Consider the following 72,089-nt stretch of genomic DNA (forward strand, 5'->3'; position numbering starts at 1 on the left):
ACTCGGGTTCTCCTTGTGCTTCTGAATATGCCGGCCTTCCAGGCCTGCACCATTCTGGCCCCGGCAAGAGCCTTAATAAAAGAATCCGTGAGCATCTCAAAGGAATCTATGAAATGCTTGGGTAACAACGAATATCACGTCTAGGCTCCCCTCGTGAGAGTCTCTCCAAATATTTTCAGCAAAACAGATTCAATCTCGTGAGGAGCTAAATCATTCCTTTTCACCGCCATTGTATAGGTGGTAATATTCTCCTGCGGGTCTGAAGTTCCATCATACTTTGGCACGTCAGGCATTTTAAACCGCTTTGGGATTAATTTAGCGCTTGGTTTGTACGACAACTGAGTATACTTCTTTGAGTCCTGGCCTTTCAGCACCGGTGGTGCGCCCAGGATTTGGTCCATGCGGGCATTCACTTCTCTCATAAACCATAAGAGTTCATTCTTGAAGGGATCATTTTCGTTATTGGAGCCGGATCCGCTCCCCCCAGCCCTATCAGAACCAATCTCGCCCCTTGGGTATTGTTGTCAACCCCATGCGTTGTTTGATTTGCGGGAGCACCGGGAGGAACTGGATCTCATTTATTCGTGTTATTGGAAGCCCCCGATAATACTTGCTTCAACTCCGTCATACCGTGTGAGGTGGCCTAGAATGATCGCTTGTTGCTCTTGTATGACCCTTACCGCATCAACAACATGCTCCTCTTCAACATCATCGGGAGTTGCCCCCCGAACATGTCGCGGGTACCGCCTGTCGTGGACCGGTGTGGCATCGCTCCCTTCATGTGGGTGTCACTGATTGAATCCTCAAAATGAAGATGGTCTCCTCGAACCTCGGGATTGTGTTTTTTGTTAACACCGTTATTTGCCATTTTTTATAATTTTTTCTAAGACAAATAATCAAAATACGTTAGTAAAAGAGGCAAGGATCAACTTAATTACACGGCTGTCTAGGCCCCACGGTAGGCGCCAATCTGTTTACCCGTAAAATGGTACAATTGAATTTATACATGGTTTCTAGACAAGTGAATTAATTTGATCCTGAAATAATGAAATAATTAAAGAAATGCACAATACTTAGCCTTGAAATGAAGATGAAATCACCAAAAATAGTAATTCCGGGGGCAGAACTTCCGGGCAGAACAGTGATGAAACCAAAGAACAAGAAAGTAAAATTGTGTAAAGCTTTTAATCGATTATAGCGTAAGTTTGCCAGAAAAGTCGTATCATTTACAATGATAATAATGCTCACTATTTATACCTACGCCTAGGGAACAAGGTCCTAGGATCGTGCCCTTTTTAATGTCAATTATGAGGGCCATTGATGAAGGTGTAATGGTGAGCACAAATGATAAACTCTCTGTAACGGGTAGTGCACTAAATGCTATGGAATAATCTTCATTTAATGCTACCGATCGGAGGGTATTTCTTGCATCTTTACGGGTGTTATTCTTTTCGGTGACAAAAGGGATAATTGCCTTTTGTTCTAACTGTCCCCCGCCTTAAGTTCCATGTGTCACTCTCTTAAGCGGCCACTTAGCATAGTGTATTTTATTGTATACAGTTTTTAATCGATTTGGTTTGACTTTTCGATTTGGTATGATTTTCCGATTTAATTTGAACACTCCTAATGAAACATATAATGTAAAACAAAGAACATAAATAGTTGAGGGAAAAATCAAAATCTCCCTCCAAAGTTGTAAAGATCAAACTATACGTTCAGACTATATACTATAGACATTCTATCTCAAAGTGGATATTGTTCTCTAAATATCAACCTTCTTTTCGTAATTATATTCTTAGTGTCCTGAATTTTTTTTCTTTCTCTTTTCTTTTATTGATGTTTATTGGAAATAATAGCTTTTTGGGTCTGGTACACCCATAAAGGGTGCTAGCTTATTAGCTGGCTCATTAGGGTAATCCTAAGTGTAACAGCTTGTCTGGATTATTGTTACATATCATTTCATAATGTATCCTATTGTATTGTACTGCATTGTATTGTATTGTTTGATGATTACAACGTTTGAACAGATTGTATGTTTGTCGTCATTTCATGATGTCACGCACCAACAATATGAACAATAAACTTGCAATATTACTAAGAAAAAATAGGATACGGAGTAGAATGATTATATTAAAAAGTAGGGTAAAGGTTAAAATATAATTATTTAATAATAAAAAAGGGCAAGATGAGAGAAAAAAGCAAGAAAAAATGCCATCACGCTAAAGTCGTCGTTACATAAAGTGGCAATTTTCTCGTTACGTGGCGATGGATTTAACGATATGATACAATAAAATTTAAGTAACAATAAAAATAAATATTGTATTTAAAGTAGCAATAACAATACAATAGGTAACAACCATCCAAACAAGTTGTAAGTGCAGTCTATGTAGACACCACTATGAGCAGTGGTAGAGGCAGGATTTTCTGCTAAGAGATTCTAAAAAGAAAAGTTAAAAATTTAAAAGAGATTGTGTCTAGTGAGAATTGAACCAGCAACTTTACAAAGATTTTAAACCCCCTTAACCACCAAGCTATGCTTTTGGGTTATGTCAAGGGGATTCAAAATATAAAATATAGAGGTACAAATCGGATTTTGCCTTATATGTACAGACTAATTTCCGACAAGGAGGATTCGGGTGAATCTTCTTCGGCCCCTAAATCCGCCCCTGACTATGAGTGTTGAGAGACCACCTGTTCATAGAGAGAACGACTAGGGTTTACTCTCTACATTATTAATTAGGGATAATTAGGTTGTAAAAAAAGAGATTTTATCTGTCATGTGAGAATTTTTAACGATCAGTAATTCGAGTCGAGTTACTATAAACAACTCGTTTCGCAAAGGAGAAACCCATAAATTTCCTTTACTATCAATATTACAATGTTATTTAACAAATAAAAGTTTCTTTACATAGTTGAAAGGAAAGTAAACGGTCATCAAAACCATTTATTTATATAAATGGTCTGTGAAAGAATTCTCTGGAAAAAAATAAAAAATTGCTCTTACTCTAGTGGCAATCAACAAAAAAAAAAAAAAAAAAAATCATTCTACAAATCTTAAAAGTAAAAGAGGGAATATTCAATGCACCTAATACAAAATAATACTCAGTGTAAAATATTGGGTAAGTTTGAATTTCATTACTAAAATAGTTACCGAACCATCAAAATTGATCTAGTAAAATTACTTAACCATGCCTATAACACTTAGAAGGCTGCTCAGCCTAATTTCTCAGACTTTTCAGTGGCTGACTACCTATTTTACCCTCTAAATTATCAATCTTTATTATTTTTTATATTATGGACTTACCTATAAAATAAATAAATGTTTATTTAAAAAATAAAAAAAAAGTGAATTTTTCTCTAGAATATGTAATATTAAAATAATGAAATAATTTATCACCATAAAAGAATTAATTAGAATAATTTTGTTGTATTAGTAATTTTGATATTAGCAATAAAAACTCAAAACTTTATTTATGCATTTGAGAATGAAAGAGAATAAAGGCTTTTAATACTATAAATTAAAGAAAGAAAAAAAATCATAATAATTAAATAAAATTAAAAAGACATAGATTTATAATTGTTGCTCCCTAACGCACACGCAAGTATACGTGGTCGACAAGTAATATAGGATTGTTAGTCCAGATATCGTACCCACAAGGACTTATGATTAACTATTTACTAAAATAAACTAAGACAATTACCCTATTCAAGCGATTTTCTAGAGATTATTAACTACAACTAATCTAGAGTAGCAAACTAAGAAATTAAAGAAACAAGTTGGCGAAATTAGACACGAATTCAATGAGAGGCGATATTCTAGAACTATGAGTTGGCTAACAATCCCGTTGAGTTTTTCATTAAATTGTCTAATTAAGTTATCTGGTTTATTAGTTGACATGGTTAATATTACTCATAGTATTCTCCCGAATTCCTACTCGTCTATTCAAGCTAACCTAACGCCTATATTCCTATGAAATTAGGATTAACAAGAACGCATTAATAATTTCCGTATAGTAACTAAGCAAGGCGATTAGGTATGTTCCTATCCTAACCGCAAATCCATTCCCTGATGCCTAGGTTCAAAATCTTGCTCTATTCGATCCTTTATGCAATCTAAAATTCCCTCTTCCAAGTTCAATCCTAGATTCTTAGATAGTATTCAATTGGTGATCAAACAATCAAATAATTATGCGCAAGATTGAATAAATTAATCAATATGATAAAATAAGAAGAACACTTCAAGCTTCAAACTACAACGTTCATGTAGCACCCACAACTCTAGAACTAATAAACTATGAGATTAAAGGAAGAGAAGATGAAGAAAAATTGAGAACGCTTTGCTCCCGAGTGTTCTGTGCGTATAATTTCCTCTCAAAGTGGTGTCTCCTCCCAAAAATATGTTAGATTTGGTTTTGTACAAGTTGGGTAGGTTTTGGGTTGAAATAACCTTGTCCCGGGTGAAGTAGGAGAGATTTTCCGTCACCAGCGCCCACTGCAGCGTGGCGCTATCCCTGGCGCTGGGATTTTTGAGGTTCTGGAAACTGGGCCACAGGTAGCGTGGGACACTACCTGTGGCGCTACAAATGGCCATTTTCCAATTCTGCTCATTTTTGGCTCTACACACATTAAAATACCATGAATTAACACAAATCAATACATTTCACATTCAAAATCTACGAAATACGAGTAAAATGTGAGGCGATATACATATAAATATACATACTTTAAGCCGAATATCAGCACCCCATAAGTTAAACGACTTTTCTGTTACAAACAAAAAAACATAACTTTACTAGGAACCTTGAAATAATTAAGTGATCATTTGAATGATCGACCGGATAGGTTTGATATATAATCTGTATATATGCATATATTTGTATTGTTATTGAATTTACAATCATAATTTAAAACAAAAGGAGGTAGGACGTAGGAGTACAATGTTGAACGTAAAGTAGTTTAGGTGAAAATAAAAGAAGGCGATAGAGAAATATTAAGCCTAGTTAGCAATCATTGTTAAAAAGAAAAAGAAAGAGAAAAGAATTATCATGGTATGTACAGTACTACACATACAGAGGGGGGAATGGAAGTGGTATGTTGAAGGAAATTGATCTTTAACACAAACTTAGATAAAGATAATTGTTACCCTTAAGTAAGCTACCAACTTTCTATTCAATCACTCATTTGCTTTATTTTCTAGTTGTACGAATCATCCTAGCCTTACTTAAAAGATCATTTTTCAAATTTCCGTTTCTCTCTTACTAATATTTCTATTTACCCTAAAAACTGGATAACAATTAAACTTATAATGTGATTTCAAGAATATGTGATTTCGCCTAATACCAATTGATAAACGTAAAGATAAATAATGTAAATTGACAATAATACAAAGCAAACCCTCGAGCTGATGAACCCTCGAGCATAATAGAGCAAACCAGCGTTTGGTCAATGCCCTCGAGCTGATGAACCCTCGAGCATAATAGAGTAAGAACAATTAAAGAACAGTAAGTTGATGAGAAGAAGAAAATATTATATTGCTTTGATATTCGTGAATGTGAGATCTCTACAAATGATGGGGACTCCCCTTTATATACTAGAGCATTCCTAATTATGGTACAATTCTAACTAAGGAAGTAAATCCCATGATTGGTACAAATAACCGCCCTTGATTTGATCTGTTCCGAGATTTTCGCCGTGATTTTGGACCGGTTACGGATATTTCGCCTTTCCGTTATTACACTTCACTCGAAGTTGGTCATGCTTAGCCTCGATTGCTGCTAGCCTCGGTCTCAATGGACTTTGCTTTTTGGACTCGATGCCTCATCTTCGAGCTCGGGTCTGATTTATTACGAGGCTACCCCTGATGCAACTCCCTTGTCTCGATCAATAATCCGATTTTGACCGTATACAGATAGTCCCCTCATTTCTTAGAGTGTAATGAGAAGAAACGAACTGAGCCTTCAATTTTTCACCTCGACCAATTATATGTCACCCTCGTGACGTGAGCGATGGAGGCGACTGAAGCGTTGCGTCTGCACAGTTCTCAAGATCATTAATTAGTGCTAGTTGATGGTCAGCCACTAGTGCCCTTGAACTGTCATGGAACACATTATAATTAGACCATCTTCACAATTTTGTCAAACTTTACTTCCAAAATCGCTTCTAATCTTCAAAGCACTCCTACTTCCTTCAAGTTCCTTAATTCTGCAAATTATTTACATCTCGTTTGCCAATCCTCTCTTAAGACAACAAACTTCATCTTCTTATTTTTTCTGAACTCACATAGAAATAGAAAATATCTAAAACCGTCCCCAAATGGAAAAAGCCTCTTCATCGCGGTCGGCCGGTGATAAAACTCTGGTGGAGCCACGCACCGAAGAGTGTGTTCCCGGGTTATGCGATCTCACTTCCTATTTCAAGATCGAGAAACCCTCGTCTGTCCCTGACCGTTATGAGCCGATGTCGAGATACATATGCTCGATAACTGAAGGCGATCTCGAGCAGGTGAAAAAGATTGCCACTGGAAAAAAAAGAGATGGTGATTCCTACCCCTGAAGAGGACATCACCACTTACGTAGAAGGGTTCTTAAGTGTTTACACTTACCCCTTTACACTAGGTCCCGTTGATTCGGTTATTATCTACTTCTGCCGCCAATACCACATAACCCAAGGCCAAATCCACCCCTCTTTTTGGCGCATCGTTATTTTGCTCCGATTCTTCGTGAGCAAGGTCGAAGGGATGTCTTTCACCCTCGATCATCTCATTAGACTGTACAGCCCCCATCTTTATTGAGGTGGACTAGTAAGGCTTCAGCGCTGGGCCACAAAGGTACTGTTCTCGAGCATAGACGAGGACAAAGATCGAGGATGGATGGCCCGATTTGTCCCAGTAAAGACTTCCGACATAATCCCGGCCCTGAAAATGTCGATCCCTGAAGAGTGGAACATGAAGCGTAAGCAGAAACCCACCTATAGCTTTCGTTTACCGTTTTGTTTCTTTTGTATTTTCGTATTGACATCCTTTCTTATGATGCAGCAATTTCTTGGGTGCCCGGTGCAGTCCTGAACCATGAAGGCTGGGTTTAGAAACTGGCCTCGACCTCTTCGTACGCTGAGTGCTCGTGGCGCGATTTGGTCGAGGGCCGATGGGATGCCAAAAATCACTGTGAGATTCTCTATCTATGTTTGATGCCGTTTTGTGAAATGTATTCTTTTTTATTTTACTTGATTTCCTCCCATACAGGTCTTGGAGACAAAGCTTTCATGAGGCCGCCCCTACCTGGGGAAGAGGAGGCTCCGAAACCGGCTAAAGACAAGAAGAGGAGAAGGGCCTCGCCTTCCGATACTCCAAAGCTTAAGAAGAGCAAGGCTCGTAAGTCGAAGAATGATACTGCCGCTATGTATGCCGACGTAGCCCAAAAGCTACGAGATGAAGAAGAAGAGAAAGAAGATGTTGATTATGAGCTCGTGGCTCGAAAAAGGGAAGCACCGAGGTTTCAAAAGCAGTTGAGCCGGTGGTGGTCGAGGAGGCTCATCTTCGGATCGAGGAAATCTCGAAAGATGGTCCGAGCAAAGTCCTCGAGTCATCAGAGGTTGAAGATGTCCCCTGCCGTGACGAACAATCGGCGAGTGTGCCTGTCCGCCGTGACGAACAATCGGCGTGTGTGCCTGAAGGGTCCGGTTCGGAAGTCCTCCAAAAATGAGAGAGCGCCCCAAGTGTCTTGCTTGGGGAAATCAACATTGATGATTCGCCACCCCTCCTGATATTTTCTGAGGGAAATTTTGGGAGGCCTAGGCTGGGGAGGCCCCCGATATGGGAACGGACCACGAAGGGGATGAATTGTTCCTTGGCTGCTCCACGGGGGTCGATGATGTTTCCGATCTGGATGCATCGATCATTTTTGATGAGGCTTAGCGACTCCTGAACCAGGTAGACTTCAGATCCTGTTATTACGTTTACGTTTGCCTTTATTTCCTTTCATCTGATTTCCTTCCTTTCTTCATAGGCCGTGACGCTTCATCCAGAAGCATTTTCTGAATCCTGAGTTGAGCTGAACCGGTGTGAGGCCGATCTCAAAAGTCTTACGGAGGAGAGAGACGAGTCCGGAATCAAAATGTGGTTCTTTTGGACAAGTAGTACCTTAATAGGTGTAAAAAAAAAAAAGATGACATTTTTATATATAGCGCCCAAATACTGGGCGCTATACGTTAACGTTAACTGTGCCGTTAATGTATAGTGCCGAGTATTTGGGCGCTATATATAAAAAGCTGCCACGCCTAGTTATATCGCCCAAATACCCGGCGCTATACCCTTTTTTCTAAAAACGAGCCGTCTTCTTCAAGACGACCATTCTGCTTCTTCTTCCTCAATATTTTATATCTTCTTCTTCTTGGTCCCCCACTCCCATACCCGCTGCCCCACTATTTAAAAAAAAAAAAAATATTGGGTCCCCCCGTCACATAAAAGGTGAAGAACGTAGGTCCCACATTCGAGTAGAGCTTCGTATTATTGTTGATTCACACTTCCGGAGTCAAAATTTTAATCTATTTGCTTTCCTAAATTCTAAATCGAGGTATTTCGATTTATTTTAAGTTGAAACTTTTATAATAATGCATATTATTTGATTTGTATGTGTTCTATTTCGGTTTATGTTTTTTTTCGAAACTAGTTTGTTAAATTTATCCAGATTTAATATTAGTGTTTTATAAAAAATATAAATTTGTCAAATAAATTTGTCTGTTAATATCCTGATTTATATATATGTGCTTTCATGCCGTTTTGTGTTTTATTTGCAATTAATTTTATTTGTTGTTTATGTTTAGTTTAGATTATTTTTTAGCGTTAAAATCTAGACCTTTTTAGCGTAGTAAAATGTAGACCCTTTTAGCGTAGTAAAATTTAGAGCCTTGTAGCGTAGTAATGTGTAGTATTTTAGCTTGGAATTCCTTTTGTTTAAGTATCTTATACTGGTAGTTGAAAATGCAAACTTTGCACAATTAAGTTAATAATTGTATCAACACACATAATTACTAATGGTAATTTGGTGCCACTGGGCCTCAAAATATCGAACCCGGAACCCATAGGTATATATATATATATATATATATATATATATATATAATTTGTACAATTAAGTTATTAAAAAATATGAATTTAAATTATAAAACAAACACATAATTATTAATGATAGTTTGGTGCCACTGGGCCTCAAAATATCGAGCCCGGAACCCATATATATATATATATATATATATATATATATATATATATATATATATATATATATATATATATAATGAATGATGATCTTGATATATATATGATGTAAATAATATTTTTGTATACATTAACAACACTTATTTAATCGAATATGCCCATTACTTTTTTTAGTTCCCCATTCGTTTGATAGTTTCATACAACAATACAAGCACTTAAACTTAACTTTCACTTCAATTAAAATAAAATTTAGTACAACAAACAAGGAAAACATTACTACAGCACAAACACAAGTACAAACACAAACATAGCAGGCCAACATAATAAAAATACATGAAATATAAGAAACACACTAAACATATACATGCCAATGTTTAGCCCCGGTTGCCATTTATTCTCCGCTCCAACCACTTAAATCGTTCTTCCAGTTGTTCTTTTTCTTCTTCTACCTCTTTCAGTTTCGCCTTCACCTCCGCAAGTTCCCGTTTATATTTTTTTTACGTTCCTTTTGTGCTTCACAATTCCATTGTGTTTTCCATTTTTCTTCTCCCACCTCCTTCAATTTCGCCCTCAAGTCTGCAATAATTCTATTGCTTTCTTTTTCATGTTCCCGTTGTCTTAAACACACATTATGAAGATACTGCAGTTGTTCTCTGTAGCATTCCTGATAACATGGTTCATCAACCCATTCCTCAAAATCACAAATAGGTTCGCCGGGAACCTTGTAAAACTGGTTCATACAGTGCCAGTAGCAGCGTCCAACTTCACCACCGTCCCAACAATTTTGCATCAAGCATGCTGTTCCACACTTGCACTTTGGTGGACGAAGAGGTTGAGCCATTTGTGAAATATTTGCTTTTAGTAAAAAAACCTTACTTTTAATGAAATATTTGCTTTTAGTAAATTTTGAGCACACAAAATAACTACAATGAGGCCGTTATTTATAGGCGAGACAACACCCACATAATGTAGTGTTTAACTGTGCTAAATACATAACGTACTATGTAATGACGCTATATTTTTGCGTGTTAAATATCATGATGTTGACAAGACAACTTTATGTCAGCTGGTCATCTTTTTCAGTTCGACAAGACAACACACACATAACATAGTGAAAAAATGAAACTCTTATTCCGCGCTCTTTAGACATAATAAAAAAATGCTGGAGAATGTAACAACAATAAACGTTTCAACAAGAGTTAAAAATTTTTTTGAATGAATTTCTATACTATCCTAACCTCTTTATATAGGAAATGGCTAGCCGGATTTTTTTTTTATATATATAGCGCCCAAAAAGTGGGCACTATACGCTTTTGAATTATTGAATTCAGGAATTATTGGTGGGGCCAGGAAAAAGGTATATAGCGCCCAAATACTGGACGCTAAACATAAAGTTTTATGTATAGCGTCCAGTATTTGGGAGCTATAACTGGGCGTGGCAGCTTTTTATATATAGCGCCCAAATACTCGGCACTATACATTAACGGCACAGTTAACGTTAATGTATAGCNACACGTTAACGTTAATGTATAGCGCCCAGTATTTAGGCGCTATATATAAAAATGTCATCTTTTTTTTTTACACCTATTAAGGTGCTACTTGTCCAAAAGAACCACATTTTGGTCCGGACTCGGAGAGAGACGCCCTCAAACTCCTCTATGTGCACAAAGAAGAGGAGGTCAAGGACCTCCGAGCTGAATTGGCAACAGCACATAAAGAACAGACCGATCTCATCGACAGGTAGTGTAAATATTTGGGAGCTTGACATATCAATTTGATATTGGTGACTAACACTTAGATCCTGTAGGTTCAGCAAAAGGCCGAAAAGATCGAGCAGCTCCGCGAGGAGGCTAAGATGAAAGAGGCAGAGAGTTTAGGGTGGAAGTAGAACATGGACCATCTAGCCTCGGAGAAAGATAATGCTCGAGCCCAGCTATCTTCAGTTGAGCGTCAACTCCAAAGCATGAAGGCCACATCTACGGCAGAAAGAGTAAAGGCCGATGGGGAGGCGGTCGTGGCCGTCTACCGAGCTGATGCCGAAGTCGCTCACGCTCGAGCAAAGGATATTTTCGATGCTGCTCAGGCTCGATCATTCTATGTTGCTGAGTAAGCCAAATGTCAGTCTCGAAGAGAGACTCTCGAGGAGATTCATGCTCGTGGCTTTCACCTTACTGTCGAAATAGAGAACGCGAAAGTGCTATAGGACGAAGCCAAATCTTTGCTCTCTGATGATGATGACTTCGGGATCCCGAGCGGATCCGAGATCGGAGAAGATGAAGATGAAGCTCCCGGGGAAGATTAGGCATTTTAGAATATTTTCTTCTTTTTTTTGGGTTTTTGTGTAAGGCCTTGAGCGGTCTTTGTAAATACTTTTGCATATATGAAAGACCCTTTTTCTTTCCGATTTGTCTCTGATTTCGGTTTCGTGGAAACTCTTTTTTGCTTTTGCCTTATGATAATTCTGATATACTTTAGGTCTTGTGAAAATTTTGTTGGAATCGGATTGCATAGTTTCCATAATCGAGTGAGTACTTGCTTGAACTCGGAGTATAAAAAACCCTTCGGTTTTGTCTAAGCGAGGGCGGGTCCTCGAGCTCAACAATGTGATGGACCTTAGGCTCTTGAATCGGGCCGATATGGCCTCAAAAGAGTGGCTTTTTTCCCTTTTTTTGGTTTAGAAGTTTAATCATATAAAGATTTGTTATGCCTTAGCATGTTATAAATCTCTACCCATTAGGATTCAGTGTTATCGAAAAACTTTGTCATGCCTTAGCATAAGTTTGTTCGAGACTTCAAATAATTTGGTACCTCTTAAGGTTTTTGAGGGTTGATGTTATCGAAACCCTATGTAAATTTGTCGAGGGTAGCCCTTTTTTAACCGGTTTTATGAAAATATTTAAAGGCCTATTTGATTATGGAATTCGGACGTCTCCGAACCGTGTAGTTTGGCCGTAGCCTTTAACTTGTTATTTTCCCATTGGACTTGTTTCTCAATAATACTTCAAACTTATTCGAAGTATCAGTCCCCGAGTGGGGCGGCTGTGGCCTATAAAATCGAGGATTGCCTTTTTAAGGTCTTAATATTTCGAATTTTAATAATTTGAGATGTTGATTTTCGTACGACAGTCCCCGAGTACGGGCTTAATTGCTTGAGCTTTAGTTACGATTGGCTCTTGAGCCGGTTTTTGCAATAAATCGTAAGCACGAAATTGTAAAGTAGAAATTTCACTAAGGCACGAAACATCTGATAAGGAAAAAAGTACTTCTTTTAATAGATCATTCATACATACATGTTTTGTCATCGGAGCTCGAGTAATCTACAAGGACACGATTCATTCAACCGTTTGGTCCTTTACAAACTTTTACCTATCGAGACTTGTTGATACGGAATACCTTTTTTGAGAACATAACCTCCGTGGGTGATGCCCCCCCCCCCAGTATACGAGGTTGATTATAAAGAAGTCTTGGAACTGTTGAATTGTCCCCGGGTAGCACAAATAATTGTTGCCTCGTTAAAAACCTCGCCGGAAAAACCCATTTGGGATAAAAAATCGATCTAAGAGAAAAAGAGTGCAACGCGTGCTTTAAAACCTAAGGTCTTCATGTTGAAGAGCTTCTCGACGTCTTCGATCGAACGACTGCACTAAGTTAGTGTCAAATACAAATGAAAAAGGAGAAGGTCATACCTTAGCAAAAATATCGTTTGAGGAGTGATATGTTCCAATTATTTGGAAATTGTTCGCCCTCAATTGTGCCAAGATTGTAAGATCCCTTCCGACGACACCGAGGACCTGATATGGCCCTTCCCAATTCGGGCCGAGTTTCCCCTCGTTTGGATCTCGAGTGTTCAGGGTGACTTTTCTTAGAACTAAGTCCCCTATTTTGAAGTGTCGAAGGTTGGCTCTTCGATTATAATATCTTTCGGTTCGCTGTTTCTGGGCGACCATTCGAACGAGTGCAGCTTCCCGCATTTCGTCTAGTAATTCGAGGCTTGTGTTCATAGCCTCATGATTTGATTCCTTCGTTGTGTATCGAAACCTGACGCTAGGTTCTCCTGCCTCGACCGGGATCAGAGTTTCGGCACCATATGTTGATTCGGCCTGTCCTTTCCCACTAGGATGATACGGTGTTGACAATATCCTTTTTATTTCGTGATCTTCGAGGAACTTTGTTATTTTGCTGCCGATAAATTGTTTCCCATTGTCACATGCTATCTCGGTGGGTATTCCGAATCGGCATATGATGTGATCCCAGATGAAGTCTATAACTTCCTTTTCTCTGACTTTCTCGAAAGCCTGCGCTTCAACCCATTTAGATAAATAGTCTGTCATATAAAAACTGAACTTAGCTTTACCTGGGGCCGATGGCAGAGGGCCGACGATATCAATTCTCCATTTCATGAACGACCATGGGGATATGACTGAATGAAGCTGTTCCCCGGGCTGATGAATCATCGGTACATGCCTTTGGCATTTGTCACATTTTTGAAAAAACTCCTTAGTATCTTTTTCCATATTGTCCCAATAATATCCTGCTTCGATGACTTTGTGAATAAGTGATTCGGCACCGGAATGGTTCCCTCAAGTGCCCTCGTGAATTTCTCGTAGGACGTAGTCGGTGTCTCCCGGACCCAAACATATTGCCAACGGCCCATCGAACACCTTCTGTACAATGTTCTATCTTCGGCCAACATAAATCGTGCATCTTTCGTTCGCAGAGCCCTCGATTCCTTAGAGTCCAAATGAGGTTTCCCATTCTTCAGATAATCGATATATTTGTTCCTCCAATCCCAAGTTAGGCTTGTGGAGTTTATTTCGGCGTGGCCATCTCGACCACCGATTTGAAAGCTGTACGATAGTCCCTAAGCTAATTTCATCATCTTCGACTGATGACCCTAAGTTTGCAAGGGCATCGGCGTCACCATTCTGTTCTCGAGGTACATGCTGTAGGGTCCATTCTTTTAACTGGTGTAGGGTTACCTGTAGTTTATCCAAGTACCTCTACATTCGATCTTCTCGGACCTCAAAGGTTTTGTTGACCTGGTTAACCACGAGCTGGGAATCACACTTGGTCTCGATGATCTCAGCTCCCAAACTTTTAGCCAGCTCGAGACCTGCAATCATGGCCTCATACTCGACCTCATTGTTAGTCAACTTAGGGGTTTTGATAGATTGTCTAATCGTATTTCCTGTAGGTGGTTTCAAAATGATGCCTAGCCTGGACCCCTTCACATTCGAAGCACCGTCTGTGAAAAGGGTCCACACCCCCGAGGATGTACCCGATTTTAGCAATAGTTCCCTTTTGACCTCGGGTTCGAGGGTTGGTGTAAAGTCAGCCATGAAGTCCGCTAAGATTTGAGACTTGATGGTCGTTCGGGGTTGATACTCGATATCGTACCCACTGATTTCGACGGCTCATTTGGCCAGTCGGCCCGAGAGTTGGGGCTTGTGCAGAATGTTGTAAAGGGGGTAGGTGGTTACAATACAGATAGGATGACATTGAAAATAAGGTTTTAATTTCCTAGAGGCGCTTATCAGGGCAAGTGATAATTTTTCTAAGTGTGGATACCGGGTTTCGGCCTCACCTAAAGTTCGGCTAACATAGTAAACAGGAAATTGTGTACCCTGCTCTTCTCGAACTTGGACACCACTTACTGCGATCTCCGAGACTGCCAAATATAAGTAGAGTTGCTCATCCACTTTCGGAGTATGAAGCAATGGTGGGCTCGAAAGATAGCGCTTAATTCCTCCAATGCCTGTTGGCACTCCAGGGTCCAGGTAAAGTTGCTCTTCTTTTTGAGAAGTGAGAAGAACCTGTGGCTTCGATTCGAAGACCTCGAGATGAATCGGCCTAAAGCGGCTATCCGCTCTGTTAATCTTTGTACGGCTTTAACGTTGTCCACGACTGCGATGTCTTCGATTGCCTTGATTTTTTGGGGTTGATATCGATTCCCCGATTTGACACCATAAAGCCGAGGAACTTGCCTGAGCCGACCCCAAATGCATATTTCTCGGGGTTGAGCTTCATGTTGTATCTTTTTAATATGTTGAAGGTTTCCTGCAAATGTGTTAAATGGTCCTCTGCGCGTAGAGACTTAACTAACATGTCATCAATATAAGCCTCCATTGATTTATCTATTTGTTCTTTGAACATTCGGTTTGCTAGGCGTTGATAAGTAGCACCAGTATTTTTTAGCCCAAATGGCATTACATTATAGCAATAAGTACTGTATTTAGTGATAAGTGACGTCTTTTCCTAGTCCTCCGGGTTTATTTGTATTTGGTTGTACCCCGAGTAGGCATCGAGAAAGCTGAGGGTCTCGTGGCCGGCCGTGGCATCGATCATGCGATTGATATTCGGTAAAGGAAAAGAATCTTTAGGGCATGCTTTGTTTAAGTCTTTATAGTCTATACACATTCTGAGTTTATTCCCTTTCTTAGGGACTACGACTATGTTTGCTAGCCATTTGGGATACTTTACTTCCCGAATGGACCCTATTTTGAGAAGTTTGGTTACCTCGTCCTTGATGAATGCATGCTTTACCTCAGACTGTGGCCTTCTTTTTTGCTTTACCGGTCTTAACTTCGGGTCCAAACTCAATCGATGAGTGGTGATCTTCGGTGGGATCCCTGTCATGTCAAGGTGAGACCAAGCAAAACAATCCATATTTTTAATAAGGAATTTAATGAGTTTTTCCCTGAGCTCAGGAGTTAACCCCGTGCCCAGGTATACCTTTCGAAGATGACCCTCGTTGAATAAGCGAGCTACCTCCTCCCTTAACTATCCGCAGTCTTCGGTTCTGTGACCATTGGTTCCATGGTACTTGCATATTTGATTTGGATTCCTTTGAGCTGGATCAGTCTGTAGAGGTCTGGGCCACCTAGTATCTTTGATTCGTCCAATGGCTGACACAATACCTGAAGCATCGACGCTGAAGTTGTACTCTGATAACCGTGGCGCTTCCTTAGGCTCGACATATTTATCGAAGCCACTCTTACTCATGATCCCTCAGGAATTTGACCTCGATCATTCCTTCGATCATTTCGAACAGGATTACGTCCTAGTCCGTTGTTTCCACGATCGGTGCTATATGGTTGGTACCGATCCCTGTTCCATCAAGGCTCTCTGTCAATATCTCTTCAAATCCCGCCTTCGGATATTTGGGTAAACGGAACCGGACGGGGCTCCCAACTGATCATCCTCAACTCTGATCTTTGACTGGTACCTATTATGCACATCGACCCAGGTCACTGCTGGATACTCAATTAAATTCTGCTTTAGTTGACGTGATGCTACCGAACTTTGCTTGTTCAAAGCCTGAGTAAAGGCTTGGACAGCCCAATCATCGGTAACCGGGGGTAGGTCCATACGTTCCATCTGAAATTGAGATACGAATTCCCTTAGCATTTCATTGTCCTTCTGTCTCACTTTGTAGAGGTCCGATTTCCCGGTCGCAACTTTGATCTGGCGTGTGCCTTTACGAATGAGTCGGCGAGCATGGCAAAAGAATCGATAGAATTGGACGGCAAATTGTGGTACCATATAATTGCTCCATTCAATAAAGTTTCTCCAATTTTTTTCCAGCAAAACGGATTCAATCTCATCATCTTCTATGTCATTTCCCTTTATTCCGCATGTGTATGAAGTGATGTATTCATTAGGATCGGTGGTCCCGTTGCTTGGGGATGTCCGGCATACGGAACTTCTTAGGAATGGGCTTCGGAGCCGCACTTTGAGGAAAAGGCTTTTGCACGAACTTCTTCGAATCCAAACCCTTTAGGATTGGGGGTGCCTCTGGTATTTGGTCAACTCGTGAGTTGTAAGTTTCTACCTTTTTGTCATTAGCCTCGATTTTCTTTTCACCTGATTCTATCCGTTTCGTGAGCTCCACGAGCATCTTCATAACAGCGGGATCAGTCCCCGGTCCATTATCGTTCAATTTCTCCTGTACTAGTTCGACCGTATGAACAACTTCCTATGATGTATCGCGTTCGATTCGGCTTGGGCCCGATTCTGGAGTTGCGCTATTACAGCCTACTGAGTTTGTAACATCTCAAATATCACTCGAAGGCTAATCCCGCCTTCTTCACCGCTCTATGCATTTTGATCAGCTTTCCGGGCGTCTCTATGGACGCTATTTTTAGGGCCGGCGCCTAAATTTCCATGAATCGCAACATGAGAATTGACATCGATTGGATTTACGGCCTGTGGTCCATTTACAGCATGTGGTCCATCGGGATAGATTGGAGGTACTCCGTTACCCGGGGCGACTATGTGCTCGTTCTCGCCATGAAGACCAAGGTCGGTGTCTGTGTGAGTGGGCACTGCTTGAGAGTTTGTTGATTCCTGAAATCAAAGACACTTACAAGAACTAGTGTAAAAGAAGTGTGTGTTATGAAGATTAATACTAAGCAATCACTATTATCCTTAGCCCCACGATGGGCGCCAAACTGTTTACCCAAAAAGCTGGATAACAATTAAACTTGTAATGTGGTTTCAAGGATATGTGATTTCGCCTAATACCAATTGATAAACGTAAAGATAAATGATGTAAATTGACAATAATACAAAGCAAACCAGGGTTTGGCCAATGCCCTCGAGCTGATGAACCCTCGAGCTTAATAGAGTAAGAACAGTAAGTTGATGAGCAGAAGAAGAAAATATTATATTGCTTTGAAATTCGTGAATGTGAGATCTCTGCAAATGATGGGAAATCCCCTTTATATACTAGAGGATTCCTAATTATGGTACAATTCTAACTACGGAAGTAAATTCCATGATTGGTACAAATAACCGCCCTTGATTTGATCTGTTCCGAGATTTCCGTCGTGATCTTCGACCCTTTACAGATATTTCGCCTTTCCGTTATTACACTTCACTCGAAGTTGGTCATGCTTAGCCTCGATTGCTGCTGACCTCGGTCTTAACGGACACTTTGATCTTTGGACTCGATGCCTCGTCTTTGAGCTCGGGTCTAATTCATTACGAGGCTACCCCCGATACAACTCCCTTGTCTCGATCAAATAGCAAAATCGGGTGACCGTATACAATTTCGTAAAGCAAAAAGGCATGGGCGAGCTTTTACTAATATTTCCAAAGAAAGATTCCCGTTTTGGAAAATTTTGCAAAATAAAAGGTGTGCGCAAGGGAGTTGGCGGCCAGCGAGGACGTATGTTGGGTGGGTAAAGAAGTTGGTGGCTGTTGTTGGTAAGGTAGAAGATAAACTATTCAACAAAGCCCCAATAATTCTTTTTAAGAAACGAAACCCCAATATTTTGTTAAATAATAAAAGCAAACTCCAAAAAATTTGGAAATAAATAGCTATATATATAAAGAAAAACAAGAAAGGAACAGATGTTGGTGAAAGTTATCGTGGGTCACCTTCTAAACACTTTGGTTGAGATCTTACGAGGAAAGCAACTCTATACACTTCCAAATATTCATTAGTATTATCACCGGAAATAGCGACTCCTTTGATGTGTGAGTATATAATAAAAACAGTTCTGTAAAATTGATAGCTATTCAACAGAAAGAACCTTTATCAAAACATATTTAAGATAACCAAAAATAAATAGTAGGCAAAAAAGTAGTGCGATTATTGAAAAAAGACTAGTTAATATACTTCTGTTATAAGATAACTTTATAATGCACCTTTAGATTTAAACAAGAATGGATGGCTAATGTTTTGAATTGGACACTTTCATATAAATATAGATTGCTCGCCACAAAACCCACCCGTTATCACCAACACAATTCACACCCTTCCTTGTGATAGAATCACCTTTACCACTCACCAAAATCAGTACATACCCGTGACCGGTGGCGGAGGCAGGATCTCCACGAAGGGGGTTCAAAAATTTTTTTTTTATAGCTAGTGGGAATTGAACCCATGACCTTATGTAGATTTTGAACACCCTTGACCACTAACACTTTTGGATTGTGTTAAGGGTGTTCAAAACTTAATATATAGAGGTAAAACACAGATTTTGCCTTACATATACAGTGTAATTTTTTGGCGAAGGGTGTTCGGGTGAACACCCTTGCGCCCCCCTAGATCTTCCCCTGCCCGTGACACATACCGCTGCTCATGAGCGACATGTTCCTCCTGTATATGTCGTTTCTGAACCGATCTTTACAACATCTGTGACGGTTATGGTGCCTTCCTTTATTTATAGTCTCAATATAACCAACCGCTTTCGCGAATACTTTAGAAACTCAATTAAGTTTCTTCGAGACTTACTACAACACAATGCCTTATTGATAATCAATTTTATTCCTCCAAAATAAATGACACATTTTAGTCTGTTCCAAAATAAATGACACATTTCTAAATTTGGAAATAATTCTACTTTAATCTCTTCATTTGACTCATTTTATCCTTAATGAGAAGCTTTATAGCACACAAATGCCATGACCCCACAAATTTTTTACCTCTTAAGCTTTTAAGATCACAAATTCCAAAAGTCTTTTTTTTTTTTTCTAACTTCGTGCCGAGTCAAACTACCTTATCTAAATTGAAACGGAGGGAGAGTAATAGTTTAGGGACTAAAACTACTATTTTTCCTTCTTTTTTTTTTATATATATAATATGAAGGAAACATTATTACTTTTTTAAGTAGTCGAAGAATCCTTTCTGAGAGTTTGTTGAGGGTGGTTAGGTGACGTGGGACCCCATTTCAAGATCCCAATTTTAGGTGGTCTTTTCCATTTTGTGAGGGCAACTAATTATTTTTCTACAAATTGTGAAAAAGGAAGACGATAATTTATAGGGGGATGAAGTATTACACCTTTTTTCTTAGCCAAGAAAAATAGCTGCGGGAGTTGTTGAGCTGAGTTGGTGATGTGGGTTCCCATTTGAAGGTCCAATTGTTAGGCATTTGCTTCTCAAGTGGTTAATATTTTACGTGAGAATCTCATATGTGCTGAAGTTGATGGTTGCCACTATTGAGCACAACTAGTTGTGTTTTCGTGGAAAAATTCTTAGATTGGAAATGATTTTTGAAGTACTTATCAGTCCGTAATTGCCATTCTATCATGGAGGGCTGAAATTAATTAGGTACAAGAATCAAATCCCCCTAAAAGTTGTGTTTTCCCTCACCTGCAAAAATGTCCTAAAAAGGCTAGAGATAAAGCTGAGAAATTCTTACCGGGGTCTTTAAAAAAAAGGCCAATTGAGAGTACGTGTAAACTATATAAATAAGAAATTACTAAAGAGGGCAATTAGAAAATCACTTTAACTAAGGTGTTTATCCTACGGAGTTTATTGTTGTGTCAAACAAACGATAGTAAAAATATTTTTATTTGATTAAACTAATTTTCTAATAAAAATAGATTTTGAAGAAGAAGTGCGATCGATTATGAGGATCTCAAGCAGATGGAGAACCTCATAATTTAGCGGGTCAGAGAGATGGGGTGGGGGAAAAATGTTACTTTGTGGATCTAGGAACTAAATCCTTAAAGATGGAATACCGTGGTTATTCGTGTAATAATCACTAATTTATACAATCAAAAATAATTTGATATTCCAAATTAAATAGTTTTTCATACAATAGCTAACCTCTGAAGGGATAAATGTTGCTTATTAAAAAGTTGGAACCACCCATAATAGGTGCTCATTCGTATGAGATTATAGCTATGCTCCTTGCCACATCAACCGCCGGTAGAGGGTGAAAGGTATCAAATAGCCAAATCTAGAAGAATAATTAGGATCCTAGCAATAGTACACTTTCTTTTATTTTCTGATTGATTTTATTTTTTATTTTCATGATGGCAATGCTTAGAGCCTGAGACAAGTTAAAAAGGTTAAGAGATGGGAACTTAAATTATCTGAATGTAAAGAGTCATCATAGTTTACCAACAACTGAAATTGACGTGTAAGGATATAGTGGTTCTATTGGTTGGAATGAACAACAAGTCCGAAAGTCTGCTAAAAGGTTGTGGTTGTTGATAAGTGACAACTTGTACACATTTTTCAAATCTACTCTTTATGAATGAGGTTGGTGTGTTGTTGACAATGCAGGATCCATTTTTTTGGATAGTTTTTAATAGTCAGTACTCAGTTGTAAACTACATGTTACACGGAACAACAACAATTTAAAAAAAAAAAAAAAAAAAACTCAAAAACCATCATTATGGTGGGGGGGGGGGGGGGGGGGGGGGGTTAGGCAAGACCCTAGCAATTGTAAATTAATAACCAAAAGGGCTAAATACATGTAGGAGAGAAATATGAAGTCCATCCATATCCGTTCCTGTTAGTGAATTAGACAAATCCACTCTGTACATCTGACTTCAGCAAAAGAAAAACTATTGTAGGTGAAGTGTACGTGCATACAAAAGGTATGTGTTATTTAAAGAAAAGAAGCAACAGTACAGTCACAGCAAAAATCATATCGCCACCATTAGCATCTTGAAATAGTTTCTTCTTTGGTTACCTCTTGAAACTTGGATTTTAAAGCAGATCTTCTATGCCTAAGCAAGTCATCATTCGAATTCAAGAAGATAGTATCATTGTGTACAAAAGCTCTATTTCTTGAGTTTGTCCTGATATTCGTACCATATTTAGATTTTACCTATCACTTGAAGGAAGCGTAAAATATTAACCATAATTGATTTTACTTTTTTAAAAGTAAATATAGATCTCATATTTGACAGGTCCCATTTTTGAAGAAAAAGATTGTGGACCTCTATAAATTGATTATCCCTCCTTCACATATAAAATAATAGCATTCACAATATAGTCCTTAATAGAGTTTTGTTTAGAGGGAGATTATTCTCTCGATAGTTTTTATATTTTTATTATTTAGCTCCTCATATGTAAGTCAATTGACCAAACCATATTATTAAAGTATTATGCCTATTTCAAAATATTTCTGTGTTGTCTCAATTATTGTCATTCAAGGTTTTCTTTGTTAGCTTCCGCATGACTCATTGTTATTTTGATCCCAACAAATGGTATTAGAGTTAATAATTCAGCCAGGTTGAAGACAAGTTCAAGGTGGGGTTCAATTCAAGCTGCAACTAATTTGATGATAATGTAAAATTTTGTTCAAAAGAAAATCTAGAGTACTTCATGTGAAAACAATTTTCAACCATACTTTCAACATTCCTACTGTTGCATCTTTAAAAATAAAAACCAATTTTAACCTATGCTTACTTTTAAAGCTCTACTTTTAATGTAAGGCTCTACTTTTAACCCTGTTCATTTTAATGCAAGACACCAATATCTTTAATTCGTGCTCACTCTTAATGCATGGGACTTTAATTTTTAACCCATACCTATTCTTAATCATGGGAAGTAGCAGTAATGAAGATTTTGTGAACAAGGCAAATTAAACTTTATCTAGAAAATTCAAGCTAAAATGGAGAATTATTAGGGTTTATCCTATTCTTTTACCATATTTGAATTTTGCCTGTTACTTAAATGAAGAGTAATATATTTACCATAATTGATTTTATTTTTTTTAAAAGGAAATATATGTCTCTTCCATATTTGAAAGATCTCTTTCCCGAAGGAAAAGTTTATGGACCTTTATTAATTGGAGATTCCCCCTTCACACATAAAACAATAGCATCCACAATATAGTTCTTATGGGAGTTTTGTTTAGTGGGAGATTATTTTTTTGATATATATTTAGTTTCATCATATAAATCAATTGACCAAACCATATTATTAAAGTATTATGCCTCCTTCAAAATACTTCTATGTTATCTCAATCATTGTTATTCAAGATTGCTTTGTTAGCTTGCGCATGACAACTTGTTATTTCAATCACAACACCATTTGCAAGCTTATTAGATACTTAAAATCTAGGGGGGGGGGGGGGTAGGGACGAAATAATGAGGGTGCTTTCTTATGAAACCTTTCTAGTTAAAGGTTAGAAACCGGAAGTATGAGTACCCGGATAAGAAAATTGGGACCTTATCAATAGAAAAGTTGAAACAAAAAAAGATATATCTTTTTCAAAATTCATAGAAGTTAACTAAAAATGGTATCTTTTATTTCAAAATTCTGGACCTAAAAGAGACTCCGGGATCGTTAGAAGGGTTAATATTGTCACGACCCAAACTGAAGGGCCATGACCGGCACCCGGGCCATATCTGCCGAGAGCCAACGTACATTTTATCAAACCTTTTTTATCATCTATAAGGGCCGACGAGATCAATGTAAATGGTAGACATGAATCATGAACAACCAACAATGACAGATAATGGCATGAACATACATAATATGGGCCGACAAAGCTGTCATGAAGCTATATATAAGGTACGAGCTGATAAGCTGCCATGAGATAGTATACAACAAAAATCACCCGACAAGGCAATCTAAACTATACTTGAGTCGACACCTGTCTACAAGCCTCTAAAGGAACAAAAGTGTTGCAACATTGCCGGAATAAGGCCTCGACATACCCATAATGTCTATAACAAAAATACATACGAAGACCATGACAATTTCGGTAAAGGGATCTCGCCAATAACCGCTGAACTAGGCAACCTACTGTGGTGGGGGAGTTGCGTCTACCTGTTTATCAGGACCTGAAGCACGACATGCAGTGTCCACAAATAGGGACGTCAACACGAATAAAGTACCAAGTATGTAAGGCAGGAAGGCATAAATAAGAACAGTAATGTAAGCAGGGATAGAGAATATACAACCTCTAACATCCGAGTTTCTCTAAGGGAGACTGACATAAAATGCATGATATATATATATATATATATATATATATATATATATATATATATATATATATATATATATATATATATATATATATATATAAACGTACGCCTTTATGGGCATCATTATCATCATATCGTACCCGGCCATAATAGGCTCGGTAAAAATATACTCGGCAATCATAAGGCTCGGTAGAATCGTACCCAGCCACGTGGAGCTCGGTAAAACCCAACTGATTAATGGTTGCACAATAGGTTCCGTACCCAATCGACTATAGCGCAGCTCGGTAGTGTAAAATAGATACATATATATAATGCATGTTGGACTCATTGGAATCATATTCTGAACCTTTCGGAGTGACGCAAGGTCGGTATCTTCCGTACCCATTATTAGGACTAACTATTCATCATGAATCTTATAAGAGTCAAGAAGTACTAACAACATTGATAACATAAGAATAAGAGAAACAACATCAACATCAATCGTTCCATAAGAAGGGAAACAATGTAAGTACTGCTATCTTCTAAGAGTGGAGTATCTTTGGAAGCTCGTTCATTACACTATGTACAACCGAAGTCGTGCAAAAGAAAGAAAGGGATAGCCTCACATACCTTGTATATACTGCCAAACTCAAGCTATGCAAATTTCATGACTCCTTAGTCTACAACACGAGAACTGACACTATATATCGTTTCGCTTAAGCGTCGTAACTATTATATATCGACTGCACCCTATTTTATGATGAAACGGATATCACCTCCCCTATTTATATGTCTTCCCACAAGTTAAAACAATCACGAAATAGCCCAAGCAACATCAATAATAATAATATTAAGCCTCCCAAAATAGTCCACCAACCAACAACATTGGTAACAAGCTTTCAATATATAACTCACAATTGCTAGCTTCAACGACTTAGCCACAACTTGGATAATCTTAAATATACATAGAGTAAGAGGTTCCTTACCTTTAAAGATAGAACAACTCCAATTTGACCTTAATTCACCATGAAATATCCTTACAATGCTGCCACAAGAACAAGAAAGCAAAACTAACAATCAATTCGATTTTTTCGGCACTAGAATCAGTTTGGAAGACTTGAAATCACATAGAGTTGATATTAAAAACTTAAGAGAGTATTTTACAGAACTTAAACCACTTAAAACAACCTCTCACAAGAGCTGGAACCACTTGTGTGGTTTTGGGATTTGAGAATTTGCCAAAATATGGGTAAAATTTATGAACAAACATGTATTTGCCAAATAAAATTTGGGAAAAATTTGGCAAAATCTATGGCCAAACGGGTCCAAAATATATTCTATATCACAGAGTCTGTCTTGGAGTTTTTGGATTTTCAACCGCAACCGTTCGTTATCAACCTTAAAAATGTTGTAGGCTCCGGAAAGGTTTGTATTGCTCTTAGCATGTTCGCGGTTTTGTTTCATGAACTTTTTGAGCCTTTTATCCATTCTTTCCATCTTCTCTTCGGCTGTTGTAGCTTCATTGGTCTTGGAATGCAAGTTAGCTTCCAGGTTGTTGATTCTTTCCATTGAAGCAAACTCACGCTCGGCTCCGAATTTACAGCATACTACAGCTCTGCCCACTTGATCTTTAACTCTGCAAGCTCACCATGTAACTGAGTGACCTCTTATCTATGAACCATCTTTTCTGGCTCTGGTTGCTCGGACCAAGCTTCGAGTTCGCCCATTTGAGAAAATATAACCTCTAGAGGAGGGAGGCATTCAACAAGTTGATTCCACTCAGACTTAAGCACTTATTTATCTAGTATCATCTTTAGTAAGCTCTCGGACGCAAGAAGGTTAACCTAAAAAATTAAATTTAGAGTTATCAAAGATGGTGTGTAGTATATGCAGAAAAAAGGAGAGGAAGATGAATAAAACCTGAGCAATGAGATTCATGTTGTTGTTGATTAGACATTCAGCAGAGAGCGAATCCATTTTTTTCCAATCCTTTTTTGAAGCCAGAGGCTTCATGTATTTGGCTACCCCAATCGGTTTGGAAATCAAGTGGAATTCATCCAAAATCGGGTGATAGGGGGAACATGCGTCTTGCTCTTGTTCAATGGAAGAAAGTGGTGGGCCAAGAGCTATCAGTGGAGTCAAAGTTGTGGGAGCATCAGAAGTAGAACCTTTCTGACCGGAGGCAGCAACCGGAGCCCGAAAACAGGATTCGATCATTTCAACCATTTCAAACTCTCGAAAGAGACCCTCTACGTCCCTTGGTTGGACTGTGGGTATTTTGCTTCTTCTCTAAAAAGAAACCATTTTGGTGTCGTCCTCGGTTTCATATTCATCAAGGACCACTGTCGCCGGTCTTTCTGGGATCTCTTTCGTGACGCGGGGCTTCTCCTTAGCCCCAGGCTTAAAGGTATGTTTTCTTTTTGGGTTTTTCCCCTTGGGCTGGGGACTAAGGGAATATGCACCTTCACCGTAAGCAAGAGCTACATCACGAATTCTCTTCCGGTCTAGGGCCTCTTGAAGCTGTTGTTATTCTATCATCGGGTCATGTGAAAGTTCGACAGTGGGGAAAATAGAAGACCCCTTTGGAAGGCCTAAACTAATAATATGATAGGTTAGCAATTTATTTCTATGTGGAGGCAAATATTGAAAAGGGAAAGGTGAAGCTTTTCTCACCATGGTTTTTGCCCTTCCAGTTCTTCCTAATTGAAATTTCCTTCCATATACGGGAATTCGGTGTGGAAGTATCCAAAATAATTTGAACCCATTGGGTTAGGTTCTCAACTGCTGGGAGAACCTAAAGGGTGGCTAAAATAGAAGGAAGGAAAGCTTAATAAAGAGAGAAAACACCTTGAAAACAGTAAAAGAAGAAAATTTTGAGAAAACTTATGAGTATAGTTTCAAAATTCGGGGATGGGAGATGCTGATGCCGGTCTACACTGGTGACACTGGCGTTGCGACTGCGTTTGCTGAGTTTGATCATGCCTCTTTAACAAATTTTAGGGGCATAAAAATTGACCATATGTGCAAGAGTGAAGTCTTCTTGAGCCCGAAAACACATGCATTTAAGGTAAGCTACCGTACGCCATATCGCTGGTCCTACTTGAGCCAAATAAACTTGGTAGTTCCGGCAGAATTCCAGGATGATTGGCTCTATTTCTTGCCAAGTCTTAAAGTAAAAAGGTATGTGTAAACAAAAATGTAACATGGTTTGCTGAAAATAATCTTCTCCACTTTGCGAGGGTCTAAAACTTCAATATTCTTCCAGTCACAATCCTCCTTTACAACCGTAATACTGGCAGGGCGAATGGAAGAAGAATATTGGGGCTATTTTCTTGCCATGTCTTAAAGTAAAAGATGTAAACAAAAATATACCCTGGTTTTCTGAAAATAACTCTCTCCACTTTGCGAGGGGCTAAAACTTCAATGTTCTTCCAGTCACAATACTCCTTTACAACAAGAATATTGACCGGGCGAATGGAAGAAGGATAAACAACAACTCTATTTCTGTCGACATCAGGGTCTGAAGATTCTTTTTGGACCTGAAGGTCCTTTCTAAGAGACAACTGAGAAGGGGTGATTGTGTTTGTTATGGGAGGTTTGACATTAGGCTTCTTAGACTTGTTTTTCTTAGAAGGACCGCCACCGATAAAAACCCCACTGATGGTGGACGAAGAAGTCAAGATAAGGTCATGTTTTTTAAGGATAGAAGATGTGTTGCTGGAGAAAGAAATAACAAAAGACATGGTTATGATAAATACGAGTTTGAAGATTTTACTGAGAAAAGGGGAGCTACAAGGAAGTTGTAAGAAGACTCGGAGAAGAAAGTTTGTAAAAGTTAAAGATGAAATTGGAGAAAAGGGGAGAAGTTTATAGGCGACTCAGTATAAAGCCATCATTACCTAGGTAAGTGGCGAAATTGTTCGTCGAACCACGAGACAACACGTGTTCGGCCTATTAAATGCAAAGCGGCGTTCGTCCTTTCAAGTATCAGAAATCATTCAAGAAATTTCCCCCATGAAAAGAGAAGGTCTTATTTACTTTCCGGTCACATCAAGATGAGTCATCAGAAAGTAGGGGGATTATATTGGGTAAAATTTGTAAATTACAGGTGAATACTTCTCGAATAGACACATAGCAGCGAAGACAGGTAAGAGATGAGTCAGCAAATAGCTAACACTGGTTACAAGCATATGACCGGTATTACACATGTTCCGAAGGCATCAAGGCCGGAAAAGAGAATTTGAAAGTAAGGTACCAATTGAAGAAGACATCATTATATGAGCAAACATTATAGAAAATCATAGCATTTATTTTTAACCATTATGCAGGTATCAAGAGGGGTTTTTACTCATCTTAAAGAGGAGCATGATTTGAGGATCTTGTCTCCCCTAATTTAACTATAACACTACAACAAATTTGATTATTAGTGATGAATTATTTCGTCGCCTAAAATTCATATTTCGTCGCAAAAGACTTTTTGTGACCAAATTTTTTTTGTCAATCTTTCGTCTCTAAAACACCATCACAAATAATATATAAAGACAACTTTGCATTTCGTCGCAAAATAAAGTTACATTAACTATGATTTTTTTTTCGTCCTCAAATATATATTATTTATGACGAACTTGTTTGTCACAAAAAGTGTAAAAATTTTGTAGTTAAAGAAATTGAATTGTCGCTAAAAAGGTCTTCAATACCGACGAATCTATTTTGTCACTAACTATAATTTTGATTAGTGACGATGTTGATTGTCTTTAAAGCGATACATAATTTGTAGTTAAAAGAGTGTGATTACGTCACGAAATAGTTATGCTTTATGTACAAAAAAAACTTTCGTCTCTAAATATATAAATTAGCAACAAATTTGTTTGTCCAAAAAGGACAACAATTTCGTAGTTGAAACTATTTTTGTGTCNCGCAACAGTTATTGAGGCTATGTGTTTGTACTGGAGTATTGATTCTTTGTTCATTGTGAACCTAAGCTGTTTTAGTTGTTACTCTGGATTGCTGTTAATATTGTATCTCCCCTTAGCATGTCTCCCCTCCCATGTTGTTAATTACTTGGTATTCGATTCCCGCTGTATAGTTATAACTGCACAGGTTTATGTGATGTCCAGTCTAGCCTCGTCACTACTTCGCCGGGGTTAGGCTAGACACTTACCAGCACATGGGGTCGGTTGTGCTGATGCTACACTTCTGTGCATTTTTGCACAAGTCCAGGTTTTGAGGAGCAGCAGCAGCAGTAGTTCGGGACCAGACTTTCCTATTCACGAGACTGAGGTAGCCTTGCAGGCGTCCGCAGGCCCGGCGTCTCTTCTTTATGTTTTCCTTTTGACTGTTGCCTCATTGTTTTCGAGACAGACAGCTGTTATATTTCTTTCAGACCTTTGTATTTAGTTTATTCTTAGTGGTTCGTGAGTAATGTGACACCAAATCTTGGGTAAAAGCTATTGTTGACTATTCCGCGTTTTGATTCACTTATAAATTAGACTTCCGCTATTATTATTATTAAATTCCATGTTTCTTATTGATGCTATGGATTGTTAACAGATTTATTTATTAATGAAAGGTAAATAAGATGGCTTGCCTAGCTACCACGAGTAGGCGCCATCACGATCCCGATGGTGGAAAATCCCGGTCGTGACATTTCAATTTTTTAAAATTAGCTTATGTAAATCAAAAACATCACAAAAAATGTAATACCAAAATTCATACAAAACATATAATTACATCTACAATGAGATAACATCTGCGTACAAACTCACTTACTAAATAAAGTGAAAGCACTCAAACATAAAAAGTTTAATTGAAATACATGAATAATGGTAAACTGAAAAAAAAGTATGTTGCTTCCAGATCATGTGCCAACGCAACGTCCCTTATCTTATAACGACATTGATACTTTTTGCACTTTCATATACCTGTATTAAAAGGGAAAAAAAATTAAATATCTACTTTTTGATTTCATGATTTAAAAAAAAATATATTTTCAAACTCAAATGATAAAACTAACATTAATTAGTGAAGAAAATAGTAGTAATAAAATGAGAAATATATAGCAACTTCTTTGCAAAATCGTTAACTGGTAGATTATCTCGATCTACTCGACACATATAGAAACTTACCTCCTCATCAAAAGAATGTTAAAAAATACTTCATTAAGCGATGAATCAAGGCCCTCAATTTATAGCGAAAGACAATTTTCACAACAAAAGATTGTGAAATTGCTCTTGTGCTATTCAAATCCTGCATAGAGACTAATAGAGCATTGATAAAAATGTTGTTAGGAACTTTTATTAGAGAGATATTATATTAAGCAGATCAAAACCAGATGAGAAAGAGATGTTGATTTACCTGATTATAGGGGTCGGGGAAGATGATGGCACCCGCTATGGCTGGATAGCCATCAGTTGGGTTGGGGTAATAAAAAGCTATTAATAGAAAAGGAAGAATAGACAGAAAATACAAGCAGAAATTTCTCTTTTTTCTTGGAGTTTGTAGTTGTATTTGAGTTGGATTCTTAAGTTTATCTTAGTGGGAGCCTATCGTGGGTTTGCATGAAGGGAAATGAATGAGTGAGAGAGAATTTTACCCAAAAATATTGGAGGGAAGTTAAAAAATTGAAAGTTTACTTTTGTTATTTTATTTTCCCTCCAATATTTTCATGTATATTTCCATACTTAATACTTTCCTCCGTTTAATGACTTTCCATTAAATTTATTAAGATTATATTTTTGTCTTTATAATTTTTTATATGAATATGAACTCAACACTTTTTTGATTGAGGGGTTTTACTTGGACAAAATATTACGATTGATATTATGTTACACAAGATCAAGCTTAATATGAGGATAATTGTAGATATAATTGTAAATCCTTATAAATTTATATATATATGTCCTATATGTCTTGAAAGTTCTAAAATTATAACATTTTTTAAACAAAATATAGACTTCTAAACCTACAAAATATTTCGAAACGTGATTTTTAATGTCTTGAAAGTACTGGTTATGTGAATTTGCGATGACTTTTTAAGCTTCTAAACCTTGAAACATGATTTCTTTTATAAATTTGGTATATATATTATATAAATCAAATAAGGAAAAACTAATACACAAAATTTAGTAAATTTATAAGTTCTAAATATTAGAAAAATAAGTAAAGCCTTAATAATTAAAGTCCTAAATACTAGAAAATAATAAAATAATTATTTTATCGTGTGTGAAATTTATTTTTTAAGGGTAAAAAAGGTGAATGTCCTATATGTCTCGAAAGTTCTAAAATTATAACATTTTATTAAACAAACCATAGACTTCTAAACCTACAAAAATATTTCGAAAAATGATTTTAATGTCTTGGAAGTACTGATTATGTGAATTTGTGATGGCTTTTTAAGCTTCTAAACCTAGAAACACGGTTTCTTTTATAAATTGTGTATATATTATATAAATCAAATAAGAAAAAACTAATACACAAAATTTAGTAAATTTATAAGTCCTAAATATTATAAAAATAATTAAAGTCTTGAACATCAGGGAAATAATTAAAGCCCTAAATACTAGACAAATTATTAAAGTTCTAAATACTAGAAAACTAATAAATAATTATTTTATCTAGTGTGAAATTTATTTTTAGTGTAAAATTTATTTTTTAAGGGTAAAAACGGCGAATGGCATTTCGCTAAAGGTCTTCGTACTTTTAATATCGTATAGACTAGTTGTACAATAAATTTGTATCAAAAAAATAATCAAGACTAGAAAATATTATAAGAAGTCCAATATTTTATTTCAAATATGGTTAATATTACAATATCTATTATTCCACCCGTTTATTATTTTCAAAAATAAAATAAGGGCCTTTTGATCTTAATTGTAAATCTATATGGCTGCCACGAAAAATTATTTTGAATTCAACGAGCATATAATTTGGACTCATACTCCTGGAATCTTGATTTGTTCTTCATTCTTGAACTTGAGCTTGATCTTTTTGTTGTCCCATCTTGAGTTTTGGAATTTACTTTTTATTTTTATTTGTCTTTCTTTCTTTTGTTTATTCTTTAAAAATTTCCAAATCTAACACATGAAATTCCTATTCTCATTTTGTCACCGTAAAATTTTATATAATTATATCAACTGTGTATGTAAATAATAAAAAACTACTATCTTAAAAAATTGATTTGAATATATATTTTAAAAAAGTATAGAATAAATTCAATGGTAAGAATTTAAAAGTTGAACCCGTTAAATTTACATTCCAGCTAGATACACCTCTTCATAATAGTACAGCTATCTTCTCAAAATTCCACATCCACCCTTGTTCCTAACAATCTCTAATGTAAAAATATAAAAAAAATATTAGTTGGATTTATAGTTTTGTCCGATATGACATATACTTTAAATTGGTAAAATAATGAAGGACATATTACAATTTTTTTCAAAAAGTAAATTTGTATGTTTTTCAAAAAGTAATAGTTTGGACGAAATCAGATAAAAGGTACACTAATTTTGAAACTAAGCGTCAAATTTACCGCATAAATAATTTTATAAAGAACCAAATTAAATGGTTCGTCTCCAATATGGAAATAAATAAACTTAATACTTTTCAATAAGAAAGTGAATTGTGCTCAAAGCTAAATAGAAAGAAAAATATTCTTAAAATTTCTAATATAAGTAAAAAGGGGATTTTAGTTTCTCGAACTTGATAATTTTTCAAAAGATGATTATTTCAATCACAAGTTCAATTAATCTTAAAGTAAGTATACGTATCTTGCATGAACAAAACTTCAGATTCATAGTTAAACATAAAGTAGGATCAATTAGTTTTGACTACAAATCTTTTTCGTCGCGAGTAATCGCATGATTCAACTACAAAGTTAAGTTGTCGCCATTTAAAATTGTATATTTTGTGACAAAATTTTGTTGTAATTAAATTGTAGGTTAATTAGAGACAATAAAATAATTGTCACTAATTATTTGCACTATTAGTGACAAAAATGAAGGTCACAATTAAATGTAAAATTTTATGGCTAAAGTTTACAATTTTTAGCTACTAATTTTAATTCGTCGCTATTTTAACAACATATTTTTTGTGACGAAACTTTTTTGTCTCCAAACTTTACCTAGTTCTAAGACAAATAATGGTTCGTCGCTAATTGGATACATCATTAGTGACAAAATAATGTGTCACTGATAACTTTAAATTTGTCGCTAATATTACTCAATAAATGGCGCCAACTCATTTTTTGGTGAGAAACTTTAGTGGACGAAACTTCGCTACAAAATTTTGTGTTTCGTCACTAAAAGTAAGTGGTTCATGTATTTAAAGACGAATTATATTTTTTGTCACAAAAAATGAACAATTAATGACGAATTTTGTGTTGTAGCTAATAATTTCGTAGTTAAATATCACATTTGTTGTAGTGTAAATAGTAAATTTGTACTCATTGAAGGACATAAAATACTTGTATGAAAAAAGCTGATACTATTCTCTCATTCTATAAAGCTTTATTTTACTGATATTAAGATTTTCACATTGTTCTTGGCTCCGGAGAAATTAATTAGAAGCCCATGCTTGTCTTCTCTTCAATTATTCTTATTTTACTCTTTGCTCTTTGTTATTATATCGTATCAGGTCAATTTAATTCATGTGTCTATAAACTACATTATAAATGCAATTGTACTTATTTTCGGGTAATATAAAAGGTTGAAGGGTTGTAGAGAGAATTTTGGAGGGGAAAAAAAGAGATAAAAGGAATAGGTTCTTGGGTTTGGCTCTCTTCAACGGCGGGTACTTTTGGAAAACATATTTTTTTGCATTCTTTTTGACATTTTCTGTACGCAATTTTGACCTTTCACATGGTAGAATACAAGTTTGTAGCATAAATAGCAAAGATAAGAAAGAAGAGTGTGACAACAAAAATCAATGCCATGATTTGTGCGTTTTGTTGACTAATTAATTGCGTACGTTTTGTAAAACAAATTTGGTATCAATGAAATAAACAAGAAGTGATATTATTTTGTAAAATAATTTTTAAAAAATGGTTAGCCGAGTGGTTTTCCCAAAATATACTTTTAGATCATGTAATACAATTTTCGAAAAGCTAGTTTGTTTAAATATTTGCATAGTCTCCGTGCCAGTGCTATTTTTTCTGCAATGATCTGTGACAATCCATCCTGATTCTGTCACAAAGCTCATGTTTTGATAGCTAAATTTCTAGCTGATCATGGAAATGGACATGCTTTAATAGTTTCTGACCCTATGTTATTATTATTTAAACTTCAAATCATAGTAAAGGAAATGGTGACACTTGAAAGATGAATAGTCTCACATAATTTTAGACGTAAATGCAATAATTTTGAGAAGGAACTTGCTAGAAAATATCTATCGGGTCAGGTCCACTCATGAAGAATGCTAATTAGCCATTAAACTATTAGCGTCCTCCTCCTAAAACCTTAGTGTTGGCCTCCTCCTAAAACCTTAGTGTTGGCCTATATAAATACCAATGTGGGTGTTGCATAGAACACCCACAATGAATGTTGAACTATGAATGGCCACAATAAAGCTATGAATGAACGTTTATCATCATAAAAAGAATGGCCAGAGTTCTACACAATGAAAAATTCAATCTTAGCAGTGGAAAAAGGGAGTTCATCCGCTCCCGACGACCGGTGACACAAGTCGTGATTGCTGCAAATCCGCTTCCGCTAAGGAGAAATCCTCCTTACGGGCTAAATACTTCAAGACTAGTCACAGTTATAAAATCACTTTTGCAGATTGCCCCATCAGTGCCATCTACACCAAATAAGCTGGCTATAATCTATATTTAATCCTCTCCTGATGTATTATGTTAAATAGACCTAGTTTGGTGGAATATATTTGTAAAGTTAGTTAAGAAATAGGACGAGAATAAAGCCACAATTGGAGGGTGCAAAGTACAATAGAACAGAAGAAATCATTGATGGAATAGAAGAATTACAATGTTGAACATAGTTCAGAGTATAATCACTGGTGACAATATGAATCCGAGAGCCCTTGATCAGGGAATTTTCCACTAGCCAAGATCTACATCAATCATCCAATTAAGACTAGAATGAAACATTCTTTCTTCTAATTAACAGAGAATGGTTTTCAATTCTCAAAGTAAATCACACCACAGACAATGTTACAGTTCTATCAAAGCTATTCCGATGAACTCTTGCTTTATTACTAGCCTTTTTCTTGATTGTACCAATATCCATTTCTTTAGCAGCCACTTTCCTAAGCGGTTTATGTGCTGCCAGTGATTCCACCTTAGTTCCTTCTCTTTCTGCCCCACCTTGGATGAGTATCCTGGTGAGGCCAGAGTAATGCAACGACTCGGCAATCTGCAATGCAGTGACTCCCTTGCTAGTCCTTGCTTCAACATCCGCGCCTTTCTTTACAAGCATCTCGGCCACATCAACATGGCCCGACTCAACCGCGCAGTGCAAGGCGGTGTAACCATCTTCATCCCTTGCATCCATGTCGATTCCCATTCCTATCAAAGCCCGAACCACGTCTATCTTCCCCTTGAAGGACGCCCGGTGCAATGCAGTCCATCCGTGTTGGTCATGGCCGTTGATGCTCGCCCCATTCTCGATCAACCTCTGGATGGTTCTTACATCTCCTTTTCGGGCTGCTACACATAGGCTGTCCCCTAACGAAGGGCGTCAAAGAGCCTATTATAGCCATGTTCAGCGGTGACATCATACGCAGTCTTCCCGTACTTGTTACGGATGTTCTTCTCAGCTCCCTTGTGAAGTAAAAGCCGAACAATATGTTCGTCTCCGGATGCTGCAGCAATATGCAAAGGGGTATCACCATCACCAGCGTTTTGGATATCGGCTCTGGCACCGTTCACCAACAAAAGGCGAGCACAATCACGCCTTCGTTCTTCAACAGCAAGGTGCAAAGCTGTGTTCCCATCTTTTGTAAGGGAATTTAAGTTTGCCCCTTTTAGAATAAGAAGTTTCAGTACTTCCAAATGACCATTTCCTGCAGCTAGATGTATAGGTCCCCAAGCTGAGAACTCTGTTCGCTCTGAACTTGCTCTGTTTGCTAACACAAGCTCAACAATTAAGGCATCGCCAGAAGCCGATGCAGCCTCAAGTGGGCTTGAACCAGACCGGCTATGAGCTTCTATATTAGGCTGAAATTCGAGGAACAACTGTACAAGGTCAGGCCGTCCTTGGGCAATGGCTAAGTGAAGCAATGTTTGACCTTCATGATGCCGGCTTCCATTTCGGGTCACTCCTCTCCAGTACTTCCCTGATTTCATCCATATAACCTTTCCTCACAAGATAACAGAGTACAGAAGAACCAACGAACATAATCTTGATAGCACTATCAATGAACACTTGCTTCTTCTTGGTGGTGAACCAATCAATTGGAATGGAGTCAAACGTGGAACTAGAGCCTTTCACAGCCGCCCCAGGAGCCACGACGCTATGTAAAAGAAACGAGTCATCGCAATGAGGAAATGACTCTGGAAGGCTTGTATTAGGAGGAAGATGGTAAATGATCTCCAATTTGACAGCGGTTAACGGAGATATAATACCAGATTGTGGACGGACTGTGTAACGAGTCTTTTTCAGCGGCTGCAGCCTGAAAGCCACGGGCATGGTGTACATAACATTGCGGAGAGTTAACTCGCCCGAGCACTTCTGCCCGGTTCAATTCTTATTGTCATCATGTTCGATGACTCTAAGCTTATGAGTCTATCCATTTTTTATGATCTTCCTTATTGCCACTAATGAAATGAGAAAAGGGATTGGTGGAAGAGTGAAGAGTTTAAGTAAATATAAGAGGATGAAAACAGAAGCCGGCTTGAACGAGGTTATGCCATTTGGTGGTGTAAAATCCAATGAATGACTTGTTCTATTTGGTGTCTGACGCAGTAAGACAGTTGAGGTGAAGAAACACAAATTAAAGGAGCATTTTTTTAACGGAGATTTAGGCAAGGAATACAAGGGAAGAATTATTCATTCATTCAGGAAATCGGATAGAAGAAAAGACTTGGGAAAGTTAAACATAGCTGTTATAAAAAGTGAGACTGACATGGTGAATAATATAATAAATCACCTACTGCAACATATTAACATACACTAATACTAAGAAATAGTTCCTGTCAGTGTATAAACTCTCCATTCCTCCTCTGCCAGTTTATGTAATCTTATTTTTAGGTATGAATTTATGATAAAGTATATTCCTTTATATTCTCTCCTAATCGTTTACTATTTCAACTAAGAATTTACCTGAAAACGAGTGTTAAATTGAATGTTCTAGGATTTTTCTCTGCCCTTGGTTCTTTAGTTATGTACAAGTAATATAAAAAATGATAAATAAAGAATGTAAGTGATCACGCCCAACTATGCCTTATAAAAAGGACTCTGCGGACGTTGCAAATATAACCCGAGTATTACGCCCAGGGTCGAATCCACAGAGAGTTAACCTATCAACCGCTATCTTCAGACCCACCAAGTCTTCAGAACCAGCTTCTCAAATATTCAAATTCTCAGTTGAGTGTTCTTTAACAACTAGCTTGCAAGTAACTAATGGCTGTAACTAAATTAATAAGGTTGTAAACAATTATGAGAAAAAGCTAAGGCAATGATTTCCCCTATTGATGGAATCCCTTCTGTTTATGCTCATACAAATTTACCCACACATCTCTATCAATCATGAACGCTAATCTTACCGCAATTCTCTCCCGAGTAATCACAGTAATCTACTATTGCACTCTCCCGAGATACACTAGCTTACTTTATTTAGCATAATTCACTTAGATTACACCCAAGGCTTCGTTATCCCTTATCCCGCCTTTAAACCCGCAATTATAGATTCCTCTAATAATCTAGGAGTGATGTTGTTCAACAATACCCTAAATATGCACTCTTTTCCAAGTTATGCATACTAAATAGGCACAGCTAATTGAGGATCCTGTCAATTAACTACAACAAACACAAAGTTGAACAAATAGAGATTAAACTAGCAATTTGTATTCACATAAACAAGAAGTTCATCACCCAATAGGTTCCATCAAAACCTTAGACAAGGAATTTAGCTACTCATGGCTATGGGAAAATAAACTAAGCTTGAATTCATCATAAAATCAAAAGAAAAGAAGAAAGATGTTTAGAGTATTTTCTCACAATGTTTTTCCTTGCTAAAAAACCTAAAAAATCAATACATGCCTCTCTTGGGCGAAGTCTAATGTTTTAAATAGGGTTTAGGTCTAAAAATTCCGTAATTGACATTTTGATCCCTGAAGTTTACTGCGCCTGCCGCGGTTCTGCCGCGGTCGCGGTAGAACCGCGACCAAACACCCTCGCGGATTCTCAATCTTCTGCAGCTGCTTCCCACCGCGGTTCTGCCGCGGTCGCGGTGGAACCGCGGTGGATCCAATTCTCTGAATCTTCGGCCTGTTTTGCACGGGTCACTTGGGAAATTTCACAGTTGGCCTCTTTTTCATCACTTTTGACTCCAAAACTGCTCCTTAGCCTTCCTTATACATATATCACCTACAAATCATGAAAAGCACTAATAAGAGCATTTTGTCATCACTTTTAACATTAAAACTACACAAGAAGGTGATTATTTAAGGTGTGATTATAGTCAAATTCACCTATTATCAGTAAGATTTAACATGAAAAAATTACTAGGGTCAAAGGTGCAAAAATCACAACCTACTCCGTAGGATTTAACTCAAACTCCAGTAAAACAAATGAGCCGAAAAGAAAGTTTAGAACTCTTGCAGTCTAAGACCCAAAATTAACCCAAAACAGTACCATGATTGTTACACACTCTAAAGTGACTCTGACATGAGAAACTAGAGTTAGAGTTCACAAGAACTACAACTGTTCAAATGTATTAAGCAATCAAAGAGTACAACTCGATAATCTAATACAATGAACTAAGATTCAACTAGGGGTGGCAAATAGGAGGGTGAGTTAGGCTGAATTTGGGTGGGTCATGATGGGTTAGGTCAATAAATGAGTCATTGCCCAATCCAACCCAAAATGTACTTAGGCTAGTAAAAATTGTACGGGGTACCCTATTTGGTTTTTCCCATTTAACTTATACCCATTTTTTAAAAAAATTTTAATTTGTACCAACTTTTTAAACAACTTCAGCTCTCTTTCTCCTCCTTCTTCTTCTTCCTATTCTTCTTCTTCTTCTTCTTCTTCTTATCCTTCTTCTTCTCCTTCTCTATCATCTTCTTCTCATTTTTCTTCTTCTCCTCCTTCTTCTCCTTCTCCTTCTCCTCCTCCTCCTCCTGCTTCTCCTGCTCCTACTTCTTCTTCTCCTTCTCCTTCTTCTCCTTCTTCTCCTTCTCCTTCTTCTTCTCCTTCTCCTCCTTCTCCTTCTTCTCCTCATTCTCCTCCTTCTCCTTCTCCTTCTTTTCCTCCTTCTTCTCCTTCTTCTTCTTCTTCTTCTCCTCCTCCTCCTCCTCCTCCTCCTCCTCCTCCTCCTCCTCCTTCTTCTTCTTCTTCTTCTTCTTCTTCTTCTTCTTCTTCTTTGCTGTTGGTGCTGCTCTGAAACTTCAATTAATAGGGATTCGTCTTATGTTGGAAACGATGTGATTACCAATCATACTTCTGATGGTCAGAGTTCACAATTTATGTGGGATGAGAGTAACGGAATAGTAGAAAATGATTTGTTTCAAGCACTCGGCATTATGCTAACACAGAATGAGCACCCGTGTTCAAGGAAGTATATGCAAGAGGTTAATGGTAAAAATATGAATAAATGCTTTACTTAAAAATGACAAATATGAAGATTCTTGTGTCTAAGGTCACTCGGGAGATGACCACTTTGATGTTCTGGGTGCTGATTTAAAAAATAAACTATGAACCGAAGTTTCATAGCAGCACCAACAACAGGAGAAGAAAGAAGAAGAAGAAAATAAATGAGGAGAAGGAGGAGGAGAAAGAGGACTGAAGCTCAGCAAATATAAACAAAAACTTCAGCTCCTAAAATGCTGAAGTTCAGCAAATACAAAACAAACTTCAGCCCTGAAGTTCATCACAAACATAACAAAGCTTCAGCTAAAACATGCTGAAGTTCAACAAATATAGAACAAAACTTAAGCTAAAACATGCTGAAGTTCAGCAAATAGAGAATAAAACTTCATCTACTAGAATGCTTAACTTCAGCAATTACAAACCAAAATTTTAGCAGTTACGAACAAAAACTTTAGTCAACACTTGTTTCAGCAATTTTTGCTACTTCATGTCCGTCTACTAGAATGCTGAAGTTTGCGTGATGGACTTTGCTACTTCAGGCCCGTATGCCTGAAGTTACGCGAAAAGTGGGTACATTTGCAATTTTTTTGCAAAGCGGGTATAAGTTAAAACGTGACCCAAAAAGCGGGTATAGATGCAGATGGGCTAAACAATGGGTTATAGCCCAACCCGCCCAACTTGACCCATATTTTAGAACCATGATCATCTTGCATAAACAAAACTCTTTACCTTTTATACACCTATGTAAAAGGTAAACAAAGAGAGAAAAGTGATGAAGAGAGAAACAAAATATTTCTTACTTTGGATTGAATTGAAGGATGGAAGATCACGTGTCGGGGTTAAGTATAGGTTCATTGCCACTGAAGCATTTAAAGACTTTATTAATGAATGGACATGTAATAATTTTATATAGAATAGGTATGTATAGTAATTATTAGGGCGATGTGCACAGATAGCCACTAACAGCTTATGTCTTTATTTTAAAGCCAGCGTTTTAAATGTCTTTAGTCTTTAGCCACTGGTTTAATAAACTTTAACTGCTCGGACAAAAATACCCTTCTGCTCATGTCCTTAACTTCAGGACTTCAGGACTACATGTCCTTAACTTTTGAACTTGAAACTCTAAGTTCAGGACTTTAGGACTACATGTCCTTAACTTTTGAACTTGAAACTCTAAGTTCAGGACTTCAAGGTTACATGTCCTTAAGTTTTGAACTTGGAACTCAAACTTCAAGACCAAGCGTCCTTAACTTTTGAACTTGTAAGTCAAAGTTAAGGACTGCATGTCCTTAAGTTTTGAACTTGAAACTATAAGTTAAGGACTGCCTGTCCTTAACTTTTGAAACTGAAACTCAAAGTTAAGGACCTATTGTCCTTAAGTTTTGAACTTGTAACTGATGTCTGTCCTTAACTTTTGAACTTGAAAATCAAAGTTAAAAGATTTAAATTTGGGAGAGTCTGCGACATTATTCTTTGGCTATGAATTGAAATCATTATTTTTGTTTCTTTTATTTTGTGCTTTCCAACTGAACCATGCAAGGAGAGCAGAAGGTCTACACCCTACGTACAAAGCTCTGTTACTAACTTTTGAACCATGAATATTGAAAAGTTCTGTTAAAGAGCTTTTGTCTTTTAATGAATGCTTACAAGCGATGTGCATTAGAATGACTGTGTAGATAGGCTCCGCCACCTCAACATAATGCAACAGTTATGGAGAAGGCACGGAGAGAGAGAAGCAAGGGTTTGGGAAGAAAAGCAAGGGAAGAAAGGGTAAAATGGTCTTTTCATATTAATTTTAATAGGGCAGTGGCTATTTTTTCTCAATATTAGAATTGCTGGATAAAAAATAAATACCATCTTAAATAGTGGCTACACCATGCCATTTCTACTAATTATTATCCAAGTGGGTACGATCAAATAATTAATTTAAGTTTAATAGGTAGTCTCCATAAATTCCTCTTCTTGTTTCTGCAACACTAGTTTTGTATGGAACATTTGGAATAGTCAATTAAATAATGATTCCCTTTCATCATCTAAAAAACTTGTTTAAATAAGGCCAAGACATTGGCTAGTCTCACATTAAAGATTAACTGCAGCTTCTTACCTCTATCATATAAATGTCACCCAATTCAATACTTGTAATATTTGCCTTTAGACCACATAAACAATTAACCACCTACTATTCCTTTGCCCCATCAAGACCACCATATGGTCTCAATTGATATTGACCATATCTTACAGACTTGTGACACACAACTCCTAGCACCAATTCAAATCATCCACTATTTAATAAAAAACACTCAAAGTCTCCCTTACAACCTGCCATCAAGCACCATTATCCCATACATAGTATGGCATATCTGGAAACAAAGGACTCGTTACCTCTTTAATCTCTCACCCACCCCCTTCAACAGAGCATTTGATAATCCAGGCAGTAGAATATTATTATCTTATTAAACAAAATGCACAAACACAAACACACACATATATGTATGTCAAATGGCATTCACCACCTTTAGGAAAAATTAAACTAAACACCGATGGAGCGGCCAAGACCAACACATCTAACAATGGTATAGGGGGAATATTCCGTAATACAACGGGACAATGTTTACTGGGGTTCATGGGTGCAAGCTCCACAGGTAACTCCACCTACATGGAATTAAATGCATTATTACAGGGTTTGCAACTAGCATGGCTTCATCAAATCACCTCACTAGAAGTCAACGTGGATTCTACTGAGGTAATATCAATGCTCGACAACGACAATTTGCACTACTCATCCACCTTAATGGAATGCAGGTACTTAATTCAACAGCTGGGTGATCCTCCAATTATCCATACATACAGGGAGCAAAACTATGCTGCACATACTCTAGCTCAACATGGTTCATCTGCCAATGCCCAAGACTACACAACAACCTTTACTCAGCCACCAACGTTTTTGCTACCACAACTCTTGACTGATCAGCAGGACACTGCCTACCCGAGATTGGTGAAGTCTACATGCATGGCAGAATTGTCCTACAATCCCACCTTTTTGGAATATGATCACTCACTTGATAAACATTTTGATTACAACTTTGGTAATATTGTGCACCAAGCTCCTTGTAATGTCACAATTTAAATTAATATAAGTTCTTTTGTTGACCAAAAAAAAAAAAATAGCCATAATCGATTCTCAATACATTTATTAATTTATCTATTTATTTTTTAATTGTATTCACATACTTCTTAAAGCAACTAATTGCTCCAATCTATATGAAATAAACGCAAATAATTGAACAAGTAAAATTATCAATAAATACGATAAAATGAGAAGCGACTTACCTTTCTTTCCGTTCATAAAAACACAAATCTCCATATAAATCATTTGTAATGGAAATCTAGTCTTGGTATCATTTTCAAATATTTTTCTTCTAACTTTTTCAGCTAGACAATGTTTACAAGTGAACTTATTTGTATGTCTAAATAAGCGACCAACCTTATTGTGATAGTGTGATGACCCAAAATGTCATCTTTAAATTAAATAATTATCTCGGTGTTTTAAGACCTTGAAAATGCTATTTATCATTCGTCGACTTGCGTGCCATTTTCCTTTACTGTAATTACTTGTTATTATTGGATCAAGGTATCCTTGCTCAGCGTTATGCCGATAATTTACGCTATAATTGTTACATGCTTATGTGATTATGTGACGAGGGGCGGATCTAGTATGTCATCTACGAGTTTCCGTGAACCCAGTAGCTTTTGTCCAAACAGTATAAATGTGTTCTAAAAATTTATTAAACATTTATAAATATTTAAATGTGAACCCAGTTACTATTTAAAATTTAATCGAAGTCGTTGCAGGAACCCATAAACATTAAATCCTGAATGTGACTTAATTGCTACTTGACATTTAGCATACTAATTATTAAATTGCCTATTTCCTCCTCAATTTCCATAATTAATTGCTACTTGTCATTATTTATTTCCTAAATGAGTCATAATTATTGTGTACTTTGCTGTCTTATCAATTTGTATTAATTATTGCATTTGTTGGAGTAATTTTATTTGGAAGAACTGTTAATTTATATTGTTTAGGGAGTGAGTTGTACGCGGCAAACGAAATTTAATTTGATTATATTATGGGACCGAGTTGCACGCTGCAATGAAAAAAAATATATTATGGGAATGGGTTGCACGCCGCAACGGAAATTGTTTGAAGTAATAATTATTTATGACTCCCGAGTTGGCTTCGATTGTTGATATGAGTTAAATGTTTTATTTCATTCTTGTCTTTCTACTATTGTTATTATTATTATTGTTTCGTATAGGTTAATGTAAGTGACCCACCTTAGCCTCGTCACTACTTCGTCGAGGTTAGGCTCGACACTTACCAGTACATGGTGTCGGTTGTATTGATACTACACACTGCACTTTATTGTGCAGATACTGGAGTTGATCCTATTGGCGCACATTAGACTTGCTCGAATTTAGATATTCATAGGAGAATTGAGGTATAGCTGCATGGCGTTCGCAGTTCTGAAGTCCCCTTCCACTTTAACATAGGTGTGTATTTCTTTCAGCCAGCTTTATTTTCATTCAGACCTTTATTTCTATTATTCTTGAAGCTCGCGCACTTTTGGCACCAGGTCTGGGATGACTTTTAGACATGGCTAGTATTATGGATTAATTGTTTTATATGAGAATTTACTTCCGCGTTGTTTCTTTGATATTAAATTAAATCTTTTTAAAATTGTTAAAAATGGTTAATATTATTCTAACGTTGGCTTGCCTAGCAAGTGAAATGTTAGGCGCCGTCATGGTCCCAAAGGTGAAAATTTTGGATCGTAACAAGTTGGTATCAGAGCACTAGGTTACATAGATCTCACAAGTCACGAGCAAGCTTAGCAGAGTCCGAAGGATAGGTACGGAGACGTCTGTACTTATCTTTCAGAGGCTATTGAGTTTAGGAACAATTTCACTTCTATTTTACTCTATCGTGCAGATTTATTCTATCGTTGATTATTGAACTCCTCTATTCTTGTTCTCTCACAAATCTCGACAACACGCGTTGCGTCTACAGCCAGACAAAAGATGGAGCCCCAATGACAGCTATGACTAAGGGCAGAGGCAAAGCTCAATCTAGAGCTCGAACATCAGCACCTATTATAGACCTTCAGGTGGATTTAGAAGTGGAGGTTCTAGTCCAGACGGTACTTGTCTGACTAGTTCAGGTTCCGGAAGGATTCATAGCTAGTCCAGTGATGTAGGATACACTAGTTCATTTTTTTGAGGTTGGACAAGTTTACCAAGATATTTCAAATCCATCTCAGTGGTACTCCTTTTGAGGACCCACAGGATTATCTTGACCGTTGTTATGAAGTATTGCAGAACGTGAGAATAGTCGAAAGCGATGGGGTTGATTTTGCTGTGTTTCACATAACCTGTAGAGGTAGTGGAAAGATAATGTATTTACTAGACCAGTTGTGGTTCCAACGGAAGATGCGGAGGTATTAAGAGATCACCTAGTGAATCATGTAGGGGTGCAACACACCTTGATATTTGGTTGATTTATTTGAGTGGTGAAGGTCAAATATTGTGGATTATCGGATGTTGTGACCTATGACTTAGCGCAAAATGGGGAATTCCACTATCATTGAATGGATCGCATGGTCATGTGTTATGTCAGTTTTGGCCTGAAATATATATATATATATATATACGGTACTGAAAGGCTCCCTAATAATTTACACATATTTGAGGCCTGAGACTTTGCAAGGGGTAAGGTTGGGACCTGTGGTATGTCTTCCTCCTTAATAATCCAATACTTCAGTATTAAAGGAGTTAGAGAAACAACTATAAGTTTACAAAAGGTCTACTCAGTACGGAAGACATGATTGCCGATTTTGGGGTGCTTCGGAGGAAGTACAGTGGTTGACAACCTTCTGGACTATGTGGTTTGTGCCAAGATTTATCTGTATGGAGCTTTACCTTTGTGATCGTAATGTATAAATAGGGGTAAGAGTTACCCCAAAGAATAACGAAGAGTATATGAATAAATGAGGTAGCTCAGCAGTGTTAAGCCAGCATAGCAAAAGAGGAAATTGGCCGTCAGTGTTTGTGGCAAGCCTATGAAGAGGGCATACTAGCCAATGCAACACCACCTACTCAGCGTAGTTCTCAGAAATGCTTTTGAAAGAGTTTGTTTCCAGGATTCTCTGTAATGTGTGGCACATAGGGTTTGAACGGTTGTGTCAAGTTACCATGACACTGTGAGAACATGCCATTAGGTTAGTCTTCATACTCTTACTTTGGTTCCTACATCCAGTGAGCGAGTCCACAGACTCATTAAAGAACTCAATTATGATCTTGAAATTTTGTACAACTCGGGGTGCTCTAGTAAGTACTTTTAATGCACCACCGACATGAGGGTCACACAATGGTTATTCCAGTTATGTACAGACTCAGTACGAGCAGCCGAACCCTCAAAGAGATTGTTATGAATGTGGTAGTACTAGGCAAATCATGAGAAAATTGTCTTAGATTTGGGAGAGACATATTTCGTCACCCATTGCAGTTACTACTCCACTTACATGACCAGCTAGAGGTAGGGGTTAGGATGTTAGAGGTGGAGGTGAGACTCCTAGAGGTGGAGACCCAGTCCATTGATATATTTTCTATAGTATGGCTGAGGTTGCTACACCAGACGGTATCGTTACAAGTAGGATCTCGAATTATTATAAAGTGACAATTTTCTTAACTTGATTAGGTTTTGAGTATCGAGGAAAATCCTTCTAATATGCTTCACTCATGAGTAAGCTTCGTAACCCGGAAATATACTTATGAGAATACTCCTATTGGGAGATTATGTGAAGATAGGTATGTCTATCATTATGTGTTGGTCACAAAAAATAGTTATGAGGCTAAGAATGACTTTTGTTATCATTTCGGTACGTTGATGTGATTTTCAAATAATTGATTTCAATTGTGAATTATATGCTCTACCGGTATGAGGGTTCATTATATGTTGTGATTTTGTTTAACAAAAATGATTTAAAAGAAGGAAATGGAATGTTCCGATTTGGCACGATGTGCATACTACTTGTGGTACAGAGTTGAAAATGAGATGCTCGTGTTTTTGTATAAAGTGAAATATTTAAACAGGGCTACAAGCTGCGGTGGATGTTATATAAGGACGAGGTCCTTGTGGTGAAACAAAAAATTATGTGTTTAAATGCTTCCTTTGTGAAATTAAAATTTTTACTATAGTACTTATAGGGAGTCATGCCTTTTAGGCTTATTTGAAAATTCTTGAATGAATATCTCTGTGCATAATTTGCAAAATTTGTATTATAATTATTGAGTTTTAGCCTACGAGGTGAGTGCCCAGGTAGCGTTAAATTATGACTCGTTAATTTGGGTAAGTGGTTATGAGGTCTTCATGTCTCGTTGTTAGTAAAGTGGAGGTTGAAACGAGATCTTTTTAACATGAGGTTGTTTGGCAATGTAGTAATCTATTATAAACAACTATTAAGACCAAATATGTGGTTATGGTCATACATATGTGTTGGCCCATGTTCAGGTGAAGTTTTGAAGAATGACAAATGAACTCAGTCATGGACCAGGTCCATCATGTGAGGCACATTATTTATCAACCTAGACATGTGAGATACACGTGAAGGAGATAAGTCTTAGTGATCAAGCAACAATATCTCCTGAACTAATCAAAAATGTTGCATATTGGATGAGGAGAGAAAGTATCCTTATGGGAAGAGGACACAATTAAGATAAAGGATAGGGTTGGAGTTTGTATTGTTCAAGGACTCAATTTCGATGGAAGATCAGCAATTGAGTCTCAATCAAACTCTGATTACTAACTCATTAAATAACAGCGATTGTTCTCTTTTACAGGCATTGCACAAACGCAGAAGTTAAACTAAATTGGGAGCAAAAGAGCGAGGCAATTTTGCAAACAATTTATGTGAGATTCAAGTGTGCATTCCTGAAGCTACTTGGACAAGATAGAAGAACCAATTCCATTGTGTCTTTCTTTTATTCTAGTTCAATTGTAGTAGGTGAATTAAACTTGTACCTTTCAGCTTTTATAAAAGCAATTGTATTAGGTACTTTGAGTATTCAAGTTAGAGTTAACTTGAAGGTGTTGCAATAGTTGAGGCTGTGTGCTACACTGGGATTAGAGTTAATCCTTAGGTTTACAAAGATTTTTGTAAATGCTGTTTTTGCTCAGTGATTTTAGTGGAAGTTTGGGAAAATCCTACTGAGTAGTAGGTCGTGGTTTTTTCACCTTTTGAGCCAGGTGTTTTCCACGTAAAAATCTCTGTGTTCTTTATTTTTTGTACTTTTAATTCTGCAAACAGTAGTAGTTAGAACACCTAGAAGAACCAGGTTCTTCTAGATTGAAAATTGGGTACCACATAATCACCCCCCTCTTGTGTGGTATTGACATTTAGAACATCAATTGGTATCAGAGTAGGTTATCCTTTAAGAGGCTAACACCTTAGGAAAAGATCAACATGAGTACATCACCTGGCAACTGGGAAGGGCAATCCACTGCCAGACCTCCACTTTTCAATGGACAATACTATTCTTGGTGGAAGAACAGAATGAGGGATCACATCATAGGAGAAGACTATGAACTCTGGGACATACTCACTGATGGTCCTTTAGCAACCACAAAGAAGAATGAGGAAGGAGTGGATGTGCCAAAGACAAGGGCTGACTGCACTGCTGAAGACCTGAAGAAGTGGGAGAAAAATGCTAAGGCCAAGAAATGGCTTGTGTGTGGACTAGGTCCAGATGAGTACAGTAGGATCCAAAGTTGTACTACTGCTAAGGAGATATGAGACACTTTACAAGTGGCCTATGAAGGAACACCTCAAGTGAAAAGATCAAGAGGAACACTGTTGTATTCTCAATATGAGAATTTTACTATGAAGGAAGGAGAAACTATCCAAGAGATGTATACTAGTTTCACTACACTAATAAATGAACTTAAGTCTCTTGGAAGGATTATTCTTGAAGAAGACAAGGTTGAGAAAATTCTGACAAGGGTTCTGCCAGTCACATGGGAAAGCAAAATCACTGCCATTCAGGAATCCAAGAATATTACTACTCTTAGACTGGATGAACTAATTGGAAATCTTACTGCTTATGAAATGAGAAGGCAAACCATGAAGATGGATACACCCAAGAAGGAAAGAAGCTTATCTCTCAGAATTGCTGAAGGTTCAGATCTGGAAGATGATGAGATGGCTATGATCACTAGAGATTTCAAAAAGTACCTGATGAGAGGAAAGGGTTCTTCAAGAGGTAAAACCTTCAACAAGTCAAGAGCTCCTAAGAAACAGACCAACGAGGGTTGCTACAAGTGTGGTAAAACTGATCACATGATCAAGAACTGCCCTCAATGGGAAATTGAGTGGAAGAAAGAGAGGGCTAACGGGAAGAAGAAACATGTTCAACCAAAAAGGAACAAAGGTTCAACCAAGGCTATGATTGCTGCTTGCGGAGAAACCTCAGATGAAGACTTAGAAGATGAAGCTGAAGATGAGCAAACACTGATGGCCATCGGAGAATCAGATGATGAACAAGAGGTAAGTATTCTTCATCTCAAAGACAAGATTAAATTTTTGTCTAAAGAAAGGTTGGCTGAGCTATTACTAGACTTCATTAACGAGTCTGAGATAATTAACAATGAGAAGGAAGTTCTGTCTAGGGAATGTGTGATCATAAAAGCAAAATGCAAAAGTCTAGAGTCTAGGGCTAATGAGAGTGATAACACAAATGCTGAGTTGAAGAACCAGGTTCTTGAACTTGATAACAGTATCCTAGAACTTAGGTTTGAAAACTTAAAACTGAAACTAGGAACAGGAAAGAAGAAAGCTGATCACACATATCTCACTCTAGAAGAAAATTTGGGAAAAATGAAAGATGAATTGTATAAGAAAGATGAATTCATCAAAGTCCTAAAGGAGGATCTAGGAAAGGTGAAACATGAACTAGACAGAACTTACAAGTGGAACAAGGCTTCTGATGCACTCTCTTGGCTGCAAGAGCATCAGAGTAGCAACAAAAGAGGACTTGGCTATGGGACTCAAGCTCCAAAATGGGACCCTAAAAGCAAGTACCTCACACTTCCTGAAAATAAAATCTGCACACACTGTGGCAAGACTGCCCATTACAAAAATGAATGTAATGCAATAGAAAAGGCCAGTCAAAAGAACAAAGCTTTTGTTCAAGAGAAAAATAAGCTGCCTGGATGGGAAAGAAGGAATTTGATTCATCCTTTTGCCTATAGAAAGGGACCCAAACTAGTTTGGGTTCCTAAGACTAACCCCTGATTTTTTTTTACAGGTCCAAGTGAAAGGGAGGAGCCAAATATGGTATATGGATAGTGGCTGCTCAAAAATATGACTGGGAACAACGACCAATTCCTTTCACTTGAGGACTTAAAAGGAGATAATGTCTCCTTTGGTAATGGAAAGAAAGGTGAGATCATTGGGGTTGGAAAGGTGGGCAAAACAGAATCTCATTCCATAGAGAATGTCTACCTGATAGATGACTTAAAATATAGCCTAATAAGTGTGTCACAATTGTGTGAAAGAGGTAACCTTGTGGCTTTTACCTCCACCAAATGCTTTGTGATTAACCTTACCACTGACAAGATTGTTTTGCAGGGAAAAAGAGTTAACAATATTTACATTGTATATTTGTCTACTCTCTCAGAAATTGAACCACTTGTTTAAGTGTGTTGGTTAATGATCCCCTCCTGTGGCACAAAAGACTTAGTCATGCAAGTCTAAATCAGCTTAACAAATTAGTCTCTAAAGACTTGGTAATAGGATTACCTAATATCAAGTTCAAGGAAGACAAAGTTTGTGAGGCATGTGCAAGGGGGAAGCAGGTAAGATCATCCTTAAAAAGCAAGAAAATGGTAAGTATAACCAAGTCGTTGGAACTGGTCCATATGGATCTATGTGGTCCAATGAGAACCATAAGCAGAGGTGGAAAGAAATATGTAATGGTGCTTGTTGATGATTATTCTAGATTTACCTGGGTTCTATTTCTAACCTCCAAAGATGAAGCATTTGACATGTTTACTGCACTTGTTAGAAAAACTCAAACAATTAGGAAATCAACTTGCATCCATTAGGTCTGATCATGAAACTAAATTTGAAAATTCCAAGTTTGCTGAATTCTGTGATAAAAATGGTATAGATCATAATTTCTCTGCCCCTATGACCCTTCAACAAAATGGAGTAGTTGAAAGGAAGAATAGAACTCTTGAGGACATGGCTAGAACCATGCTGCTTTCTAGTAAACTGCCTCACATCTTCTGGGCTGAGGCTGTAAACACTACATGTTACATAATCAATAGATGCATGACCAGACCTCTAGTAGAGAAGACTCCCTATGAGTTACTTAAAGGGAGAAAACCAAACATATCGCATCTTAGGGCATTTGGTTGAAAATGCTATGTGCACAATAATGGAAAAGACTCCCTAGGTAAGTTTGATCCCATAAGTGATGAGGGAGTGTTCTTGGGATATTCTTCACATAGCAAAGCATATAAAGTGTTTAGTAAAAGAACTCTGTGTGTAAAAGAAAGTGTACATGTAGTATTTGATGAAACTAACATTCTTTCTGAGAGTTAGGAACATGAAGATGAAGCCATTGGATTGGTAAAGGAATTGACTGAATCCTCAGCACAAGTCAGAGTGGCATCAAAAGAAGAAACATGTGATGGAACAGGTCCTTCAAATAAGGGCAACCTGACAGGGGGAACTAATCAAGGAGAAATTGAATCAAACCCCCTAGAGGAACCTGTTCATGAACCTGTTCCTCAGCAACAAAACATGGGAGAGATATCTAGCATAAACCAGTTGGTTGTGAAACCTCACAAGTATCAAAGTTCTCATCCCATTGAGAGCATTATTACTGATCCAACATCTGGAGTCAAAACTAGATCATAACTAAAAATCTGTGTGCTTTTGATGCTTTCCTATCTCTTGTTGAACCTAAAAATGTTGTTGAGGCTTTGTAGGATGCAGATTGGGTGAATGCAATGCAGGATGAACTCAACCAATTTGAAAGAAGTCAAGTTTGGAATCTAGTTCCAAGACCCAAGGACAGATCAGTCATTGGTACAAAATGGGTCTTCAGATAAAAACTTGATGAAGATGGAGAAGTTACAAGAAACAAAGCAAGACTGGTGGTACAAGGATGCAGCCAAGAGGAGGGCATAGACTATGATGAGACATTTTCTCTAGTTGCAAGACTAGAAGCAATCAGACTCCTCATAGCCTTTACACCACACATGGAATTCACTCTCCATCAGATGGATGTAAAAAGTGCCTTCTTGAATGGCTACCTAATGGAAGAAGTGTTTGTGAAACAACCTCCAGAGTTTGAGAGCAAGGAATGTCCTGAGCATGTGTACAAGTTAGACAAAGCTCTTTATGGGCTCAAGCAGGCCCCAAGAGCTTGGTATGAACGACTATCAAAATTCCTACTGGAGCATGGTTACAAAAGAGGTAAAAGTGACAGTACCTTATTCTTAAAGGAAAAAGGTAAAGATCTCCTTGTTGTGCAAATTTATGTGGATGACATCATATTGGGGCTACTACTGATAGGCTAAGTAAGGATTTTGCAAAACTAATGGGGAGTGAGTTTGAAATGAGCATGATGGGTGAGCTTAACTTCTTTCTAGGCTTGCAGATCAAACAAAGTCAAAATGGAACCATGATCCATCAGCAGAAGTATACAAAAGAGCTAATCAAAAAGTTTAAAATGGAGGATTCTAAAGAAATAGACACACCCATTGCAACTGCCACTAAATTAGATATTGATGAACCTGGTTCATCAGTTGATCAAAAGTTGTATAGGGGTATGATTGGTTCACTCTTGTATCTTGCTTCAAGCAGACCTGACATTGTTTTCAGTGTAGGTCTTTGTGCTCGTTTTCAGGCAAATCCAAAAGAGTCCCACTTGACTGCTGTCAAGAGGATACTGAGATATCTGAAAGGCACCACTGATCTGTGCCTTTGGTATCCTAAAGGTAGTAATTTTGATCTAGTAGGATATGCTGATGCTGATTATGCAGGTTTCTTAGTGGACAAGAAAAGCACCTCAGGTATGGCACACTTCCTTGGTTCATGCCTTGTGTCACGGGCTACCAAAAAGCAAAATTCTGTGGCCCTATCTACTGCTGAAGCTGAGTATGTTGCTGTTGCTTCTTGTTGTGCTCAATTTCTATGGATCAAACAATAACTGGTAGATTTTGGAATTGAAGTGGGATGTATTCCAATATTCTTTAATAACACTAGCGCTATAAGTATGACAAAGAACCCTGTTCATCATAAGAGGACTAAGCACATAGATGTTAGACATCACTTCTTAATAGATAATTATGCGAAAGGATTGATTTCAATAGAATTCTGTGCTACTGATAAATAGCTGACATTTTTGCTAAAACACCGAGTAGAGAAAACTTTGAGAGGAACAGGATGGAATTAGGGATGATTAAGATCACCTAATAGGTCCAGTTCAGAATGCACAATGAAAAATAAAAATTTTAAAAAAAATATTTTTTGTTAGGAGTTCTAACTTTGTGTAAATATCTAGATCAATTCTTACTCAGTTTCATACTTTAATTAGTATACTCCTGTGACATGTGTATATATATGATTCACTGATCTCTTACAAAGTTTCTTCTATTTTGGCATTTGAGGCGTGTTCAAGAGAGTTCTATATGAAGAACCTGGTTCATCAGTATGTGTTCATATGAAAGCTCAGGTATGTTTTCTATACTCTGCACAATTAGAAAGACTAATTTTCCAATCATGAGCAGAAGTCCTACATTCGTCAAATTCCAAGAAATTTTATCCGTTGAGCATTGAACCAGTTTCGTTCTCCTAGAACTCTAAAAAACCGGGAGTTTTGCCTAAAATCTAGCGATGCCTAATAATCACTAAGAGACCGGAATTATACCTTGATTAGACTTCTAATTGATCCCTGAAAAAGTTTCCGTTACTGTATTTAATTCTAATCATCTTTAAATACACTTTAATTCTAATCATCTTTAAATACACACCACACCTTTTCTTCATTAGTCCGTAACCGTCAAAACACTTCTCCAGTTCTGATCGCCCTTTTCTTCTTCAAAAATCCCAAATCTTATTTCTTCTCAGAAGTTCCCAAAACTCTTACATAGTCGAAGAACCATGTCTAACCCACAAGATAATCCTGACACTCCCCCACCAGCATCTCCCTCGAACACATCCTCATCTACTCCTCCTATTGAATCCCCAAAACCTAGGTTTCGTAGGCAGAAAATGTTGGCTAGAAAAACTGTAGCATCTGGAGCCCTAAGGAAAGTTCTAAATGAGAGATTGAAGGCTAGCCAAAAGAAAGAAAGCCCTGGAAGAAAGCAGGAAGAAGAAGAAGGATAAGGGAAAAGCAAAGGTTGTAGAAAGTTCTGAGGCATAAGAAGAAGAGGAGGAGATGGACCTGGTCCATCAAGAAAGGGGAACAACTGTAGAAGTTCCTACTCCTACACCTAAGAGGTCCAAGACATCCTCTAAGTAAGTCCTCCTCTGAACCTGTATCTGTTGAATCCTCTTTAGCCAAAAGAACTAGGTCTGCTGTGAAGGGTAAGCAAAAGAAAATTGTTGAAGAAGATGAAGAGTGGAGTGGTAGAGAAGAAGAAGAGGAACTTGAGAAAGAACAAGACAGGTTTTCCATCTTTGGCAAAAGAAATTTTTTGGAAGGAAGCCTGTCGAAAGACCTGGATGAACCAGGAATGAGGAGGTTGGTGGATGCTCTTACTGCACAAGGGTGGAAGGACATGGTCCTTGAAATGGATGGAAGGCTGGCCAGGAAAGAACTGATTGAGTTTATGGCAAATAGCACTATGAAGAATGGGGTGGTCTCCAGCCTGGTGAAAGGAGTAAAGGTGGAGTTTGATGCACTCAAACTGGGTGAGATTCTGGACATACCTAGTGAAGGGTATGATGATTATACAAGGCAAAAGTGGCCATGTCTGGAATCTCTCCCCACTGCTCTTCAAATTACTAGAAATTTCTGTGATGCTCAAGCTGCTGAAGATGTGCCTGAAGCCAGATTCGTACAGAAAAGTGAGATGAGGTCTGAGCACAAGGTCTTGTTTGAGTTTGTTAACAAGTGCCTACTGCCTAGACAGGAGAGAATGCACACTGCCAACTACATGGACCTGGTGCTTATGGAGTGCCTTGTGAGAGGAATGCAGATAAATTGGCCTGCTTTCATTGTCAAATTACTAGACAGGTCATTAATGGCTCCAAGGCACATGCAACTCCATATGGGTTCATACTGACTACTGTGCTGGACAGGCTGAGGGCGCCTTTGAAGAAATGGGAGATGGCATCAAGCAAGGAGCATTTTGGTGTTAAGACCTTATTGGCCTGTGACTATCCTGTCAATGCCATCCCAGTTGAACCTGGTTTAACTTTGAAGACACCTATCAACAACAAGGTTAGGGCCTTGGTTCAGAAGTGTGGAACTAAGGATGAAGAAATTGCTAGGCTCAAGGCACGCGTGGCTGAATTGGAGAATGAGAGGGATGGCCTTAGAAATGAGCTAGCAAAAGAAAAGGAGAAGAGTGATGGAATGCTTCAGAATATGCTCAACCTTCTCCGAACCCAGCCCTCTAGTTCCTCCAAGCCATAGGTCTTCCAGTTGGTGTGTTCTGAACCAGTCTAGTACCCCCAGTGACCCAGATTAGGGACTTTTTCTGTTTTTTTGCTCATGTTTTGGAAGTTTTTCTTTCTTTTTGTGGTTTGTTGGTGGAAACATATCTTATCAATGACAACTGCTGCTTCTCTTGTTCTATGAAGATTTTGTTCTTAATAGTTTGAATATGTTTGTTGATTATTGATGATTTAATCCATGTTTTCACTTGCAGTTGCCCAAGTGGCCATGAGTAATTACTAAAATCTGGGATTCACAATGTAGGCAACTTTTGATGATGCCAAAAGGGGGAAGAGATATTGTGCTTTAATCTTTATTCTGAATAATGTGATATTTATAACCTAATTAAACCTGGTCCTTGATGATAAGTTAAAATTCTAAGTTAATGTGTTAAGGTCAAGCTGAGTTCCTACAGGTTCTTTGATCAGTAAAAGCACAGAGTTTGTCATCATCAAAAAGGGGGAATTTGTTGGCCCATGTTCGGGTGAAGATTTGAAGAATGATAAATGAACTCAGTCATGGACCAGGTCCATCATGTGAGACACAGTATTTATCAACCTAGACATGTGAGATGCACGTGAAGGAGATAATTCTCAGTGATCAAGCAGCAATATCTCTTGAACTAATCGAAAAGGTTGCATATTGGATGAGGAGAGAAAGTATCCTTATGGGAAGAGGACACAATCCGGATAAAGGATAGGGTTGAAGTTTGTATTGTTCAAGGACTCAATTTCGATGGAAGATCAACAATTGAGTCTCAATCAAACTCTGATTACTAAATCATTAAAAAATAGTGATTGTTCTCTTTTATAGGCATTGCACAAACGCAGAAGTTAAACTAAATTGAGAGCAAAAGAGCGAGGCAATTTTGCAAACAATTTATGTGAGATTCAAGTGTGCATTCCTGAAGCTACTTGGACAAGATAGAAGAACCAATTCCATTGTGTCTTTCTTTTATTGTAGTTCAATTGTAGTAGGTGAATTAAACTTGTACCTTTCAGCTTTCATAGAAGCAATTGTATTAGGTACTTTGAGTATTCAAGTTAGAGTTAACTTGAAGGTGTCGCAACAGTTGAGGCTGTGTGCTACACTGGGATTAGAGTTAATCCTTAGGTTTACAAAGAGTTTTTGTAAATGTTGTTTTGGCTCAGTGATTTTAGTGGAAGTTTGGGAAAATCCTACTGAGTAGTAGGTCGTGGTTTTTTCACCTTTTGAGCCAAGTGTTTTCCACGTAAAAATCTCTGTGTTCTTTATTTTCTGTACTTTTAATTCCGCAAACAGTTGTAGTTAGAACATCTAGAAGAACCGGGTTCTTCTAGATCAAAAATTGGGTACCACACAAATCACTCCCCTCTTGTGTGGTATTGACGTTTAGAACATCAATATAATGTGTTTCATGTCAAGATACCACTATGAGGATGTCGTGCTTGTAATGCGGAGATTAGTGTTATTGATACATACATTATGGTGCTTTATTGGGTTGTGAATGTGTTGTTAGGAGTTGTTTTGGTGTTACTATGATAGGTGGATAGGGCCAATTACAAGGGAGGCTCTGCCAAATTTTCTGGAAACAAATTTGGGAGTTAGAAAAATTTGGGTCATTGAGATGTGTGAAAAAAGACATAAGTTACATTATGTGTTTAAGGGCGGACTCTACTTCTCATTTGAGGACGAATGATCCTAAGTGGGGTAGAATGTAACGCCCCAGATTTTTTTCAATTAGTTAAGCACAATTAAAAAGTTGATGTGTGCGTAAGCACGAGTTGCTATTGCGAGTTGAGACTAATATTGTGTGTCGATGTGAAAATCAGACCTTTTTGAAAATGTTCGGAGTGTAAGAAATTTTGTCTTAAAGTTTACAAATATGGATAAAGGAAATAATCTCAATTGAAACGGTATTGTCGGACTTATGTCGAATGCGGTAACATTGGACCAACCGTGAGTATATGTGTAAAAGTAAAATAATCAATCCGGTAACCTCAGAATAATTCTTAGTACGTTCTAGGATGAACATTTATTTTAGAGGTGGAAAATGTGATGACCCAAAATGTCATCTTTAACATCTCGGTGTTTTAAGACCTTAAAAATGCTATTAATCATTCCTCTACTTGCATGCTATTTTCCTTTACTGTGTTTACTTGTTATAGATCTATGCCAGGAGAATTAGTAATGTGTCAGGAGAAATTAGTACAAAAAGTCGTGGATACACTTCTTGATAATGGAATCCGGGCACAACCAATGAGGGACGGTCATAATAAAGTTTACAAGTCATTTTCTGATGTAATTGAAGGTAAAGAGGGAAGATTTCGTGAGACTCTGCTTGGAAAACGAGTTGATTATTCAGGTCGTTCTGTCATTGTCGTGGATCCTTCACTTTCATTACATCGATGTGGATTGCCTCGTGAAATAGTAAGTTTTAGACTGGGTACAACCCAAGGTCATCATTCCCTTGGTTTTCCGACCAAAAAATTATTCTGAAGGTTTACAAGAAGATCAAAAAATGAGAGATTGTATCAAGAATTATTTACAAAAGAATTTGAGAACGTCCTCTGGCATCAAGGGAATTGCACGTATAGAGATTCAAAAAAGAATCGATCTGATCCAGGTCATAATCTTTATGGGATTCCCAAAATTATTAATAGAAAGTCGATCGCGCGGAATCGAAGAATTACAAACGACCTTACAAAAAGAATTTAATTGTGTATTGGATCAAGGTATCCTTGCTCAATGTTATGCCGTGAATTTATGCTATAATTGTTACATGCTTATGTGATTTATGTGACTTAATTGCTACTTGACATTTAGCATACTAATTATTAAATTGCCTATTTTCTCCTTAATTTCCACAATTAATTGCTACTTGTCATTATTTGTTTCCTAAATGAATCATATATTGCGTACTTTGTTGTCTTATAAATTTGTGTCTATTGTTGCTTTTGTTGGAGTAATTTCATTTGGAAGAACTGTTAATTTATATTGCTTGTGGAGCAGGTTGCACGCCGCAAACGGAATTTTATTTGGTTATATTATGGAATCAGGTTGCACGCCACAACGGAAAAAAATAAATATATTATGGGATCGGGTTGCACGCTGCAACAAAAATTATTTGAAGTAATAATTATTGATGACTGCCGGGTTGGCTTCGATTGTTGATATGAGTTAACTGTTTTATTTTCATTCCTGTCTTTCTATTATTGTTGTTATTATTATTATTATTATTATTATTATTATTATTATTATTATTATTATTATTATTATTATTATTATTATTATTATTATTATTATTGCGTACATGTTAATGTAAGTGACCCGCCTTAGTCTCGTCACTACTTCGTCGAGGTTAGGCTCGACACTTACTAATACACGAGGTTGGTTGTACTGACACTACACACTGCACTTTATTGTGCAGATACTGGAGTTGATCCTAGCGGCGCACATTAGACTTGCTCAGATTCCGATATTCATAGGAGACTTGAGGTATAGCTGCATGGCGTTCGCAGTTCTGAAGTCCCCATCCACTTTGTCATTGTTGTGTATTTCTTTTAGCCAGCTTTATTTTCATTCAAACCATTATTTGTATTATTCTAGTAGCTCGTGCACTTGTGACACCAGGTCTGGGATGCCTTTTATACATTGCTAGTATTATGGATTAATTGTTTTATATGAGAATTTACTTCGACGTTATTTCTTAGATTGATTCTGAGATTTGAAGGAATATTTAAAGCCAATTTGGTACTGTTTCTGAAAAGGTTTGCAACCTTTCAGAACAGCCATGACTGTTGGAACAGGTGTGACACTGTTTCAGAACAGCCATAGCTATTGAAAATATTGCGGGAAATGTAAAAACAGATTTAAAATAATCCGTGAAAGAAAAACGGGCCGGACCAGACCGGGTCGCGGGTCATGGGTTATTCCGGATTGAATTTTCTTTAATTAATTAATATTTGAATTTTTTTTTGTCTAAAAAGATTAATCAATCAATCGATCTTTGACAAATCCGAAGCCGAAGCCGAAGCCGAACGAGCGACGACGACGAAGACGACGACGCGAGGCTTGCCTTCTTCTTAGCTCTTTAAGAGCTAAAAGATGAGCTTCTCTTTATATACACAAAGATTTTCTTTCCTTCTACCAATGAGGGACAAAGTGCATTAGTGAAGTCATTCGATATTTTACTTCCCTCTATTTCTTTTCCCACCATTTTCCATTCACACTTCTTTTGTTAGTAAACAACAAAATCCAATAATCTTCCACATGAATGAGGAATGGCTATAAACTTAAAGGAATGCACGGACGTGTGTGTATTTTAAATGCAAGAATTAATTGCATTTGGATAAGTAGGTTTCCCTTTGAACTTTCCATAGTGAACTTACATCGGATATACTCGGTCAATCGGTAGATTTGATATCTTTGAATCGTCGAGCTTTGTTGCATACCTATACAACATAAGTCACACAATCAATCCTTAACCGTCTATGGTTCTCACGATTGTGTTCGTTTCAGCCATGAACACCGCCTGGTTTCATGAGTGCTTAGAGAATGGGCCTTTATTTTCATTCTACTTGAAGCGGCTTACACTTCACACTCACATAGGTGATTCCTAAACGTGTAATCCTAAAGACACACTATCTGGTCATATCCTGCCAGACTTAGCAAATTATTAAAAAGCTTTAAGCTTTATTGACTCATCAAAAAGCCTTAATGCTTTACCTCGTTTTTGAACATTATCTTCATCACGAGAATGGGTTGAGTTAGTTGACAATGTTGAACCGTCATTCATAACTTTGTTTGATCTCTTTGAACCTAGCTCTTGGGAGCTCCAGTCTGCTAGGTAGAGTTACTGCCATGATGACTTGTCCTAGGCCTTTAACCCCATTCCCTTTGATGATCTTTCAATTGCCTCTCTAGATAGGCCTTTTGTAAGTGGATCCGACATATTATCTCTTAACTTTACATAGTCAATTGTGATAACACCACTAGAGAGTAGTTGTCTAACGGTATTGTGTCTCCATCGAATATGAAGAGATTTCCCGTTATACATAACGCTCCATACCCTACCTATTTCCGCCTGACAATCACAATGTATACAAATAGGTGCCAAAGGTTTTGGCCAAAATGAAATATTTTCAAAGAAATTCTGGAGCCATTCAGCTTCTTTACCGACCTTATCTAAAGCTATGAATTCAGATTTCATTGTAGAACGAGCGATGCACGTTTGTTTGGATGATTTCCAAGACACTGCTCCACCCCCAATTGTGAAAACATATCCACTCGTTGATTTAACTTCAGATGATCTGGTGATCCAATTTGCATCACTATACCCCTCGATCACGGAAGGATATTTGTTATAATGCAAAGCATAATTTTGGGTATGTTTCAGATATCCCAAAACTCATTTCATTGCCATCCAATGTATTTGATTGGGATTACTTGTAAACCTACTCAGTTTGCTAATAACACATGCTATATCTAGTCACGTACAATTCATGATATACATCAAACTTCCCAATACTCTTGCATAGTCCAGTTGTGAGTCACTTTCACCTTCATTCTTTTGAGGTGCATAACTCACGTCAATTGGAGTCTTGACAATTTTGAAATTCAAGTACTTGAATTGTCACGTACCTTGTGGAGTCTTGTGAATTCTGATTCCTAAGATCACATCAGTAACTCCCAAGTCTTTCATGTCGAATTTGCTAGCCAACATGCGTTTTGTAGCATTTATATCTATCATACTTTTGCTCATTATCAACATGTCATCAACATATAAACAAACAATGACTTCATGACCTGGAGTATTTTTAATGTAAACACATTTGTCACACTCGTTGATTTTAAATCCATTTGCCAACATTGTTTGGTCAAATTTTGCATGCCATTGTTTGGGTGCTTGTTTAAGTCCATAAAGCGACTTAACAAGTTTGTACACTTTCCTTTCTTTTCTTTACCAGGAACCAACAAAACCCTCAGGTTGTTCATGTAAATCTCTCTTCCTCTAATTCTCCATTTAGGAAAGTGTGTTTAACATCCATTTGATGGATTTCAAGACCATACACGCATCGCTAGTGCCACTAACACCCTAATAGATGTTATCCTTGTTACTGGCCAGTAAGTGTCAAAGTAATCAAGGCCTTCCTTTTGTATATAACCTTTGACAACAAGTCTTGTGTTATATTTGTCAATAGTGCCATTCAGCTTTAATTTCTGTTTAATAGATCCATTTCGAACCTAAAGGCTTATTTCACTGGAGGGAAGATCAACCAATTCCCATGTATGGTTATCCAAAATTGATTGAATCTCACTATTGACTGCCTCTTTCTAAAATGCTGAATCAGAAGACGCATAGCTCTTTAAAAGTTAGGCTCATTTTCAAGCAAGAATATCAAACAAAATCTCGTCCAAAGGAAGTAGATTTTCTTTGACGTTTGCTACGCCTGAGATCTCCTATATTTGGAGTATTTTCTTTGGTTCTTCCCGAGGTCGTTTAGGTCTCTCACTTAACGACTCGCTTTCAGTTTTATACAGATAGATGCTTTCTAAGAATTTAGCATTATCTGATTCCCATTACCGGTATTAACATGTATCTCAGGATTATCAGATTTATGAACCAAAAATCGACATGCTTTACTGTTTGTAGCATATCCAATGAAAACACATCTACTGTTTTTGAGTCCATTTTAACCCTTTTAGGTAAAGGAAACTTGTACCTTTGCTAGACACCCCCACACTTTGAAATATTTCAAGTTGGGTTTTCTTCCTTTCCATTTTTCATATGGAACAGATTGCGTTTTGTGTGGGGTACTCTGTTGAGTATTCGGTTAGCTGTAAGGAGAGCTTCCCTCCACAACTCTGCGGTAATCCGGAACTTATAATTAAGAATTCATCATTTCCTTTAATGTCTGATTTTTTCCTTTCCGCAATTCCGTTGGATTGAGGTGTGTAAGGTGCAGTAGTTTTATGGATAATTCCATATTTCGAACATATTTCTACAAACGGAGATTCATATTCTCCGCCTCTATCACTTCTAATCATTTTGATCTTTTTATTCAATTAATTTTCTACCTCATTCTTGTATTGCTTAAATGCTTCAATTGCTTCATCCTTACTATTAAGCAAATAAACATAACAATATCTAGTGCAATCGTCAATAAAAGTAATAAAGTACTTTTTTCCACCTCGAGATGGTGTTGACTTCATATCGCAAATATCAGTATGAATTAAGTCTAAAGGATTTGAATTCCTTTCAACAGATTTATAAGGATGTTTTACAAATTTAAATTCAACACATATTTGACATTTCGATTTATTACACTCGAATTTAGGCAATACTTCTAAATTAATTAACTTCCGCAAGGTTTTATAATTGACATGTCCTAAACGAATATGCCATAAATCATTTGACTCCAATAAATAAGAAGAAGCTGAAATTTTATTCATACTGTTAACAACCATTACACTGAGTTTGAAAAGGCCCTCCGTGAGGTAGCCTTTTCCAACATACATTTCGTTCTTGCTTACAACAACTTTATCAGAAACAAATACACATTTGAATCCATTCTTTACAAGTAAAGAAGTAGAAACTAATTTCTTCCTAATAGTAGGAACATGAAGAACGTTGTTGAGCGTTAACACCTTGCCGGAAGTCATCTTCAGGAATATCTTCCCATAACCTTCAATCTTGGCTGTTGCATTATTTCCAATGAAAATTTCTTCTTCGGGACCAGCAGTAGAGTAAGTCGCAAATGCTTCTTTGACAGCACAAACATGTCGAGTGGCTCCAGAGTCAATCCACCACTCTTTCGGATTTCCAACTAGGTTGCATTCCGAAAGCATTGCGCAAAGTTCATCAATGTCATCATTCTTCTCCACTATGTTGTCTTGTCCCTTCTTATTATCCTTTTTCGGGAGACGACAATCAGGGCTTTTGTGACCAACCTTTCCACAATTGTAGCAGCTGCCCTTGAATTTCTTTTTGTCCCGCTCCTTAGTTTGTCCAGAAGACCTCTTCATCTTCTTACTTTTTGGAGCAGTCTCTTCAACGATATTAGCTCCCATGATCATTGAATTTCCACGAGACTTCTTCTCAGTTGTTTTGTTGTCTTCCTCGATCTTTAGACGTATCACAAGATCTTCCAACTTTATTTCTTTGCGCTTGTGCTTCAGATAGTTCTTGAAATCTCTCCACGAATGAGGCAATTTTTCAATCATAGCAGCTACTTGAAATGCTTCATTCACGACCATACCTTCAGCAATAAGGTCGTGAAAAATAAGTTGAAGCTCCTGAACTTGGGTTCCCACAGTTTTGCTGTCTATCATTTTAAAGTCTAGAAACTTGGAAACCACGAACTTCTTCAAGCATGCATGTTCTTGTACTTCTTCTCAAGTGCGTCCCATAAATCTTTCGAAGTATTCATTGCACTGTACACATTGTACAAGTCATCCTCTAAAGCACTTAAGTTATAGCCTTTGCAAAGAAAATCTGCCTGCTTCCACGCCTCAACAATCATGAACTTTTCATTGTCTGGCATGTCCGCAACAGGCACTGGAGGCTCTTCACTAGTGAATTTCTGCATACCAAGTGTGGTAAGCCAGAAGAACACCCTTTGCTGCCATCCTTTGAAGTTGGTTCCAGAAAGTTTCCCCGGTTTCTCGGCCGGAGGAACATCAGTGCGGCTTGACGAGGCTATCGTCCTTGCACCAACAGTCGCAGAAGGATTTTCGTTTTCATTTGCCATTTCTTACTGTCAACAACAGAAGAGATCAATTAATGGCAAAAACCATAACAGTAAATAATACTGTAATCAATAAACAGTACGTAATAAAAACAACTGAAGTTTTTATATATTGTTTTACAGAAAAATGATGAAGTTTTTATGTTCTTCAAATTGTTTTCTGAATTTCAATACTCTGATAAAGTTTTTATATCTTCAAATCAGAATAGTAAAATTCAGACAGAATACAAGAATATAATAAATATGTAATTTCCTTAAGATTGTTATTAATCTGTATTGCTGTAAATAAATAAAACAGTAATCTTTCTGAAAACAGAAACAGAAAGTTAGTAGAAACAAATTCTGAAAACAGTATTCGAACTTCAAAATAATTTTTGAAACGTTGTAGGAACAAATCGAGCCCACTGAATACACAGTGTGTCCTTAAGGAAATTATTTCCCTCAAGTACCCGAGGTTTTGGAATATATCCTCCCAGGATAGAACGATTTAACTCACCGAGTGTTGGTACCAAAAACACAGATGAACAGCGAACCACTCGAAGGCTGCAAAACACACTGGAATTTTTGTGCAGAAGAAGAAGAAGATTATCAGAAAATTTCGTAAGTAAATATTCTGGGATTTGAAGGTATATTTATAGCCAATTTGGTGTTGTTTCTGAAAAGGTTTGCAACCTTTCAGACAGCCATGGCTGTTGGAACAGGTGTGACACTGTTTCAGAACAGCCATAGCTGTTGAAAATATTGCGGGAAATGTAAAAACGGATTTAAAATAATTCGGGAGAGAAAAACGGGCCGGATCGAACTGGGTCGCGGGTCATGGGTTATTCCGGATTGAATTTTCTTTAATTAATTTAATTAATTAACTAAATATTTGAAAAGAATTTTGTCCAAGATTAATCAATCAATCGATCTTTGACGAATCCGAATCCGAATCCGGATGAAGCCGAAGCCGAGCGAGCGACGACGACGACTGTGCGAGGCTTGCCTTCTTCTTAGCTCTTTAAGAGCTAAAAGATGAGATTCTCTTTATATACACAAAGATTTTCTTTCCTTCTACCAACGAGGGACAAAGTGCATTAGTGAACTCATTCAAAATTTCACTTCCCTCCATTTCTTTTCCCACCATTTTCCATTCACACTTCTTTTGTTATTAAACAACAAAATCCAACAGTATACTATTGGGTAGCTGTGTTCTTTTTAGATTTTCAGCTGAAATTTTCAACTCAATCACCTCAGATCAGCTCCAATGCTATCAAAATTTTCCTCCCCGCTAATTCCAGCCGCAACCTGCAAACAAAAAACGTTAGTGAGAACAAAAGAGAAAAGGGAAGACGGCAAAACCAAAAAAAAAGCAGAGGGAAAAGGAACATAAAGCATAAAGAAATAAGGGAAAGGACCATTGAAGCAACTACTGAATTCCATCAAACCAACAATTTTTCCAAATTTCAAATAAAATTAGATCCTTAACTACACCATCGAACCCTTCAACTTCCACTATTAAATAGCTAGACATTTATATGTTTCACCCAGCATGTCTAAAATATGCCAATTTGAACAACGAAGACTCAATAAATCTCAATACACTCGTTCTTCGGCTTCCACGCAACATGCAATACACACAGCAGAAGTCAAACATATGACAACAATGAAAAACAGCAAAATCATTTAAATCACTTACCCCTTCAACCATCAATGACAAGATCTTAACAATATTTGTTCCCAATTGATGATACAAGCCAATTCTTACAATAAAGATTTATTTTTTCTCAATCCTAGCAAAAAAATTACCTTGATCATTGCGGGCAGTAAAAATAATAATTCCAGTTTCATCACCCACCAAACACTCAGCAAGACGATTTCTCTGTGCAATTGGCTTTTTACTAATAACCTTTACAGTTATATTAACCCCAATATCCGATGGTCGAAGCTGATTCACTTTTTTAGATCCCACTTGCTGCTTCTTCTGCTCTACCATTTTTTTCAACTCTTTTTTCCTGAATACCTATTTAATTCCCAGAAAAGAAATTCAGGAATTTTAATTAAAAAAACAAATACAGCAAATCCTGACATAAAGATTGTATTTTTTTCATGTTTTTGCACAAATTTAGTTGTTTTGACAAATAAAAAAAGAGAACATACCTGAAGATCAACTTCGCCGGAGAATGATATGAGATTTGTCAGATTTTTCATGCTTTTGCACAAATTTTTTCATGTTTTTGCACAAATCCTGGTCTATTTTTTCGAAGGCAGATTTTTCGGCCATTGTTTGAATCTCTATTTCACCACTTGAGCTTCTCTTTCAAGATTCCTTGTTAGCGGGAACTATTCCTTTTGTTTGCAGGTTGCGGCTGGAATTAGCGGGTAAATAGTTGGGGCCGCATGGGTAGGAGTGGTAAATAGTTTGGGCCTGGGCATTAAAGGGTAAATATTTTGAAATTAATGGGTATAAAGTGAGATTTTCTCAAAAATAATAGAGAGAATGACAAAGTTACCCACAAAAACAAAACTATTTACCCTTGCCTACCCATTTATTTTCTACCCATCAAACTAATTACATTTCCTATCCATAGTAGTTTTTGTTGGAAATTTTCTCTTTTTTCTCCAATTCTTTTTTGTTTCTATGCTTCTTTTCTTTTTTTTTCTTTCTTTTCTCCTTTTCTTTTTTCTCGTTTTCTTCTAAATTTTTTCTTTTTTCCTTTTCTAATTTCATTTAACTTATTTTTTTATATTTTTTTTCTCTTCATAATCAAATTTCATTTACTATTTTCACTATTTTTTATTATTCTTTTTTCTATACTTTAAGAAAAAATAACTGATAGGATTATGCTTCCCCAAAGACTTTATAGGGTGGATTATGGGGTGCATTAGAATAGTGTCATACTTCATAAATATCAATGGAAGTCCTACTATACCATTTGCAGCTAAGAGGGGTTGAGACAAGGCGATCCAATGTCTCCACTATTTTTTGTTTTAGCAATGGAATACTTGACGAGGATACTGAAAAAGCTGAAAGAGCAGCCTGATTTCAACTATCATCCTAGGTATGAAAAATTGAGTATCATTCAGCTCAGTTTTGCAGACGATTTGCTCTTGTTCTGTCGAGGAGATGTGATATCCATACAGCTGCTGCATGAATGTTTCCAGAATTTCTCAAAAGCTTCAGGACTTGTTGCAAACCAAAGCAAAAGTTGTGTACACTTTGGTGGAGTATCAATTGCTGTGCAACAAGAGATTCTCCAGAAAATTAGCTTTACAATAGGTGAACCCCCCTTTCGATACCTGGGAGTGCCTTTGAGTTCAAAAAGATTATCAGTCAACCAATGTCAGCCTCTATTGGATAAAATATTGTGGAGAGTAAAACAGTGGACTGTGAAGTTCTTAAGCTATGCAGGAAGATTACAGTTGATAAAAAGTGTACTGATAGCTATACAATCCTTTTGGTCACAAATTTTTTCCCCTACCAAAGAAAGTCATTCATTCTGTTGAAGCTATATGCAGGAAATTTCTTTGGACAGGTGACGCTAATGCAAGTAAAAGAGCCCTGGTGGCATGGGACAAATTGTGCAGACCTAAGTCAAAAGGAGGCTTAAACATTACTGATATGAGTGTATGGAATAAAGCACCATTGATGAAATATTTATGGAATATTTGCAAAAAGTAGGATAAGCTGTAAATACGATGGGTACATGTCTACTATATAAAAGGGAGAGTCCCTTGGTCAGTGGAAGCGAAGCAAGCTTCGTGGATAGTTAAGAAGATATTACATGCAGCAAAGTATCTGGTCGAGGCTGGTTTGGAGATAGAAAAGGTACTAACTACAGAAACATATTCCATCAGAGTCATCTACAATCAACTGCGAGGGGACTTCCCAAAAGAAAGCTGGAGAAGACTGATATGCAATAACAAAGGCTGCCCAAAATGGAGTTTCATATACTATCTAGCACTACAAGAAAGATTATATACCAAAGATAGACTGTGTAAGTGGGGGATACAAGTAAACCAAGTATGTCCCTTGTGTGATCAGGAGATGGAAAGTCATCAACATCTCTACTTTACTTTTACATATTCAACAGACACATGGGGGAAATTACTAACATGGCAGGGGATTATAAGACAGGTATATGAATGGGCTGAAGAAGTTGAGTGGGCCAAAAAAATATGTAAATGGCAAAGGACCAAAAGCTGAGATCTATAGAATGAGTTTGCCAGGAGCAGTATACCATATGTGGATAGAAAGGAATCGCAGGATTTTTCAGCAAGAGAGGAGAAACAGTGGAGACATTACTAGACAAGTAATCCAAGAAGTACATTGTAGAGGCAATATGCAGATCGGATTGAGGAAAGAAATGCACCACTTAAATTTTTACCCATAGTATGAATGAAGGCACAGATAGGATGAGTAGTGTGCTGAGTTTGGGGCCTTCTATCCAAACTTAGGAGCTTTTTCTTGTTTATACATGTAAATATTTTCACGTGGTAATAAAATCTTAATTACAAAAAAAACTGATATAGAAAATATTTATTAACCTTTTATTCTAATATAACTAGTATAATATACTTTTTGTCTTTTTCTCATTTTTTAAATTCAATTATTAAACTGAAATAATATCAGTTGTCACTTGATCTAATTCACTGAATATTACAGTGACTGTTGTTGAGCACCATAACTTACATAATCAGATTTAAGAATCAACATGTGATTGTCATGCTAACCTTGATCTCCTTCGCTATAAATATCAATACACATTCTACCATTAGCAGTAATACAACCAGTTATGAAGCAAGAAAATATAATCTACAGCCACCAAATCTCCATATATACTAGTTAGAATAGAAATGATACTAATATATTGAAAAATGCAAGAAAAATGCAATAAAAGTATAAGTAGCAAAAAAGACTTCTAGTATCATATAATACCAATATGATATACATGTATACCAACAGAGTATATGATTGCTCTAAAGTATTGCTACAACTATTTGCGACTATACTACTATATCAAAACATTAAAGGATGCAATAAAAGTATGACAAAGTACATGCTCGCGTTGCAAGCTAAATATTCGCAAAGCAACTTGCTCATTTCGTATACTAACAGGGTATACAGTTGTATGGGGTTGTTCCAACAATTGCCTCTAACTATAAAAACTATTACATAATAAACATAATCTATGTCCATGGGCAAAAAAAAATTCCAGCACTGCAAATCATGTTCATATAAATAATTTCAGAATAGTAATCACTTAAAAATACAGCTAAAACAACCAAAAAAAATGTTCAAACTAACATATGATACCAATATGACATAACTATACCAACATGGTATACACACATGTATAAAGAGAAAAATAAAAAAAAATAGTGTACTACATATTAATATAATAAAGTATTTCAAGATATTGTACTATATTACTATTATTAAAAGAAAATCAAATAGTGTGCCATTTAAATGCAGCTAATACAACCAAAAAATGATTCAACTAGCATATGGTACCAATATAGTATATAACTATACTAATAGGGTATATAGTTGTACGGAGTCATTCCAACAACTGCATATAACTATAAAAACTATACATAATACACAAATCTATGCCCATAGGTACAAGAAAATCCAACACAACAAAACATGATCATATAAATTATTTCGGAATTGAATTCACTTAAAAATGCAGCTAAAACAACCAAAAAATATTTCAACTACCATATGATACCAATATGACATATAATTATACCAATAGGGTATACAGTTCTACTAATTAATTCCAGGCAACTATATATGACTATACTACTATTACATAATACACATGCATAAAGAGAAAAATCAAAAAACAGTATACCACATATTAATATAAGAATGTATTTCAAGATATTGTACTATATTACTATTATATAAAACAAACGCATAAAGAAGAAATCAAAATGATTACATAATACACATTCATAAAGGAAAATTAAAAAAATTCAAGATATTGTACTATTCTACTATTACTAAAGAAAAATCAAATAGTGCACCAATTAAATGTAGCTAATACAACCAAAAATTGTTCCAACTAACATATGATACTAGTATAGTATATAGCTATACCAACAGGGTATACAATTGTATACAAAGAGTTTAATTTTTTTTTATAATTCAATTATTAAACTGAAATAATATCAGTTGTCACATAATCTAATTAACTCAGTGAGAGCTTATGCAATGAATAATACCTCCATGGAATTCCATTCATGTTAATAAATATTATTATTTATGTATTGAAATTGTGGATAGCAATTGGACAAAAATTTAGGACAATCCTTTTGAAATTGTGGTATGTACGGCAACCGGGAGTTTCTCCGATCAACTTATTGCTCTTGTCCATTTTTCTCACTGCGAATACCCTATTTTAGTTTTATTTTTATTTTTCAAATAATTATTAGTATATGTTTCTACAGTCAAAGTACATATCATAGATGGAAAGATAGTCAAAAGTAGTGTGATTCAAGTCATAAAATAAAACAAAAAGTGAGAATAGATTTGCATTTTTCACATGCCCCTCACGTGGGGTAAAGCAAATTAAAGGGGAAATAGGAAATTGAATAGTCCGGTAATAAGTTTGTGTTGTATAGATAGGAATTATAATTTTCAAGTGGGCAACACCGGGTAATTATTTTGACGTTAATAAGCACTATGCATTATTTAGCCCAGTGAAATCCAGACGGCCAAATTCTAAAAAAATCTATTTTCTTATTTATTGAATGAAAACCCTAGAAAACAAGAAGCATTCTTCAGTCGAAGTCAAAATTTATGTACAACTATTTTAGATATACATATTATTATTCACACAAAGAAGGAAAATAAATCCAATATTAACTAACTATTGAGATGCCAAGCTAACACATCCAATATTAACTATTTTTTTATATGCATTCTAATATACACAAAGAAGAAAAATAAAATGAATTATGATATACATTAATGTATTGTACACTATGATATACAAAACAAAATTATTTTTGTATTATAGTAGCGATATACACATAAAGAAAGAAAATAAAGTTGTGTTATATACATTATTATTGTGATATACATTTATTGACTAGCTGATACCAATATCTGTAACTAAGGCTTTTTTCTGCTAATTATATGGATACATTGCCACACCAAACCAAAATCATTAATCAGTTGACGAAAGAGAGTCAAGGGGAAAATGTGTAAAGGATAGTATTACTTAACCATAGTTAGTTAAGTTAACTATAGTTTGTTACTTAGGGTTAGTTGTACAGCTGTCAATTAGTTGTAGCAGTTAGTGGAGCAACTACTTATACGTGTAACAGTGTAGCTACCAGCTCAATGAAACAGTGAAAATTTCCCAATCGCTCTTTTCTTCTTCCCTTCTTCTCATAATAGTTTCTGTAATTCACAGATTCAACATGATATTAGAGCCATCAATCTAGTGATTCTAGAGATATCTTCGTGTAATTAAAGAGGAAATCGAGAGATCGACTCTGTTTCTGTCGTTTTGACTCTGTTTTTGCGATCTTTTTCTGTGAACCCTAATTGATTTTGTTTGTGCAAATTCCATGGCAGTTGACGATGAATCGAGCAGCACAGATGTCGGATCAGGTGTGACCGGCGGCGGAGCGGTAATTCTCGATCATAATCATCCATTATATCTACATCCGTCTGATGGACCAAGATCAATGACGGTGGGTCTATTGTTAATTGGAATGGCCAATTACACAATTTGAAATCGAGCAATGAAAGTAGCATTGCTAGGGAAGAAAAAATTGTGTTTAGTTGATGGATCCACTTCCAAAGTAGATTTTGGACCAGCATTAGCACATCAATGGGACCGTTGTAATGCGATTGTGACCTCGTGGTTGATGAGCAATGTAAGTCAGCATTTGTTAACGGGAGTTCTCTTTTTTGAAAATGCACAAACAGTTTGGATTTAGCTTAAGGAACGTTTTGACAAGGTGAACGCAGCTAGACTTTACTATTTT

The 72,089-nt window shown here is 36.9% G+C and overlaps 1 pseudogene; it reads right to left on the minus strand.

Moving 5' to 3' along the window:
• Positions 1-34,423: 34,423 nt before the first annotated feature.
• On the minus strand, positions 34,424-37,112 carry LOC109242893 (annotated as a pseudogene).
• Between the last annotated feature and the right edge of the window lie 34,977 nt (positions 37,113-72,089).

The sequence above is a fragment of the Nicotiana attenuata genome, unplaced genomic scaffold (assembly GCF_001879085.1).
Source record: "Nicotiana attenuata strain UT unplaced genomic scaffold, NIATTr2, whole genome shotgun sequence".
Taxonomy (NCBI): Eukaryota; Viridiplantae; Streptophyta; class Magnoliopsida; order Solanales; family Solanaceae; genus Nicotiana; species Nicotiana attenuata.